Source organism: Rhipicephalus sanguineus, chromosome 4, assembly GCF_013339695.2.
Source record: "Rhipicephalus sanguineus isolate Rsan-2018 chromosome 4, BIME_Rsan_1.4, whole genome shotgun sequence".
In the NCBI taxonomy this organism is placed as follows: domain Eukaryota; kingdom Metazoa; phylum Arthropoda; class Arachnida; order Ixodida; family Ixodidae; genus Rhipicephalus; species Rhipicephalus sanguineus.
In genome coordinates this window covers 11498515-11570248 of record NC_051179.1, presented here as the reverse complement: position 1 = coordinate 11570248, position 71734 = coordinate 11498515, and the positions used below count along the sequence as shown (strand labels likewise).

At 44.4% G+C, this 71734-nt stretch overlaps 3 protein-coding genes across 3 annotated transcripts in view; 1 reads left to right on the top strand and 2 right to left on the bottom strand.

The window, feature by feature from the left end:
- The window catches only part of LOC125756117 (solute carrier family 25 member 36-A-like), a 62732-nt gene extending 54206 nt beyond the window's left edge, over positions 1–8526 (bottom strand). Inside the window, exons 1-6 of the mRNA XM_037656622.2 lie at positions 8336–8526; positions 6130–6390; positions 4816–4893; positions 4563–4663; positions 4293–4359; positions 3464–3744 (exon numbers count right to left, since the gene is read on the bottom strand). Coding sequence (XP_037512550.1) covers positions 3464–3744; positions 4293–4359; positions 4563–4663; positions 4816–4893; positions 6130–6390; positions 8336–8376 — 829 coding nt within the window. The 5' untranslated portion in view covers positions 8377–8526. The remainder of the gene's footprint in view (positions 1–3463; positions 3745–4292; positions 4360–4562; positions 4664–4815; positions 4894–6129; positions 6391–8335) is intronic.
- A 5369-nt stretch (positions 8527–13895) lies between these two features.
- On the bottom strand, positions 13896–31808 carry LOC119389392 (zinc finger protein 699). The gene is made up of 5 exons (XM_037656620.2): positions 30093–31808; positions 26988–27232; positions 22954–23157; positions 17862–17976; positions 13896–14772 (listed from the first exon to the last, which is right to left on the bottom strand). Exons 1-5 carry the CDS (start codon positions 31665–31667, stop codon positions 14218–14220), a joined length of 2694 nt encoding a protein of 897 aa, XP_037512548.1. The 5' UTR covers positions 31668–31808; the 3' UTR covers positions 13896–14217.
- Positions 31809–32039: 231 nt separating this feature from the next.
- LOC119389388 (pleckstrin homology domain-containing family M member 2) lies at positions 32040–60750 on the top strand. Its single transcript, XM_037656619.2, has 16 exons — positions 32040–32515; positions 33463–33563; positions 37240–37474; positions 39914–39976; positions 41782–41880; positions 42365–43176; positions 44107–44176; positions 48104–48262; positions 49551–49636; positions 51724–51862; positions 52921–53099; positions 54443–54508; positions 54605–54779; positions 56095–56241; positions 56325–56444; positions 58568–60750. The coding sequence occupies exons 1-16, from the start codon at positions 32408–32410 to the stop codon at positions 58682–58684; spliced, it is 2676 nt and encodes an 891-aa protein (XP_037512547.1). The 5' UTR covers positions 32040–32407; the 3' UTR covers positions 58685–60750.
- The last annotated feature ends 10984 nt before the right edge of the window (positions 60751–71734 follow it).

The following is a 71734-nucleotide window of genomic DNA, read 5'->3' as shown; positions in this document are numbered from 1 at the left end:
ACACGCGAGCGCAGTCACACACAGATGCACAAGTGACCTCGAGCATTGCGCGATAACAGCACTCGCCTCCTCTTATCGGCACCGTGGCGCCGAAGGGGAAAGGGTCGGAGGCGGCATGCAGCTGCGCAGTCACTTGCATGGTCACTTGGACGGCTACAACGCGACGGAAGAGCGTGCTTCGGTGGTACGATTCGACGAGGGTTCACTGTGCGACGGAATCAACGGAATCGCGACAGAAACGGAAGTGGTGACAAACAGCGCTTGCCTGGAGGTGGAGGTGCCGCCGGCAAGAGTCCGTCGACTCCGTCACAAGCAGCGCTATCGCCGACACCAAATATGACTTGCTTCGTGACTGAGTTCGGGCAATGTTACGCACGGGCTGCTGCACAATGCCTGTGCTATTCGTCTGACCAGCCAATAAGCCAGCCGGCAAATTTCCACTCGCTTAAGAACTCGCTGTGACGCGGCGTTCCAACGCAGGACCGTTGCTCGAGCTGCACCGCGGCGAGATTCTGCCAATGAGGCTACACCTCGACCAGGGGCGTAGCCAGGAATTTTTTTCGGGGGGGGGGGGGAGGGAGGGGGGTCAACCATACTTTATGTATGTTCGTGCGTGCGTTTGTATGTGTGCGTGTATATATACGCAAGCAAAACTGAAAAATTTGGGGGGGGGGGGGGCCATTGGCTACGCCCCTGACCTCGACCGTGGATGAACTCCACAGAGTTTCCTTGCCGCAAACGAATTCCAAATAACTAGTCGGTAACGTCAGAATGTGCCATAAAAACTGCGGAGCTTCGCTCGTAAGATACTCCGACCGGCACTGGAAGACGCGAGACGGTACCTTTGAGAAGCGTGGCGCTCTCGAGCGGCTTGTTTCCGTTAAAATCTCTCGAGTGTTGAAACAAGCACGGGCCGCGTGTGCACACACGCAGGCTACAACGTTATTAGTGGCAGTTTGAAAAGCGGTGTTACAAGAAGGGCAGCGCGCGACAGAGCGAGCACCGTTGAGATAGCAGCAGCTGCAGTGAGCGGGACGGCGCGCGAATGTCGTCGCGCCGCCACGTGCAAGCCCGGTTCGGTGGGAGAAAACAAAAGCACGTGCTCCCTCGGCGATAACGGAGACCAGGTTGTTGGAGGAGGGGGTCACGCGGCGGCGACGCAACCGAACTGTTTGCGGCCGGAAAGATACGCTGGGCTCGCGGCCCTCACAAAAAATACGAGCCAAGTGCCCACAGTGACGGGCTTATTTAACGGCTGTAACGTGAAGAGGCCGATAAGGAGGCGAGATAAGGTGCTCGCGGTACGACATTGCAGGACAGGCAAATGTATTGCCCGCACTTCCTGATCAGAAAGGAGGAGGGGGGCGCAACTGCAAACCAGTACCTCTGGTCCTAATGTGACAAGCAGTATTCCGCTTATCTCCCGAAAGAGGAGATTGTGGGCAGCTATTTTCGGAAGGTCTGCACGGAAAAGAAATGCCTCCCCCGCAGCAAGCCTCTATGGGCAACATGGCCAGCGCGGGGAATACAGTACAACTCGGAGGGAGCTGCTAAAGCCTGAAGCTGCACGACAGCCTGCTGCACGGCGCTCTTGTGCAGAGCACAAGTTGCCCGGTAAAACACCGGTGATAAACATACATGTACGAAAAAACTTAATTCAAGTATGTTGAGACTGACTACCATGGACACGAGTGCTACCTGTTCGGAAGTCTCAAATAACATTCCTTGGTGGTTTTTGTACAGTCAGCAAAATGTTTCTATGTAAATTAAAGTCGCAGCCTGCATTAAATTGTGGGGTTTTACAGGCCAAAATCTCTCTCTCTCTCTATATATATATATATGCCTGTGAGGCACGTTATAGTGGCAGGCTCTAGATTAATTTTGACCACCCGAGGTTTGTTTAATGTGCACCTAAACATAAGACCGAAGACAATTTTGCACTTCGCCGTCATAAAAATATGGCCACCATGGCTGGTAATCGAACCTGAATTCGCGAGCATGGCAATGCAACAGCTTAGTCACTGGGTTATCGCGGTGGGTTCGTGTCGTGATTAGCACGAGTTAAGGTTATCGGTGAATACAATGATGCGTCATTCTCCTCCAGGAACAATACATCATGCATCACAATTAGAAGATATCAATGTTTTTTACATGCGAAGCCCTTGAACACATGACAAGCAAAATGTTGTAAAAAGTATAATACCAAAATAGTTGCAAGGAGAAACACTGGTGGTAAATTGAAATGTAGAATTTATGTACTAACCCTGAAGCTTGTACTATCTCGGAACTTGTCTTCTGAGCACACCTTGCCTGGCTCTATTAAGCGCGCCGCAAAGCTAAACACAATAGTGATAATTTTCCAAGACTCAGCATGTCCATCTATAGTATAGGGTGTTTCACCTAACATGCGCCTAGTATTAAAAAAAAAAAAACATATGAAACATATGTGCTACACGTGTCAGATTGGCCCAGTATTGTTCGCAACCATACGCAGCCCGTCAGGATATTTTCCCGATCAGCCAAGCTGGGTAATAAACAAAGATTACTTAACTTATTAATTAGTAAATCTAGCGAAAGATCTTCAATGCATCAGTTGTGGCACTTGTTCTGAAACGTTGGAATATTTATTTCATGCTAAAATAACTGCCAATGTGATAAGTTTTAACTAACCTTTATAACAGTAACACTAATGAAAAATATTCAATAGAAAAACTGTTACGCTTGTTAAGCAACCTTGGATTATTTCATCTATGCTAAGATAAGTGCCCCGTTTAATTTTTTTTTCCAGTTTTTTTTTAAGGCTCCGTGAAATTAAAGGGATACTGAACAAAATTTTTCCAGCCGAGATTTTCATCCAAACTGGAAGATTGGGTGCTGACATCGGTAGACACAACCTTCATTTCAGACAGAAACTAGTGGGAAACCAAACTGCCACGTCTAGCTGCTGCACCGTGAACAAGAGGAGGTGACGTTTGGCGCCGTTTAATGCACCTGAAACGTTTAATGCACCTGAAACGGGCATGCCAACAACGGCCGTCGCTGGCATCTCTGAACCCGCTCAGCCCCCCGCCCACTACGGTTACTAGAACCACTACAACCACTATGAACAGCACCAGCAGTGAACAATACTCCTGGGTGGGATAGAGCCCCTAAAGGGGGCACGTCCCAGCGCCTTTACGGCAGGGAGAGAGTGGAATGTGAAGGGGACAGAAACACTTGCACCACGGTGAATGTGACGTCACGGCTCGCACTGGTGTGCAGCCGCTGCACGCTGACAATCCTCCAAAAATACACCTGTTAAAAATATATGTAAAATTAACTGTTTATCGGAACAGTCGTGTCTTCCAAGTAGGATTTCGATTTAAGAAGTATACTTGGTGTAAGTTAGACCCTGTATACAGCCTACAATGTTACAAAGTAGGATAGCAGTGTGGGGGGAACCATTTGGACGACATTCACTCACCATGGGGGTAGGCGAGGGTGGAGGCGCAGGTCTTGGAGACGGCACCTGCTGCCATGAACTGTACAAAGTCACGAGTAGACTTGACGTCAGGGTTGTACGAGTCCCTCGAGGACTCCTTGCGTTGTCGCAGTTGAGCCTTGATGAACTCGTAGATGACAAAATGGATGATGGTTTCAGAGATGCCAAAGTACGAAGCAGTGATCCCCTTGTAGAAGCCCAGCAGTCCATGCCTCTGGTAGATGTCGCGAATGCACTGCAGTGCAGAGATGCTGCCATACATCCTGCCAAGAAAACAATTGAAGAATGTGGTCAGTGTGGCCTAAACGATTAAAGTTCTCATTTTAAAATGCTACTAAATTATGCAGTAGTAAAACGAAAGGAGCAGATATAAGTGTGATGGTAACTGTAAGCGATTTGTAGAACCTCGGTAAACAACCATCTGCAAGTGTTTTACACATGTCAGCAAGCCACACGTAACACGCCACATACGCACTATGGGACATGAACAGATATATTCCTCTAAAGATCAAAAAGAAGGCAACACAACAGCGATCTTCTCTACGCAAGGCCAGCAACACATTAATTATTAATGCTTAGACAGCACTACAGAAATCAGTACATGGGAACATGTTTTACAGTGTCATTTCCACATTACTGAAAAACATGGCAGTGAAATTTGTTACTTCAGTACTTGGAAAATTATGCCACAGATGAATTGCAAACTACATCTACTTTCTTGCCTTATCCATGCAATTACAGAGTAATTTTGTCAAGGTCTTGCATTCTTAGACAGTGGGAAAAGTCCACAAAATCCCTGAAGGATTCTTACCTTTGATCAAGTTGGAGCCTTGTCTTCACGAACCAGATAGGGTTGGTTGCCGTGCAGGACATAAAGCCTGAAAAGACAACAGTTGCAAGCACACCATGGATCCACGCTTCCAATAATACACATAATGATTAGAGCACCAGTGCACTTGCAGCTTGGACCGCACACACATTTTGAAGCATAACACCACTGTGCATTGACAAACACAAACAGGAAATGGAGCAGTAACAGCAACAAACTACTGAACCACTACGCGCAATTCTAGAGTCTTACCAGCGCTGGCTGCCGAACAGATATGTACAATGGGAGTATCCGAAGGAAGAAGCTCGTTGAAGATGCTCTTGGAGTTGGAGTATGTACAGAAGTAGATGGCCCTGGTGTGGTAAAACATGGAAGGCAACAATGGTGTGAGTGGACGACTGCTAGAAGAAGACATTAGGGCAAAATAGGAAAAAAGGGGTGCGCCTGCGCATGCCCCAATCAGCAGCAGCAGCAGCAGCGGCAGCAGCTGTCAAAAATGATGTACCTCGAAGGCGCCACTCCGACCAGGTTAGGTCCGAGACCCTTGAAAAGAGCCTTGGTGCCTTCCATCTCGACTATTTGCCTGGATTGAGTTGGGGGTAAAGACAGAGAGAGAGAGAGAGAGAGAGAGAAAATGTCAGTGTCAGAAATCGCCGAAGCAGCCAATGGCCACGCGCGGGCAGCTGTGCGAGTGCAGAGCTGTGGCAGCGCAAAAGGGTACGGTAGACATGTGCAGATGCACCACTGTACAAGCAGCAACACAAACAGCAACGACTGCGCTACCGCAGCATTACCCATGACTCGCAATGCACCACACAACCTGACTTTGCAAGTGGTTCAGCATTTCATTTAAGAACCGCTGTGTGTTAAAGATGGATGAATATCGCCTGTGTAGTGACACTCGGGTGACAACCTGTATCTGACAATGTCATAATGGACAGTCTACACATTGCTGCTTCCTTGTATGCATCTCCTGGTTGTGTACAATAACAGGTCCAAGCACAATTGCAAGTGCTGCATATTAACACTGACCTGCAAAGTTTAATCCTAGCAAATTACTGCTATTCTGGTGTCTATTTTTACAATTAATTTATTGGCCACTCACAAATAAGTCGCAAAAGAGGAGGGAAGATTAACTTCCAGCAATCTTGCTAGCTTTTCAATGCAAACAACAAAGGCAAGAACTTGACACTTTTCATAGTAAACTTACTTTCATTTAGTAGAACCCATACATTTTGGAGAATGATATAAGCCAGGGCATTTTTTTTTTACTACTAAAATATTTGTATTAACCCAATGCACTGAGCACAACTCGGAATTGGCAGACCAAATGGAGGCCGACAATGCACAAAATAATGTCACGAATGACTCCACTGTTAGCACAACGGAGTGCTGAAAATACCATATAGCTTATGCCATATTCCTTAACTGCTGAATTTTATGAAATTCACTTTCAACAGTATTATGAACTTCACAACCTGGCATACAGCACTGTAACATAAAATTATGAGCCTTCCAATTTGCTGACCCAAAAGGTAAGACAGTCAGTGTCGACTATGTGATTTGTAAAACCCATGGTCTCTGGCCATGATATCCAGCTTGAATGAAAGATAGGTAGGGTTGTTAACTTTCTCTATATGTGCTAATTGACACTGGTGTCACATTCACAGTATCTATGAAGACTGGAACCCCAACGTTACTGAAGTCACCTAGCCGGTTACAAAATGGCAATTACTAGCTCAAATTTGGAAGCAAGACTGACGATGGATCTAAAGGGGCTTGCGACACAGAATAAGCGAGACACACGGCGGACACTCACTTCAGGCAGCGCCATATTCCTATGGAGGGCGCCCTCGCGTTGCTGGTGTTGATCACCGAGGTAGTGAAGCCGCCGCCACTTCCACCCGTTGGGGTCGGCGTGCACGTGCAGGCATTGAGGCCCAGGCGCTCAGCCAGAGACTGGACTGCCGCAGGGGAACCGCCGGGCCCGGCGAAGTGAAAGTTCGCCACCGACGATTGTAGGCGCGTTTTCACCACTTCCAGAGGACAGGTGGCGATGGCACCGGCTGTTCCACCCAGACTGCGAAAGCGCAACGGCTGGATCAGCACCATGCACAAAACTATTGGGGTTTCACGCGCGGTGTAGTAACTAGCGAGTTCCGTGAACTCGTTCTCGCTTATTTATATTTAACAAGCGGTGAACAAACTGACAACAGTAATCGTCAACGCGCTGCAGTACCTGTGCAAAATACCTTGGAATTTCTCGGGCAAGGTTGTTCACTAATGCGCACAATTAAACGCACCTGCTACGAGCACGGCCTTCCGCATGGCCTGTTACAAGTGCGCAAGTCTTTTTGCGCTTGTTGACAACGATTCTTTACCGAACACAAAACGAGACTGCTCTCTTCCTTCTCAGCGACGTCTCTCCCAAAAACATCTGCGCCGTGCAAGAAATTCCGCAGTTCGACTAGTAAAGTGGTTCGCTAACACACGACCAAACATCGTCAACATTCTTGAAGCGTGCGTCACTGGGACACTTTCCTTGGGCGTGTGTGTAAACACACAAAAGTGGCTAGCTTTGTTCTCGGAAAACAAGCCCGACCAAACAGAGCTCCAGTGGATACTGTTAAAACGTTTCTTCTTAAAGCCAACTGTAATCACTGAAGGCCTTCAGAATCGACAATGTAGCTTTCCCGTGCGGAAGCCCGTGGGGAAGGAAAGGCAACTACTACGGCGTCTTCGACAAGTGCTGCGCTGAAGAATGTCAGGCTCTTGAATGAGGACTTTTTCACCATGCCCGCCCCAACCAAAATTATCTCTCTGACTTGCGTTAATTATGCTTGGTCACCATCGTTCCTTTTCACGAAATACGCCAACAGCGCTTCGCGTGGGAGTGGGACACTTCGTAAAATACCCCCCGCCAGCCCCATTGGAATATTAGTCTTCCGCACTTCGCAGTGCTTCTGTAGTAGTACATGGGTGGGGAAATAATACTCTCGATGAGGGAAAACAAACAAAAAGCGACGGGAGCCCTCGTCATTTCGAGAAGCTTCAACAAATACACCCAATCCAAATGCCGGCTTGTTCGGGTGGGCTTGCATCCCGTTCGGGGCATTCACCGGTGGTCGGGAAACAGCGGCCGGTACAATGCCGAGAAATGATAGCAGAGCTAGCAAGGCCATAAACCGCAAGCATGAAATAATTGATCTATCTCCTCACTCTGGAGTAATTAAGTGCGCAGTAACTTTCCCATACGTGGGAATGTCCTTCCATCGTGCAGCCTCCTTTTAACAGGAATGGACGCCGGAACCGTTAAGTCTGACAGAGTAAGCAAACTTGAAAGATGCGTCAAAACATCACCTACAATAAAGAAAAAGCGAAAACGTCGGATAGGTACAGCAAACAATCCGTATTAACGCATGAACTGCTGCGCCGGTGCGAACGTGACCGACACGGCGTCCGCACACCCATGCGGCATCATACCCAAACAACAACGCGTCCTATTTTTTGCCTATAACGATCTGGCAGAACAGAGTGCAGTGAAATGCTATTTCGCAGCATAAGAAAAGCCACACATCCCAATCAATAATTAACGTACATACTTTACGAAACATGCCAGACAAAGGGTGTTGCGGCGATCTAGACAGACGAACGGTGAACTGATTTTTGTCAGACGACTCGGTTCGTGAAGTACGTAGTGGAATAAACACACGGTTACTCGACCGCCACGACCACGATGCAGTTAACCAGCAGCTCGACGAGACAGGCAGCACGTCCGCGAGTGCAACAGAGATAGCGTAAACTCGAAACTCCAGGGTCCACAAGAGCAGCCGTGAGAGCTCAGGCATGGCTCAGCAGCTAACACCTACGACTTTGAAGGCTCTTTCAGGGAGACCTCGGCGAAACCGACGAGAGGGAGCGTCCCAGCGAGCTGCGACGTTGCTCGCCGTTCGGGGTTGCATTACAGCTACCGCAGTACGGTTGACTGCGCCGACATTAAAGGTTCGCTGCTGCGCATAACTTACCCTCCAGCCAAGAGGTGTATTATGGCATCGTATTGAGACATCCCATCCAGAACACATCAAGCCACACACAACAACACCCGTCGCCTGCTTCTGAACGCACTGCTGAAATTTTTCGCAGGACTACGGGCACGCATCTCACGGCACCACTGATTTACCGATCACTTCGCGAGCACGTGAACACTGTGCCGGCATTGGCTATGCCAGGTCACGTGGCAAAATGTTTACTACCAGAGCATCAAGAATAAAAGACGCCCCCTTAAAGCCAGCCACAAGCTGTTCAATATTTTTATTACCAATATTTTTTGTATATAATTTTTTTCTTGAGCATATAAACTGAAAAACGTTTAGAATAGTGTTTGTTTGAAAAAAAAAAAAAGCACGTGGCCTCTGCGATCCGTTCCGACAGCGAGCGACACTCTATGGCGAGCGATGCTGCCGGAGTGGATCGCGGAGGCGAGAAAATGGCCAAACCAGCCAAACTGGCCAAACCGCACGCCGCATTGGCCGTTTTATTTGGTTGTTGTTGCGAGGCGATAAATGTCGGAATGATGAGACCGCTACCAAACTTTCCACTTGGGCTGGCGCCTCACAGCCACAGCTTACTGCCGCGCCATTCTTAAACGCATTTCGCGGGCATTACATTATCAGGAACATTAGGGGCCACGGAAAATGGTTATTCATAAACTTCCTTGACACTGAAATGCCGTGGCGTAGCCAGGGGCGTGAGGGGCTCAAACTCCAACCCCCTAGCCCAAGATGTTTTTAGAATTTGTATGTGCACACAGAACACGCGCGAACATGCATACGGAGTGGTCGGAACTCCACCCACTCACTGCTACACTTGTGCTGAAATGGTATTTTCGACAATTCATTTTCGTGTTATGTAAAGGTGTGGCTCCTCGGAACCAACGAAAATGATACTGCCAATCCAAAGGACACTTTAAAAATATAATAGCTGTTGTGCAAATAGTTAGTTTCGTCTTAATAATAATAATAATTGTTGGGGTTTAACATCCCAAAACCACGATATGATTGTGAGGGACGCCGTAGTGGAGGGCTCCGGAAATTTCGACCGCCTGGGGTTCTTTAACGTGCACCTAAATCTAAGTGCACGGGCCTCAAGCATTCTCGCCTCCATCGGAAATGCGGCCGGAGGTTACACTTGCGTGGCGATAAGGTGGGACGTGGGAGCAGCAAAATATTACGTTTTGACCATATATTTAGTAATATATTATATCCTAAGGTTTTGACGCTCGCTCATTCACCTTCTACACTGTTAACCAGCAGCCTTCACAAAGCAGTGCACTGGGCCAGTTGGTACAATGCAACACGTTTTAAAACGCCAATGGAAAACACATTTTTGTGTTTTCACAAGTAGCAGCCACATTTGGCATGTAACAGCTTAACTATAATAAGGGAAGGAAGGAAAGAAACATTACTTGAGATGATGGGGCCATTGCACGAAGTCCCACCTGACTACCTTCTGCTACAAAGGCGATTAGGTATTCCATATACTACTACATCATTACAACACTAGGCTTACAGATATCGTTATTTCCTAGTCACGTTCAGAATTTGCCTGTGCTCATTCCAGCATGCTGAGTGTTACGTTCAGTGTGCTGTACATAAACCCTTGTTCTCCTAAGTACAGTGGTGTTAAGGGTGGTACTGTTGAGCCTTGTAGCAAGCGGGTGCAGCCCAGTACATCAAAACCTACACACCACTTGCACCCCTTTGTACAAGTTGATGTGCACTTTTTCTGGATTTAACAAACCTTATGTGTACAGTTTTCTGCATATTAATTTTCAGACTTGCCGTTCTGCTTTTTTTGTCCAATACAGTAATCATGCGTTGTAATTCGTCCCATGAGTTACTCAGCAAGGCAACGTCATCAGGGAAAATGAATATGCGGAAAGCTAAATTAATATTCACAATCTCGGAAAAGAACGTTCCGCGATAGGTAGTAAGGCACTGGAAGTGGTAAAGGAATACAACTACTTAGGGCAGGTAGTGACCACAGATCCGAACTGCAAGACTGAAGCAACCAGAGGACCAAGAATGGGGTGGAGCGCATTTGGCAGGCATTCTTAGATCATGAATGGTAGTTAACGAGTATCCCTCAAGAGGAAGGTATATAACAGCTGCATCTTACTGGCACTTACCTACAGAGCAGAAACCTGAAGGCTTACAAAGAGGGTTTAACTTAAATTGAGGATGATGCAGCGAGCCAAGGAAAGAAAAATGACAGGTGTAACCTCAAGGGACAAGAAGAACAAATGGGCAAGGGCAGGGCATGTAGTGCAAAGGCAAGATATCCGCTGGTCATTAAGAGTAACAGACTGGATGGTCCAAGAGGAGGCAAGTGCGCAAGGCCGAAGCAGAAAGTTAGGTGGGCAGATGAGATTAAGAAGCTGGCGGGGGTAACGTGGCCTCAGCAAGCACAGGACGGGATTGATTGGCAAAACATGGGACAGGCCTTTGCCTTGCAGTGGGCGTAGTCAGGCTGACGCTGATGATGATGGTGTGTACAGCACTTGGCGATTCAAAACCTACTCAAAGCACGTGGCTGCTGCCAGATTTTGCGCCACCAGTGGGACCACCAAGCCAATATCTTGCAGCATACAATAAAAATAAATGTAAGAGCCTTCGTCATGCATTGTGGTCAAATTTGGTCCAAAAGCATTACCTGGCCACAGCACTCGCCAGTAGTGCAAGTTTCAACCACCATGTGGCCCTGTCATCACATTCGAGTTGCTGAGCATTGTAAGCATCTCCTTTTACAGCATTAGGAGTGTTCCTTCATTCAACACAAAATTTAGCCTAAAAGATTTAAGCACATTAGTATTTATCTTAACCAATGATAGTTGTCATCCACCTTGCAGGCATTTCAAACTTTCCCTAACACTGCATGGCAAGTAGACACATGTCAAACACATCTCAACATGCTGCAACACTTCTGGCAGGAAAGTAAGGAGTGCAGTGAAATAATAACTGCTGGGTTATTATGTCCCAAAACCACGATATGATTATGAGAGATGCCGTAGTGGAGGGCTCCAGAAATTTCAACAACCTGGGGTTCATTAACGTGCACCTATATCTAAGCACACGGGCCTCCAGCATTCCGCCGCCATCGAAATGCAGCTTCTGTGACCTTCGGGTCAGCATTCAAGCACTATAACCACTAGACCACCGTGGCAGGCAAGTCTAGTAAAATAAGAGAAACAATTGCACATAAGTCACTGTGGTTACTAATGAAAAAAATTAGTAAACAGGGTGTGTGTGCTCAAGCCGATGTTACGACAAGAGGACTTGTCTTCTTCAAGGCTGGAGAAGATAAGTCCACTTGTCGAAATGTCGGCTCGAGCACCCAGCCCCCGTTTATGGATTTCTTCATCACAAGCTTCCATCTTCCTCTTCCTGCCGTTTTGTGGTTACCACTGTGGGATAAGGACAGTTTGTGGTCATTTCCCAAGCTAGTTCAAAGAAAAAGCCTTAGCTGCTACAGAAAAAAGATTACAAAATAGACCCATGCGAGTTTCAACCTAAGGCTTCAAAAACGAATTGTCATCGGTATATCAAAGGGCTCGAGCCAGGATGCTGTTTATGAAAGACAGCAACAAGTTACTTGGAAGCCTTCTTTATAGAAAAAAACAAACAAGCCAGACTGTCTATTACATAAAATAGTTATGGAGAAGGGTTCGTGGTAACGCTTTTGAAGAGCCCTTTCTTCTTCGCAGCGTTTTTGACATTGTCATAGAACTCACAGAAGGAATCGGAGAATGGCACCACAAGATTTTCATTTGATGTCAAAGATCTGTTGTATTATATGCTTTATGATAAACTGTATTGTGTTGCACTTGATATAACAAATGAGAATGGCGAAGTTAGTTTCCAGAATATCACAGAGGTAAGCAGCAGCTTCTTTGTTAAGCTTTATCTTGAGTCAACAGCCCTCAGCTTCAATGGGTGGCACTACGTGCAAAACTCAAGCATATTTATCATGTTTTCAGTAGCAAAAATTTAGGGATGGGCGAATAGCAAATTTGAGGTTCGAAGCGAATCCGAAGCGAATAGTGATTTGGTCGAATAATTTCGAATCGAATAGTTCGAATAGTATATAGCACATATTATTATGAAAACTGAGCATTTTTGTCATGACCCTTGCACAATATTTTTAAGAATTGGAGCTAGGTATGAGCGAATGTTACTTGAAATGAAGTGGAAGCAACCTTGAATAGTATCAAGATTTGAATAGCAGTAGGGTGCAAGTTAGAAGTAGTACAATATGTTACAATTTAAAAATTACTATACTTAGCGCATATAAGCCCATATAACACGCTTTTAAACTTAAAAAAATATGTACACTTAACCTTGAAGTGTGACTTCGTGGCAGTGCAGATTTCTCCTGTAAAGGTGGTTTTATGGTAGAGCAACATGACGCTGCAGTGAAACCACCTTTACAGGGGGTTATGTGCGGTTAAACATACATATATTCGTTCATTTCGAATACTTCTAAATTTCGAATAATATAAATTCGTATCGAAGCGAATGCGAATACTGTAATATTCGTTCGAATATTCTAAACGCCCGAATATTCGCCCATCCCTACAAAAATTTTGTGCTTTGTGCCTCTGCTGTGCAGAGTCTCTTCATCCTCACATTTTTGCATAGCTATCTTTATTCCCACATTATGTTTTCTGCACACTTCCTGAAAGGAAATTAAAAAAGCAAATGCGTACAGAGTTGATAATATTGAGAACATTACACCTCAAAAGGTGTAAAAAATAAGGGTGCACGAAATTACACCCTTCTAAGCAAATCTTGTCACCTTGTCCAGGAACAATATTTGTAACTCCGCTTGCATGCACTTACTTTCTTCAGTGCAGTGCATTGAAAACTTAGTTGAAATGTTGTGTGATGCTGATGGATGGATCTCGTTTGGTATCTGTAACTACTAGGATTTCAGTATTCAAAAAATAAAGTGCCATCGACATTGACGTTCACAGTTTGAGGACAAGACAAGGCTAATAAAAAGAAGCAGCGAGTGTAGTGTTGAATGTGGAAGTACAGAAATAATGTGAGAGCGCATCAAAAGCAAGAACAGCTGCTGGATAGGTTCTTTCCAAATATACTAAACATGGAACAGTTGAAGGTTTCATATCTCACATTCCTACAGAGAGTTCTTGAATGAAGCACCCAATTCTGTAAATTTGACAAAACTCATTGAAGAACTGAATATTCCTCACTTGGTGTGCAGTTCCTCACTCGCTATTGCAGTCAAAAGTTTTCCATGGTTTGAAAAGGCAAAAAATGCGCTCCAACTAAATTATTAACGGATGTAACCAAGTGCTGCTGGAAGCGGGGGTGCTGCGTTAGATGAATTCCATCATGTCTGTGCATCTCAGAAAAGGCATATAAATGTGCACTTGCCAAAAGGCATATATGTACTGGCACATAGAATTAAATTAACACTTGCATGAACCTCTATCCAACATAACTGTAACATACATACACTATAATAACTATAGACAAAAGAAGAACATACCAACACTTAATTTATGTAATTGCTAACTGCACACCAATAATATAAATACAGTTATTTGAAAAATAAATTTCACATGTGTTCTTACATGATGTCAGCAATTGGAAATCATTCAAACTGCAAAAATTTTAAGTCATTTCATGTTGCTTACTTCCTACTTTATAGAAACATACTGTTGACTATTACTATCATTTCTCTATGCAGCAACAGTTTATTATCCTATTGCAAGCAGCATGAACAGCACTCAAGTAACAAGCTAAGTAGAACTTCAATTACTCCTTCCAAAAGTCACTTTGTTTTGTTAACACAGTAACACAATGCTTAAAAACTGGCTTTTGGTTCACATGATGATCTGGGACAAAATGGAGGCTGCATCTTCAACAGCCACTTGAGACATGGGAAGGTCATCAATATCTGGCATGTCCGGAACAGTCTTCGTCACCGTTCTCTTGTACTTGCTTGAGGAGTCATTTATGGCCTTGTGTGACTGAAGCAAATGCTGTCGTAGTTTTATTTGGCTGACTGCACCTTTGGAGCACAGTGGACAGAAAAACTTGAACTCCTTGGTGTGCTGTGTGATGATGTGGTTCTTGAGATTGTTTGGTATGCTGAATGCCTTGCTGCAGTGTGGGCACACGTGTGGTTTCTCGCCAGTGTGTGAGCGAATGTGCAGAGCCAAAACGCTCTGCGAGTTGAAACTGCGGCTGCAGTAGGTGCAAGTGAGTCGCTCAGCATCGGTGTGCCGGTTCAACCTGTGTGCAGCTAGGCTGCTCTGGTACTTGAAGCGAATGTGACAGACGTCACAGCTGTGCCGCCACGTGTGGTCGCCACTCTTCCACTGGCTCGATGACCTTGCTTCCTTGCTATGCCGAAACCTCCGATGAATAGAAAGCCCCTGCAAAAGTGGCTAATATCAACCCGAGACACTGCATGTAGCGCTCGGCTATTGGAAGAAAACTTAAGTTGTTGTTCACAAGAGAATGGTGCAAAGCAATAACGTTGATTTCTCGGAATTCATTAGTGAATAAAAATCTGCCCTCATTTGAGGACTGTGCCCCATACAAACGCTTCTCCATGGAAGCGTTTGTACGGGGCTCAGTCCTCAAACGAGGGCAGATTATCCGAAATAAATAAGAGGCTAGTAAATTGCAGGGCAAGGCCAAATACAGTAAAACCTCGGTGATACGTTCACGGCTCGTACGAATTTCGGGGTGATACGAATTTTTCTGTGGTCCCGGCCAAGGCCCATTAGCCTGCAATGTATTGGGGTACGGTTGTTGCGAACCGATTTGCACCCCACGACGTTTGATACGAATGTACGCTATAGCGCACAGGTACGAACAGGTGCTGCCCGCGCTGTCGCGGAAGACGCGGCAGTCACGCGCGGGCGCGGGCATGCGCGCGAATCTTGAAGGCCTTTAGGCGCCTTCGCGTTGAGATTACAGATGACGTTGACGCCGCGCTTTTTTTTTTTTTCCGACACGTTGACGCGTGCTCCTGTGCTCGAGGCAGCAGCGTCGTTGTACTGTGTTAACACGTGCCTGCCACGTCTATGTAAGCCATGTCCCCGCAATCAGAGTTCTATGAAACAAGACTGAAACTTGGGCTGCGGGTCCGTCATGAAGTCCCATTAAAGGTGGACGAAGACCCCAAGAGACGAAGCAAACGGTCTTGGCGAAGGAGCTTGGCCTCTATCTATCGTGTGCAAAGCGCTTCTTAAGCCACTTTCGCTGCAGTACTTTGGTGTCATGCAAAAAAGCGTAGTAAGATTGGGAAGGGGCACTAGCGGTCCCGGGGCACAACACATCTGGTTCATTACTTACACACGCGCGCATGCACCGTATATTTACAAGTGCAAGTATGATCGCTGACGCCTAAAAACTTTACTGGCAATCATTCAGAGCTGTTCATGACGTAGCTGCGGCCCTGAGAAACACTAAATCAAAATGTATGCCAACCTTCTTTTTTCGCATACTAGTAATTTTCCATGTTTTCTGGTGATACGAATTTTGGATGATACGAATATTTTTCGTAACCCCGCGAGATTTGTATCACCGAGGTTTTACTGTAAGTAGAAGAACTCGTGGACACGGCCTGTGAAAAATCAGTTCTGCAGAAATCCACGAGGAGGAGTTCTTGCACTATTTCTCGCAGCATCAGTTGTAGTAAACACTTACAGATGCCCGAGATCCTTTCCATTTAAAAGCAGAAGAAAGCATTACTCAGTGACGACCCACCTCATCCTGTATCCTTCCCGAATATTTCCCCATATTTTGATTTCACCAACCAACCTCTCTAGTTGAAGTCGTGTTTGCTTTGTGAAGTGACCCTCGCTGGCAAGGGAGAAGCTGAGAGACATGCCTTTTCTCCCTCCTCTTACCTGGTGCGTGCTTTTTTCTGTGTTAGCTTTGCTTTAGTTCCTTCACCTCAGTGCTACTTTATAGATAACAGCACAACAAGAGCCAATTACAGCAGCTGGTGGAAATGACCCACAGTAGCATCAGGGCAATACAGCGAAATACCTCAGTCTTCCAACCTAAGGGTAATTAGTTTGAATTCTTGCATTGCGTACTAATTGTTATTATCATTTTAACACGAAAGTGTTTTATGCTGGGGACCACCAAGACTACAGTGACGTATTTCCATCACGGAAATGACGTCGAAAAAATTTACCCGATTAGATGGCAAAGAAAAAAAGTTCTGTCAACGGGCATCGAACCCACGACCGCTCGGTCCGCAACAACAGATGCCGGGCACGCTATCCACTGCGCCACGGTCACAGACTCTAGAGCCTTTACAAACGCACCTTTTATATCTACCACTCTCCCGGTCGGCGGGGTGGCGTTTTCCTCTGGGAGCGGTAAAGTAAAGTAATTCGTCATTACTGTGGCCCCTGCGATTAGCACTTGCAACGCGTTACATGTCCGTCCCATTCGGCGCGTTTTCAATAGAAGTTCAATTTTTCAATGCCTTAACACATCGCGAGGTGGTGACCTTAGCTCAAGCGCCGTAAAAGTGTCGGCCTCGCTAGCCTCGCTCATAGTATCACGCTAATCCAAACCAAAAATAGCTCTGCTACGCGCGCCTGCCTCACGTGGCTGTAACACCGCGTTCCCCGCTCACGCGCTCGCCCCGAGAAAAATCGCGGCCGGGCTACCGGGGCGGCACGACGCGCTTTGCGTTTCCCTCTAGTGTGGCCGCGGTGTTCAATCACATTTAACAGGCCGCGGGATGGCGACCAAGTTCTGCGTCTAATATGCGACGGTCTTCTGGCTATCACACCTCGTTGTCTGATTACGCTTTCACCGTTAACTACTACAGCTACCACAAGGGTTTGTTTAATCATTTAACATGGACGTTAGTCGTCGGGATGGAGATGTACCAACAATCATGAAAGTGTGTGCATACACGTTAAACGGTGCTATAGCTGCCAGACATCAATGTATATTGTGCAAACTCTCTTATATCAATGTACAGTAAACATTCAGTTACTTCTGTAAGGGCGCACTTTACTTTCGTGTTATTCCGATTCCTATGACGGAGGGATCAACCATTTTTTTACTAGTTTATTTACAACTTTGCAGAGAGAACCTTGGGATTCCAGGTAAGGAAGTGGGTCCATAGAAGCTGTGTTTTCACTGGTTGCAAGAACACCAAAGCACATGGATGAACATGGCCACAGACAGGGAACAAGCACCAGTGCTTAGAAATGAACAGGTGGACGGCTTGCAAAAGCGTATAAGAGACAGGGCAGGCGAGTGGGGCTCATGCAGCATGCTTAATTTGGGACAAAAAAAAAGGGGGGGGGGCATGTCTTTAAAAGGGGTGCGGGACACGTCTGGATTTGCAGTGGTTGTTGCGTTGGTATTAGTAGTATATGCCCTTGCACAGCAACAAGAGAATGATGAAAAGACACTCTTTACAGTTGCAGCCAGCTGCTACAGTGTGAAAGCTCGAACTTATGTAGTAATAAGTCAATACTACCTGTGAGTACTTAAACCGTTGCTTGCACAGTTCACACTGATAAGGTAGACTTGCTTCATGGCTTTGGCTGTGATGGTCCAATGCCGCCTTAGTTTCGTAGAAGTTGTCGCACATGCTACACAAGAGAAACAGGCAATGAAAAGGTGGCATGTTTCACATAGACAACTGCCCTGCATTGTGCTGCTAGTTTCTGCGCTTGGATAAAGCAAGAAGCAAACTCCAGGCCTGCAAGGAACATGCAGCACAGTCGCAGTGCAAGAAGGAGGAGCAGTTTCTTAAGTGTCTGCCACAAACTCTTTGAGTGCAGTAGGGTACGGATTTGGGCTGGTTGGTGCATGACTTCACATAGAAAACAGCGCTACGAGACGGGACAAAGAAAGGGCACAAACACGGCGCTGACTATCAACCAAATGTGCTTTTATTCCACCAGTCCGCATATTTATACATCACCATGACTAACGAAAGCATAACAAAAAACCAGAAAAAGCCGGTCAGCCTGCGCAAAGGCAAGAAAATTTTAACTCGACAGAAATGCTATCTCCTTCGGAAGCAGTGAAATCGAGGGGAGGCTAACACATGCCTCGCCGCCTTTACAAATGTGATACGCTTCAGAAACGAGACGCGCACGTTCGTCATAGTACTTTGATAGGAAATTCGTATCTTTAAAAGATGGCTGGCAGCCGCATTCATTACAATGAATGGATAGTTGACTGTCTTTTGCTTGTTTAGAGACCTTGTTCGCGTGCTCGCGCAAGTGGTCATTAGCACACCGGCCAGTTTGACCAACATAGTAACGCCCGCAGGAAAGAGGAATCTTGTACACAACAGAATCGCAACATTCAACAAACTTTTGCCGGTGCTTCTTACTACATCTTTCCGTCTTGGTTTCTCTGTTTACCTGCTGACACAGGCTACCAAGTTTATTTTTGGCAGAGAATAACAACCTTACCCCAGCCCTACTGACCACCTTTTTAAGATTATGTGCCACCTGGTGCACATACGGGATGACTGCAACTGGTTGCTGGGGGTGTGTCGGTGATTGCACCGCTGCTGAGACCCTGTTCTTAAAGCTAGAAAGGAGGCTTTCAGCGATGCTGGTCAATACAGTTTCCGGGAAACCTGCCAGCTTCAAACGTGCTAATTGACAAGAAAAACTCTCCTCAACCTGGTGGTCACAGGACCTCTCAAGCGCCGCCTTCATGCAGGCCCTGGCAATGCCGCGCTTCACAATCTTCGAGTGCGCGGACGAAAAAGGGAGAAGGCTCTTCTGCGACCTAGGCGCATAACCCCAACAAACATGGTCGTTTGAGAACAAGAGTTCCAAGTCTAAGAAGCGTAACCTATTGTCTAAGGGATGCTCAATGGTCAACTCAAGTGGGCTTAATTCCGTGAGGAATACGTCAAAAATTCCAGCAGCAGGCTGTACGTCAAGAGGGTTAGTGCAATAAAATACTAAAAAGTCGTCCACGTACCGCATCACCTTTACCACGCTAGTCTGTCTAAGTTTGCTGTCAAGATTACGGTCGACAAATTTTGTGGAATCACGGTCGACAAATTTTTAGAGTTCTTAAAGTTTTACATGCAATCCACTTTCATAAGTTTTGACGATAAGCTTTTCATTCAGCGAAAAGGAGTCTGCATTGGCTCATGCATCGCCCCTGTCCTCAGCGACATCTTACTAGCCCGCTATGACCGTAATCTTGACAGCAAACTTAGACAGACTAGCGTGGTAAAGGTGATGCGGTACGTGGACGACTTTTTAGTATTTTATTGCACTAACCCTCTTGACGTACAGCCTGCTGCTGGAATTTTTGACGTATTCCTCACGGAATTAAGCCCACTTGAGTTGACCATTGAGCATCCCTTAGACAATAGGTTACGCTTCTTAGACTTGGAACTCTTGTTCTCAAACGACCATGTTTGTTGGGGTTATGCGCCTAGGTCGCAGAAGAGCCTTCTCCCTTTTTCGTCCGCGCACTCGAAGATTGTGAAGCGCGGCATTGCCAGGGCCTGCATGAAGGCGGCGCTTGAGAGGTCCTGTGACCACCAGGTTGAGGAGAGTTTTTCTTGTCAATTAGCACGTTTGAAGCTGGCAGGTTTCCCGGAAACTGTATTGACCAGCATCGCTGAAAGCCTCCTTTCTAGCTTTAAGAACAGGGTCTCAGCAGCGGTGCAATCACCGACACACCCCCAGCAACCAGTTGCAGTCATCCCGTATGTGCACCAGGTGGCACATAATCTTAAAAAGGTGGTCAGTAGGGCTGGGGTAAGGTTGTTATTCTCTGCCAAAAATAAACTTGGTAGCCTGTGTCAGCAGGTAAACAGAGAAACCAAGACGGAAAGATGTAGTAAGAAGCACCGGCAAAAGTTTGTTGAATGTTGCGATTCTGTTGTGTACAAGATTCCTCTTTCCTGCGGGCGTTACTATGTTGGTAAAACTGGCCGGTGTGCTAATGACCACTTGCGCGAGCACGCGAACAAGGTCTCTAAACAAGCAAAAGACAGTCAACTATCCATTCATTGTAATGAATGCGGCTGCCAGCCATCTTTTAAAGATACGAATTTCCTATCAAAGTACTATGACGAACGTGCGCGTCTCGTTTCTGAAGCGTATCACATTTGTAAAGGCGGCGAGGCATGTGTTAGCCTCCCCTCGATTTCACTGCTTCCGAAGGAGATAGCATTTCTGTCGAGTTAAAATTTTCTTGCCTTTGCGCAGGCTGACCGGCTTTTTCTGGTTTTTTGTTATGCTTTCGTTAGTCATGGTGATGTATAAATATGCGGACTGGTGGAATAAAAGCACATTTGGTTGATAGTCAGCGCCGTGTTTGTGCCCTTTCTTTGTCCCGTCTCGTAGCGCTGTTTTCTACGTGAAGTCTTTGAGTGCGCTTACTGCAAGCACCGCGCATGGAAAGTGGCACTTTAATGTACACACATTAATCCGAATACTGTCAAGTGTGCTTTTTGATCCAAAAAGTGTGTTTTGAAGGAAATCATACAAAACTGACACTCTCTATACTTCGTTGTTCACAAACACAAAGTCGAGGTAATACTATGGTCGAACAAGAGTCGTGAAAGCCTGTTCATTGCTGTTTCATACCTGCCAAGTTTGGAGAAACGGAATCCGGGAGATCTACTGAACGGGGGGAAGGGGGGGGGGTGTATAAAGTATGCCGACCGCTAGCAATTATATGGACACTGTCAGCGGGATTTTGCAGTCGCCGCTGACCTGTACAGAGTCCAAACCGATAACATCGCTTACGCATCATCTGTTTCACGTGCGAGTAAATGCGCGCTAGCGCTAGGGACGAACGCGGTTGAAGCAGAGATGAAACGACCCGGCCGTCACCGTCGCGCGAAGGGCACATGCGATAACATCGCTCCGCGTGCGAGGCCTGTCGTCGCTTGCTTACCAGTTATTTCGTCGGGCAAGGGACCATAAGGGGCGCCGTTGAGACGGGGACGGTCGCAAGCACTGGCGAACAAGCTATCTCGACAGACATCGGTAAGGCTACTTTAAGTGGAGAGCCCAGCACTTAAAATTAAAAGTGCTGGGCTCTCCACCTAAAGCAGTAGTAATCGACACATACTTTTGAAGGCGAGATGACTTGTGGGATAGATTTGTGTGTACACAAACACATCATATACGAAATATTAACGGCTGGTATAACCTATAACACATTTAGGATCAATTTTTAAATTGCGTGTAGCGCATCTCTACGTGAAACGTCCCACCTCGCGTCACCGTGACGCACGTGGCGCGCAATGCACTGGACGCGCGGGGCAAAACTGGATTTCCGGGAGATTTTCCTATGACCCGTACAACCGGGAGAAACGTTCAAAATCCGGGAGTCTCCCGGGTAATCTGGGAGACTTGGCAGGTATGCTGTTTATACATGAAAGTGCCCATGCTAACGGAGTCATAAAGAAAGCTATGGTCAGGCTGTTGCCTGATGAACTGTGACATACCCATTTTTTAATCAGTAGGTGGCTTTCGGGTGCCCACCCCTAACAGTTCACAATATGTGACACCTGGTGTGATACTATGCAGCAGGCGCTGCGAGCGCCTGCCCTGTGCCAAAAGGGATCAGGAACACCTACTTACTTACTTACTTACTAACTGCAAAGATGAAAGATCCTTCAACAGGGGTTAATGAGAACTAACAGACAGTCTGTTAGTTCTCATTAATATTGTGCCTAACAAAGAAAAATGAGCCCTTGAAAATCATCTCTTTCCTTCATTCAACAGGGGTTGTTGCTGGAGCCAATGTTTCCGCAAGTGGTCTTCTCTACTTCAAGGCAGCAACTGCCCACTTTAGCGCGCATGTGTGTTTGCTTCGTACACTCTCCCCCAACCACAAAGGTGGAGGAGGAGAGGCCAAGTGCGAAAACAGGAGGGTGGGGGATGAAGGACTGGGGTGGATATTGAGGTAAGCTGGCGTGCTGAATTGGGTGAGTAAAGTGGAAACACATTAATATTATTGTGCAGTCTGTAGTGGGGAAGTAAGACCCTAATAATCATTGTATTACTACACAAATGTGCCGCAATGCTACCACAAACCATAGCGTCTACATTTACAGACGCTTCAAGGACATTTCACTTAACCTGGCCTCTGAAGTACAGCCAGTTTTGTCCGATTGTATTCCAGATGACAGTGTTTAATCTTGATTGATTGACTTGTTGATTGATTAAAGCACACCATTCCTAATTTCTTTTACCACAAAACGGCACTCAAGGTACTCCTGGCACAAAAGGCAACTTCCGATTGACTGACTGACTGACTGATTGATTGATTGATTGATTGATTGATTGATTGATTGATTGATTGATTGATTGATTGATTGATTGATTGATAATGTTCAATGGAACAGGTGCATATAGGCCAAAGAGTGCCATGAAGTTTCTATTATCTTTGACCACAACAGGTACCTTCTCAGGAATGGTGTTCTCAGAACACAAGAGTAATATGCTCTGTCACACAGGCACCCAAAGCACAACCTCTGCAAAGTGTGCATTGGCAAGAGGTGACATGCAGCTTGCAACAGAGGGACGCAACTCTATACAGCCTAATTAAAGCATAAGCAGACGTACGTGCAAGGGAAACCTTGTCCCAACCGATGTGCATCGAGGTGCTGTTGAAAGAGCTTCTCGGAGAAGAACAGGCGTGGACATTGTTGGCAGCTGAGTCGGACCTTGCGGTGCACACTTTGGACGTGCCGTGTCATCTGGTCACGGAACACAAACTGTTTGTTGCACTCGGGACATTGATGGGGGTACACTCCCGTGTGTGTCACCCTGTGCAACGCAGGAGATAAATCAACATGTGGCAATAGACATGCAACTTCTCTGAGGCTACGCATTAAAAAAGTAAGTTTACGGGAAAAGGTGATATTTAGGGCAAGAGCAAAGACTTTCTGAATACATAACTAAAACTGCACCATATTCTAAAAAATATTAAAAAAGACACTCCACATGGATACACAGCAGTGGCTACAGAAGTGCCAGTTTAGACAAGAACTATTCTTGGGCTAGGTAAGATCGTGAAAGCTTTTCCTCTGAAGACCAAAGAGTAAAGTAGAAACATCTCTGGATTTCTTGTCACTTGACTATGCATTTGTTCTGGCTGAAGTAACATTGAGTACTGGGTGAGTTTGTGTAGACTCCTGTCGAAGCGTAGCGCGAGGAAAAACGGGACACAGTAAAGAACACGCAGGACAGCGCCTGTCCTGGGTGTTCTTTACTGTGTCCCGTTTTTCCTCGCACTACAGTTTGACATGAATTTGTTCTGGCTCTCTAAGAAGTTTTACATGGCCATAGTGCCTAGCAATTCGATATTTACTCTCATGTTGGTGTGCATGAAGGTTGTTATGTCCAAATGCATAAATATGGCACATATGATAGCATATTCAAATGCTGTGCTCGAGCGTCACAGCTAGGGCGTCCTTACTTGACCTGAACAAACATAGAAAAGCAGTCTGTCATTATACTTTATCATTCCTGACACTTTAACAACAAGAAAAGATGACTGACTCTAATATGTTCTATATGACCAATCTCTGCTGTATTTGTTATATCCTTGGGAGTTTATGGACACATTTTTTTTTCTTGCTGATAAGTGCACAAGAAATCCACAAAGATACAATGGCAATCCACACACAAAAAACTGCAAGTAATCATGTTTGTTTGTGCCAGTTGGTGCATAGAATGTTGTGGAAAAAAGTGAGAAAAGAAAGGCACTGAAGTGTATGATTCTTGCCCCAAACACCAAGAACTGCACACGTTGCTCTGTTATTGCAGTTCTGTAAGCAACTGTTAAACATAACATGACCCACGATGTTTTCTCAGAATGCCAGCTTACATGTGGCGTGTAGGCGGATGGTGAGGATGTTTCTGTATGAAGATTTATTGGTCATACTCGACTTGATGAGCCGATACTACATGAAATGGTATCACTAAAGTTGCAAAGTCTTCTTGCAAACATAATGCTGAATGCAGCACCTTTAAAGCCATAAAGTAAAAAAGACAGACATGACTAATGTAAGCACTAGAGGGAAAGCAATGCGTGTATAATGCAGAAAAAAACCAAGTCTATGTGGGTTGTGTATATAGCACTGAATATTGACCAATAAAGTATTGCCAGCAAGTGCACAGCTGTTCTGTATATTAAAACAACTTATCATTACAAAGAAACTGTATGTACAGCCGGCCAAAAAAGTCGGGGCGTGAGCCCCGACTTTTTTGTGCGTCAGCGCCGCACGACGGAACCTCCTTTCTCCGGTTTACAGAAACTTTGAGACTTAACTTATTTTGACGCCAATAGATTCTCAGAGTCAGCAATAAGTAACGCAATTCATTATTGGGGAATTTTGGCATCTAAGCCAATGGTATTGTTATATTTTTACCTCTGTTTATTATGTCCTTGATATGTAATATACATTATAAAGTACTAACAAAAGGAACTGAAAACCATGTGCTCCGAATACACTACCTCTTTTTTATGCAGTAAATTCAGTCAGTTTGTATTGCCCCCACAGCAAAATAATCCAATGGTGGGACTAAACTTCAAAAAATTTTTTCTTGACTAAAACAAAAACTACTTTGATTAAACTTTCTGTGGACAAAGTTGTTATGATTCTCAATCGTATGCACTTTTCTGCTTATTTTTTCTTGGACCACCTTAGAGTGCTACAGACATCTGAACATAGGCCAATGTAGCGTTCTTTACAAGGTCAGGATTTTATTTTAGGGCCTGTATGCCGCACACAGGCAAAACAAAAGCTTTAGGAGATAGTACGTTTTATGGAGAGTTCTATAAAAATAATTGATTCGTTTGGTCTACAATCGTCTTTTGTACAAAAATTCCCCAAAACGCTGCAATTTACTCAATTTTACTCAAGCACTAAGGAGTGAAAAATATAAAGCTACTCTGAGCAACTGTCCTATAATAAAAGCGCGATGCTCTAAAAACGTAAAAAAGTAAGTTTCAAATGAATGCCTGAAACTGTCCATTTATGGCGAATTTTTCTTTCGTACCTGGTTTTCCACCATATCGAGAAGTTCAAATGGCGCTCACGTGCCCGAAAAATGTTTGCCGCTCAAAATATTTTGGGAAAATACTGTAGAACTAATGTCTATATGTACGTAATTTTCTCAGATTTTTTTAGAGAAATTGATTTTTGTCGAGCACCCCAGCTGGGACAGTTGGCGTGGAATGACCCTATTCACACTTTTCAGGATATTTATAACCGCTTTCCCACAAATTTATGAGGAAGTCCACAGGTGGGACAATGGGCCACTGTGCTGAGAGAGCTGTGTTAAAACACAGCAGTTTCACTGACTTAAGTCACCAAGCATATGACACCAGGTATGTGCCGCTCATTAACAAGTTTATTTATTGCCAACTTAGGTAACATGGCATGTGCTGCTCTTCAATTAATGTTTCGCACACTACCTTAAAGGGGCTCTAAAACACTTTTCCAAGTAAGGCTTCACTAAAAGAACTTATTGCCTCACGAATCGAACGCCACAAAAAATTTTTAGAATCCGTCCAGTACGTGCAGTTACAAAGATTTGCCGCACGCTGTAATTGCTTTCTCTCTTTTCTCGCCCTGACAAAAGCACTGGAAGCTAAGCAGGGGGGAATGGCATGGGGGAAGGAGGTACGTCATGCACGCCTCCTGACCTTGAGCACATTTTCTTTTTTTTTTCGAACGTGTGACGTACTTTCAGTGCGATCGTGCGCGCGCGCCGGTAGTTACTCGGTAGTTACTGCGGCCACCGCAAGGTGGCCGCAGTAACTATTGAGTGCGCCGTGTTCAAATCAGCCAACGACGTGGAACTTGTGTCAGTGATGCTGCAAGCATTATTTTTGTCGAGAGAAGAGGAAGCGCTTGTTAGCTGACTTTGCAAATTTATTCTATATCCCAGGCGGCGTGCTGCGCTATAATGTTTGGCTCGCGTGTTCTTGGGAGCCTCGACTACCGATCGGCAGCGCTTTCTGACCATGCCAAAAAAGTGTTGCAGGTCCCCTTTAAGTGTGTCTGCCATGGCTTAGGGCCAATTTTTTTTTGTCACTGAAGAGTGGCACATGAACACCGACACGTACACAGTAAGATTTCAGAATTTATTTTAATGTTGGGTGAAATAAAAGCATCACCATTAAGACCACCTTGTCTGAATATAGCATGTTCACAGATGCACCACAAGCTGACTTTGCAGCGCTGCAACTAGATGGTGTTCGAGAGGGCTGCATAAGAAATGAGCCCATCTGCCACACGCTTCGTACACGATGCATTTCAGCTGTGGAAATATGATTTGTTACTACGCAGCAACAAATGATAAGCACGTTAACATTAACACTCTTAGTGAGATTGGTTCTGCAGAATTGTTTTCTTTATATAGCAATGAAAGGTGTTTCATTAACAAGGCACCAAATAGCCTGAAAGCTAGGCCTAAGGTTGATGACTGGGTGTGTTGGTATAGTAAAACTAAGTTGGCTAGCGCAGCACATTAGCGAGACATACGGAAGAGAGACACACTCGGCAGAGCGTCCTGCTCTGTGTCTCGCCGAAGTGTTGCACTATCCAACTCCAGTTGCCCAAAAGAACATTCTTATCAAAACATACCTGTGCCTTGCGAGCCGTGGGTAGCTAAAGCTCTTGAAGTCACAGCGATCACACTTGAGAGGTCGCAGCAGGGGGAACGTACCGTCTTGGGCATTGACAGAATCCCCATAATGCGTTAAGGCTACGTGACGTTGCAGCTTCCGCTCAGTGGCCAGCCACTTGCCACAGAGCTCACACTGCCGGCGACCTTCCTGGCTGTGGATGGCACGCACGTGTATGTTCAGGGAGCGCTTTAGCTTGAATACCTGAGCAGAAGAAAAAGCTAATTTTGCTTTAACCCATATATGCACAGTGTCCTACATATAGGACGCTTCTTTGATGCACTCTAACATCGCTATTTCTCTAGCTGATGACTAGCGCCACATACAGCACATCAAGCAGGCCTCATTCTCAAGGTGTGCAAGCCTAGACATTGCTTGCTTTTCATGCTGCCACGTGCCGACCGCTTTCTCCGGGCAAACGCGTGCTTTGTGTGAAAGACGTCATGGAGAGGAAGAAGTGCAATGTCTGCGTGCACGTGAAATGTTTCAAGGCTTACCACACCCACACTAGCATCCCTAATGCCCAGTGTCCTATATGTATAGGACAGCTTGAAAAACAGTGTTGCGTTTACCTGGCAGTAAATAAAGAACTTGTGCTTTCTTTTGAGGGTATAAGTACACGTTTTGTGAAAAAAAATATTTGTTTTGTCATTTTTTCTGAGTTTGGGCATATATGCGTTAAAGAATAACTGCAACCAAGTCACTCTGGCTTAGCTGCTCAACACCATTAGTTAGAACAAAGAACGTCTCTGCAGTCAATTTTTTGACAGGAATAACTTGTCCTGGTCAGTCGTTTTTTAGACCATAGTTGCTCACCTCAAGCCTTTAACTTCTTGTTTGTATGCTTAGACTAATTTGAAGTAAATTGTACATATTACACAATACTCAAGCAATTTTGCGAAGACCACAGGGTTGGTAATGGGCTAATTACTTAGTAACAATCTTTAATTAGTGCCTAAGAATATTTGTTGGGGTTTTACATCCCAAAATGACGATACGATTATGAGGGATGCGGTAGTGGAGGGCTCCGGAAATTTTGACCTGCTGGTGTTCTTTAACGTGCACGTATCTAGTACACGGGCCTTGATCATTTTTGCCTCCGTCAAATGCAGCCGCCATGGCCGGGATTCCGTCCCGCAACCTTCGGGTCGGCAGTCGATCGCAATACTAACTAGACCGCCGTGGCAGCCAATCGGCAGTTAAGCAGACCGTGCTCGTCCGTGTAGTAGTTGGCAGCTGTGACACAAATCTCAATACGTATATTGCATGTGATGAGTTACGTGTAATGTGGGCATTGCCAAATCTTGCAGCTGATGCCGAAAAGTTGTGCTGGTTCTTCAAGTTGTCGGTCTGTTGTCACGTTTAGGGATTGCCAATGGGAGCAATTTCCTTCACTTTTCGAATCAAAGACATTTATTTCTGACAGCTTTTTGTTACAGATGCGCTAGTATTTCAAGCAAGAAATTTTGCATGGAGGCAAAGCTTAGCCACACTATCTGGAACTAAGTCCTTTTTTTCATGATGGTCAATATTTTGTTGCAGTTGGACTTCAAGTGAAAAGAAGTAGGTCAATATAAATTGGAAATGAGCTCTTCTTTCTGTGCAATATTTGAACTGCTTGTGTCAACCTGGCATGCATACTCTCATAAGGACACAAAACAAATGTGGTCTTGTGTAGGTCAGTCAGGTATTGCCAAGGAACAATCTTTGCTGGACAATTCTTGCTTGGGCTTTAAGCCATTTTCTGTTCATATACAGCGTTAATTTTTCAAATACAGTTTATTTTTCATTATTACAGAATGAATTATACCCGCAGCGAGCATTCCCGGTCGGTGCTGAGAGAGGAATGATGAGAAAATTTGGTCATTATTATGGCGCCAAAAAGTACCATTGGTCTGTCTGAGAAAAAGATCGCACTCAAGGAACTCTGCTGGGCTTTCACTTCAAGGAATATTGCTCATAAATAGACATAAGCAATCTCCGTTTAAAAGAATTGAGACTTGCATGTAACAAGTCATGCGTAACTGATTGCTCACAATCAAATTTTTTGGCAGTTTTCTAATAATCAATTACTTTTAGTCGTTATCACTCACTGTATTTCAATTACTCTTTGAGTAATCAATAACATGTAATCAATTACTTTGTTGATGAGGAGGTATAATGCAGCCTTATCCCCTTAATTTGGCAGGAACTACAGTAGAACAGCTTCGTGATTGTGCTTGAGTGAATAGGCAAGCCTAGGTGCTGCGCACTTGTTTCCTGATGGAGTCCACTGCAGCGTGCCTCATAATCGCATGTACTTTCCTTGGCTTTCATGTCTCTTAGTTCTAATTAATGTTGTGTCACAATCAAATTGTGGTTCTAGAATAGAATGCCCCATCATTTAATTATGAGTTTCCTCATCATAATACTCTGCCGTATGTTGGCTGACTAACTGAAACAGCACTAATATCATTCAGCAATGATGGCCACATTTCATTGAACCTGGTGGGAGTGCCTCCTCAGAGATGCTCTGAATAGTAGCAACTGCAATGCACAGTGCTTCACAGAGGACCAAGATGCAAGCGTCATGACACTGCAACAACCGCAATCTTGTTTATCGTCATTCCGCTCATGTTTTGAAAAATAAGCAAGGGAGAAGATGAACGAGAATTATGAAAAGCAATTGCTAGTGAAATAAACAAGGTGCAAGTGCTGCAGAAGTTTCAGCGAAATTGTCAGGCCAGCTCATTCTATTTCCTGTATTGGTACAATGTTAATAAATGCTTGGAGGGAAGTAACATGGAAGTGATACACTACTTTTCAATAATTCTTTGATTACTTTCTCGGGGCAGTAAATGGTAAATATAACCAATTACATTTTCAAGGAAAGTAATCTTAATAGGTTATTGTTTTTCTGTAATGTGTAGAGAGAGGGAAAAAGGCAAACGAAGAAAATGTTAAATGGAAAAGAAGATTTTGGTTTGCTACACTACACTAGAGGGTATCAAAACGGGGAAAGAATATATACAATAACACTAAAGCACTCGAGCAAACAATTATGCAAGCAAACCATAAAACTGACCTTGGGGCAGTGAGGACACTTTGCATTGTCACCAGGGTTGCCATGAATACAGACCATATGTGCTTTAAGGTTAGTCATGGATGTCAGTGAGGCACCACATTTGCGGCACTCATATGGCCGCAGGTTTTTGTGAATGTTTGTGTGAGCCTGGATGCCTCGGTGGCTCCTAAACACACGATCACAGAAAGTGCACGGATAGAGACGTGTCGTTGAGTTCTTGCCAATTCCAGCAGCTGTTGGCCCATCTGTCTTTTCATGCACTGTTTCATGGTGATGCTCAAGCATGGCACTATGGAGGAAGGGTTTCTGGCAATAGTCACACTGATGCACTGAAACATTAGGGTGTTTCTCAACCACATGGTCACACAGCTTGGAGTAAGCATCAGTGATGAAAGAACAGTGGGAGCAGATAAACTCTCGCCTTTTGCGTTTGGATGTAGCACAGACAACACCACACCGTGCTTTGTGGCCCTTAAAGGATTCCTCGCCCACAAAAACCATCAGGCAAAGTGTGCAATAAAAGCAGATGCCTTTTCCGTGTGCCGCTGTCACGTGCGATTCGAGGTGAATGGCCTCGCTGAACAGTTCACCGCAGATGTGGCAAAAGTGTGAATCTGGATGCGCTGACTGACGATGGGTGTCAAGATCAGAGAGTGATGCAAACATTTCTGCGCACCCCACACATCTGAATTCAGTAGTTCCGCTGGTGCTGGAATCGCCTGAAATTGGAATGTTTAGTGTAGGGTTCGTATATTCCTCAAGCGCACGAGAAACTAATGTTTGTGGGCAATCAGGAGTGGTTTCTGAAACGGGGTTTTGCGGACAGTCTGCAGGCTCACTTCTGGGCGGCACATTACTAACACTTTTCAGCCTGGTCACCAAAGGCACTGCAGCGCCACGGCTTGTGTGGTTGAGCAGGTGCGTCTGAAGACTCTGTCGCGAGGAGAACGACTTCGCGCACGTATTGCAGTGAAACCTCTCCTTGGGAGGCCTCCCGCGCTTCGGCGGAGGCCTCGGCACATCTTTCGCCGCGCTTGCTACGTCCGCTGGGCCAGCGGACGCGAGATGCGACTTGCAATGCTCCACCGCCTCGTCCTTGTCGAAAGTGCGGTGCGGACACTCGGTGCACACAAACACAGTTTTGGTCTCGGGCTCTCCGGCCTTGATGATGTCCTCGAGGGCCTTCTTGCACTCTTCAGGGTCGTCCGCAACGACAGTGTCAACGGGCGGTGTTTGTGGTACCGCGTTCGCTACCGGCTTGGTTGATGTCCCCTTGCGTACATTCTTTAACTGACATATGCGCTGTCCATTGACGAGGGGGGAGCGGACGCTCAGACCCCTGGGAACGGAGGGAGCCTCGAAACTCTTGTCGAAGTTGTTCCGAGCAATGGGAACCCTCCTGCCGCATACGAGGGCGTGACACAAGGAAAACGGACTTTTGCGATCCACCGCTTTTGGTTGAGACGGAGGAGCAACTATCAGGTCGACGGAGCTTCCAGCGGGAAGACCGAGGGGGAATAAAAGCTCGGCTGTAAGCGGCTCGACGTCCAAGTTGACCGTCACATAGATTCCCATAGTGCGTCTCCACGAATTAGCAAAAATAAGTACACAAAATCGTGTAGCTGAGCATGCTACTGCCCAAACATTACATAATTAGAACGGGCTTACAAGTGAATCCGGCCGCGAAACATCGGTACAGATACAACACGACAGAACAGAAACCACATTTCAAACTGCCGACTGTGGCTTGTCTGGATCGTGCGTGGCTTTGTGACTTGCAAATACGATACACAAAACAAAATATGACTAGATTTTCTTATTTGCAACTAATTGAGAGTGAGTAATTCTTAGTATTACCATAAGTTTTAATTTGCATGCAGCTGGATAAATTGCGTCACCACAAAGTTTTAGCGGCGCTTACTTGCGTAAGTCGTTGGCAGGGGGACTGTAGTCGTGGAGAGCCAGCAGCAGTTTTGTTTTGATGTCGACATGCGGAAAGGAAACTCGGAGCGGCTGTGGACACTTTAGGATTTGTAGATAGAAGTGGCGTGAAGCTATAAATGCTCCCCCAAACGTTCCTGAGGCCAACGAGGCGGCTGTTACAGAAGATAACAGTTGTCGTATAATGTACGAGTGTCGCTCAAGTGGAACTGGCGCGGAAAGGTTTTCGATAGATGTTCTGTCGGTGGGCCTTGCGCCGTGTTTCGGGTTGTGCGTGCTAAGTGGTTGTCAGTCGAGTGGTCGCTTTGTCGTGTCACTAATCACATGGCAAGCGTTGACCGCATTGTTTACAGTCGAGTGATCGCTTAAGCGCGATGTCGCGATTTGGAATAGTTCCTGTTTTTGACGTTAAGCAGCTCGGCTCTTCTGACCACGACGCAAAGGACCGTCTTCTGACAGCGCTTCAAGAGGCTATAAAGCAGGTATGCGCTGGACAGCTTTTTGACGTTTACCGCACAGAGGCAGCTTCTCTCGTTTGATCAACTGAGCTTTGCGTACTAGTGTTTATGGATACCGTCAATCACCTCGTGGCAGTTTTTTAGCAGTATTATAGTGCGCTCCAGAATTTGCAAGATTTATTTATTTGTCGTGCCGTACATGTCCATGAACGGGCATTAGGTAAGGGAGGATACAATCAGAAAATAAAATAAGGGAAGGGCCAAGCAAAGCAAATAAGTAAATATGAACATGGTTCTTATTTTGGTCGGTGTGTCTTTCCGCGATTCCCCCGGCCAGATGGGCTGACATCAAACACGGGATTGCATGGTTGCTCGGAGGATTTCATGCCAGACGGTCGCTTCGTCCGCGATGTCATCACGAAGATCGCTCGCTGATCGGGGCGCCGTCCATGAACTGCTCTAACCTGCACCCCCCCCCCCCCCCACCTTTTCTATCACTTCTTTTTTTTTTCTTCCCCAACTCCTATCACCGATCGGTAGGCATTGGGTAGACATAAATTAGTGCCTTCTTCCTTTTCCTCAAGAATTACTATATATATATATATATAAGGAATGAAGAAAGAAACGCCGATGTGCTTGTTACTTTGACAAAGTCTGGTCCACCAGACGAAACGTTAGTGAAAATATACAGTGCCAAACCAACGAAAGTCGTATAGTTTCTTTCTTCATTCCTTATTCTATCGGGGTCCGCGTGATTCTTTTCCCACTATATATATATATATATATATATATATATATATATATATATATATATATATATATATATATATATATATATATATGTGTGTGTGTGTGTGTGTGTGTGTGTGTGTGTGTGTGTGTGTGTGTGTGTGTGTGTGTGTGTGTGTGTGTGTGTGTGTGTTTGTAGACTCGCTCACAAGCAAATCGAGTTAAATTTGTTTGGTTTCCAGGTGCAGAATGTTGCAGAGCCTGCTGGCACAAATGGTATGACAGAAGACACTCCGGAGGCTTGCTGGTTGTGTCAGCATCTTGACAGAGTGTTTCTCTATGGGTAAAAACTTACTTTATTTGTGACTATGTGAAGCAGTGCGTTCGTGTTTGTCTACACAGCGCCTGTGTGGTGTGGTTCTTTTTGGCGTTCTCATGTTAGTGCGCTGTTCATAAACTATGTGTGTGTCCTCTTGGAAGTTAAAGCTTGCGCATCCACCAGCCTTTGACAGGTTCTTAATGAGAAAAAAAAATGATTCAAGCGGTATAACTACCGTTCTTGCAGTAAGAGAATGCCTAGCAAGCGTGAAATGGTGTAAAAATGAAGGGGAGATGGCAGTGCCATGTTGAAGTTCTTGTAATCGATTTTTGACACCGAGTTGGCATGGTTAGGTAATGCGAACTGCATAATATTCAAGTAGAGCTAAAGACTGAATGTTGTAAATAAATTACCATGCTGCAACTGCACTCTCCTCCACACATCCACAGCCAGGATTGTATCTTGTGGTTGGGGGATGTGGGGCCCTGATCTCCCTGTATGTACAGTCACGTTCAATATGACCTTCAAGAGGGGAGCGCGTGGCCTCAGGAGTTTACACATTTCGCATTCCTTCCACTAACCTTTATTTCTACAACCAAGCGGTGCTCTCTGACTGCGGGATGTTCCCAAATAAGAAAATAATATTAAGTACAGAAATGAAGCAAGTTGAAGCCGTGCGCAATCATTAAACTTGTAGAGGCCAAGCGTTCCCGTGTTGCAAGTCATATTGAGCGCGACTGTATGTCCGTGTGTGTTTTCACGTGTGTGTGTTTGCGTCTATACACGTACAAGCTGAAAATGGTGGGTGGGGGGATTAGATTGAACTCCCTTCAACCTCTGGTTTTGCCATTTGGTGCAAAATAAAACCTTCAAGTTTAACTAATTTTCCCTGCTCCTAATGAATTAATATATTACTGTGAAATTAATGAAAAATGGAGTTTTGAAATAACGGTGTATCAGTTAAAAATTAATTTTGTGTTTCTTTTTTATGCCCCTTTAATTTTGATATATCCCTGTATGTCCAGTTCATACGTTGCTAGGTTTATGTAATTTTAATTTCATAGTATTCCTGTTATTTGTTTTTTTAGCAATTATTTCCAATGCACATATCACTAGCATTATATAAGTTAGTAGCGATCCTTGTCATTGTTTAAACCCTTTGTGGGTTCATCTATATTTTTCAGATGATAACAAAAAATATGCCTGCGGAATATCCAAATAACATACTTAGAAATAGAATGAAACAATTTTCACCAAAATGGCATCATTAGTTTACGAGAAAAAAGTGGGACGTATGTGTCCCATTGTTACAAGCTGCCACCAGCGACGCCAGCGCGAAGTCGGCGACGGGATGACAGCAGGTTAGTTCGTTCCGTACGTAAGCAGAGACAGTGAAGAGATCAGAGACGTGGGAAAACAAAACAAAACAACTTTACTCTAAGGATATTGCGGCACAAAAAAATTAATACAACACTTAATACAAACTAACAAAATACATACAAACTCAATAAATCAGCTTACAAGAGAGAGAATGATTACGAACTACACAAAAACTAACAAACACTAAAACTATTGATGCGAAAGTCCAAAGGGATAAACAGGGGAAGGCATACGTGTGATGACCGGCAGCGTTGGGTCCACGACGATCGGATGCGAGAAGTCGTCGGAGTTCTGGCACGACTGCGATGTCGGTGGTGTTGCAACGCTGGTGTTTCCGGGAGGCTAGTGCTTGAAGGCGATCTCGGGCAGGTTGAGCTAACCCGAGAGGAAGCTCCGATGTCTACGATGCGGACGTTAATTTCTCGTCACAACTAAACGAACGGCTAAGTTTAGGTGGCCAGCCGATACAGAGCCACACTAAAAACTTCCAGAAGGGATACTTGTTGATCTGCTTCTACACCATGTTGGTAAGCGACTAGACTGCTTAGCAGGGCCAAATCCTGCGCTTAAATCATCCTCGTGTCCCCTCATCCTTTTCCTGGGGGAACAAGGGACCTCTACCTGGGTCCAATCATGCGCGTTTCATCGTTCGAAACTCCGCCCTAAAATTACACTGACCACACCCCCTTTTAATTAGGAGAGGGTCCTCAACTGAGCGAGGGCGACAATCTGTTGGGGTGCTGCCATACGGCTTGTCCACCAGAAGTTTTTCCCGTGGGAACGGTCAGTTTGCTTGGCTCTCAGCCGGAGCGTCTTGAAGTCAAAAGCTTGTTCGGAGTACCTCGCGGCCTTTGCAAGATCCTGCCGCCGCCGCCGTAGGTACAAAGGATCAATCGTCCGCGGCGACGTTCGAAGAAGGACAACCCATTCAGCACTTCCTGGCTCTTTTCAAGAGTACGCGGTTCCCGCCGGTCAGCGGGGACGAGCGGCGCCCGCTAATTCGCCGTGACGCCGGGTCGCAAAAATCGCAGTCCGTGACACCCATTGACCCATGACGGGTCTTTGGAAAAGTGGGACAACACCTGTCCTATTGCCTCATGAGCGCACCAAACTGCAATCCTTCCACCAAATCTCTCGCATGAAAATGCGCGAAGCAAGCGGTGCAGAGGGGCACTTCATGAACTGTGAAAAAAAAAAAAAAAATCTCTGGCACAACTCATTTCCGGCTGTGGTACAAAATATGCACTTGTGCCTGTTGTGCTGTACCAGCGGCTCTGCCGGGCCTCTTCGCATACACCAACCATTTTAGCTCCTTCCTGCCTCTACTGTTGGTCTAGATAGGGACGAGCACCTCAGTTACGCATGAATTTCCACCCATATATAAAATTGCGGCTATGAGTCAAGGCAAACATCATCAGTGTGGTGTCACTGAATGCACTGAATGCTGTAAATGCATTCATGAACTCCATGCATGTCTGAGGTATTAACTTTTCTCTTAGATCTTGTACATTCGTGTTCTTGTTCACTTCCAGATTGTCTAGAGCATCAATCTCGTCATTATTTTCTTTTGCCTCTCAATTTCAGGAACAACGTCTTAGCCATAGCTTTTGGTCTCATTGCCACTGGTACTGCAGTCGTAAAAAGGACAAAAAGGAATTTCAGCACCTTCTCCATCAGAAAGCATGTGTTGCGACATGATAGTGCCCACAAAAAGTTGAAAAGGCAGTTATGGGGCCCTGTTTGGTTGTTAGGCTTACGAAGAAACTGCTTCATTTTCTGTTTGAGTACGCTTTGACACGATTATGGCTGATACACTGCTGCAATTTTGAAACAAATTTCATAGATTCATGCTAGAACTACTTCTCTCGAAATTCAGAAAAGGAGAAAGCTACCACAAGTCTAGAACTTTAGCTATCTTGCACGCAATGGAACGATTGTAAAAAAATTCTACAGAGCAAAACAAATTTAAACTCAACGTATCACCAACACCACATATCGTAAACGCACAAAATATTTTTTTCTTGGTTTCTAAAATGTTTCTAACCCACGGCATCAGAAAATCATACCACTAATGGCAACGCGCAGCGGCGAAGGAAGCTTTTACGGAAGAAGAAAAAGTGGGACAGATTCGTCCCATTATCCGTGAAAGGGTTAAGCAAGTACCCCATTCTACTCTCTTAATACCTTGGTGCTTGATTGTATGTGTAATCAATCAATGAGTGTGTTCTTAGGCTAGTTCTGTGATTTACAGTCCTGCCTTTTCTGTTCTGCACGCTTTTCTTGCATCCCATAACAGCTTTATCTTATTTTTTCTGTGCAGCCTGCAGGAGCCTCAGTGGGGCTATTGGCCGTGGGTGCGCAAGTTCACACACCCTGCCGCTCAGCAGGAAATTGCTTCCCTGTCGGCAGTGTCCACCGACCTTGGATATGGCCGTGCCTGGCTCTTGGCCAGTCTGAATGGAGGACTGTTGGAGAGCTACATGCTCTCGTTCCGCCAGAACTTGCGGCTGCTGCGCAAGGGCTACTCACTGAACTCTCTCCTCAGGGATCCACAAGTGAGATGGCTAAAGCAAAACAAACCTTGCTTGGCTTTGTTTGGACCGTGTCGCTGTGTGAACACACAGTTTGTTTTTTGCACAACTACCGAAAAAGAAATGTTTTATCAATTCTCACGTGAGCTGTGTCCTAATTCTCCGTCCTTGCCCCTGCCATACCCAGACCTACCAAGTCTTCCGGATTACCCATACAATGTACGGATTCTCACCACTTTGTATAGTTGTACGATTTGCTAAGGAAATCTCTCAGGAAGCAGTTTTTAGCGTGAAATTTGCGGTTAGTGTGGCCACATAGAAATGCAAGCTAATTGCCATCACCGTTTCTCAACCTGGTGATCAACTGAGTCAGAATATGCTTTAGGTGAGTAATACCAAGTTTGCTCTGAACTGCGATCTCCATAAGTCTGCAGCGCCACCGTGTGTGCCGCACACTTTGTGCCGGATCATTTGCCGGGTGCTTTGCGAGCGTGGCACTGCAGTACGACGGCTTGTCTCTGGTTGATGGACAGGCCCATGTTACAGTGTACTATCCATGTTTTCAGAGCAATTTTAGGGGCGAAGCTCCTTAGGGTGTGGGTCGTTCCCTCCTCTGTAGTAGTATGTAGCCAGCTCTAGTTTAATGAATTGCTCACTAGATGGGCAGTTCACTAGATATGATAATTTACAAGACATCGTAGTGTTCCTTGATTTATTCACACTAAAAGAAATACTTTGCGGGCAATATACTCTAGTGAGCTTTCAACTTTTCGTCTTAATGTACATGATGAAGAATTTATTTCTACGAAAAACGCAAAGCACACCTTGAGCAAGATGTTCGGTTTTGGGACGCTTTATGCGCAGTAAACGCTGTGCATTGTTCGTGAAGCCGGAGCACTGGCACGATCGCGTTCCGTTGGGTTTCGTTGGGCATGCTACCGATCTTGCGTCGTGGAACGCGAAGAGGAACACTAAGCGCGTCGTGTCTTCCCTCTAGCCTTGCCGTTAATTCTCACAGGGCGAGCGGGGAACATGGTCGCTCTTGGCGCGCTTTCTCTTTCGCTCGGAGTCGCGCTCGCTCTTGGCGCGTTTTCTCTTTCGCTCGGAGTCGCGCTCGCTCTTGGCGCGCTTTCTCTTTTGCCGGAGTCGCGCTCGCTCTTGGCACGCTTTCTCTTACGCTTGGAGTCGCGCTCGCTCTTGGCGCGCTTTCTCTTTCGCTTGGGAGCGGACACTTTCCCTGCATTTCACCGATCACAAAGCGGTGATAATGAAGGGACCACGTAAACCAACAGTACAATAAAAGTTTGATGTTTAATGTATACACGGTGTTTCACACTCATTATATGATGTACTAGGTGAATTTCACGGAAGAGTTTCACGGTTTACCGATGATTCCCTCCGGAGCTTTGCCCCACTCATCATCATTCACCCCGTGGATATGCTGTGATTTTTTTATTCTTACGGGCTCTATTAATTGAGCTTGCAATCTTATGGTCTCGGTTTTTGGTTGCGTTGGCGTGTTTCTGATCAGGAATGTGTTTACTGCAACCTTGGTTTACTGTCAGCCGTTGCTCTTAGTAAAGAGCGGGAGTGCAAACAATATCCGCAGGTGTTTTTCGAGCACCATGTTGCCAAATTTTGCAGCTTTGTGTAACCTAGGAAAGGCAAGCATTTTGTGTTCTGCGTGGCTGCAACATCGGTATCTCTCGTGAAGCTTGAAGAGGTGAAAAATCCTTGAACGCGGGGTGTCGCAGGAGCCCACGTTTCGACGAGCGGTCCTGTCTTCAAGGCAGCAGCTGCCTAATGTAGCCTGTCTATGTGTGTGCTGTGTACACCCTTCCCCAACCAAAACAGAAGAGTAGGCCAGGGAAAGTGCGAAAACAGCAGCGATAAAGTGAAGAAAAGACAGGGGCATAGATTGAGATCAACCGGTGTGCCAAATTGGGTCAGTAAAAAAAGAAAGTGAGGAGTGGGGCACATGCCTTGTGTTTGGGGTTTTGTCCGCTTCCAAAGGGTAGAAGGGAGCTGGGGAGGGGCATTTTGTTGAACTGTGAATGCCAAAGTAAGCGTGAACTAAAGATGTTAGTTGTTTTAGCAACCCAAGCACGTCCAGTGCATGTTCTGTTTGCCTATATGTGTGGGTGTGTACATATGTGTTTGTGCCTTGTTTGCTGTCGATTAGTTTTTACCAAAAGAGAAGACAAGTCCACTTGTTGAAACATTGGCTCATGCAACATTTTTGGTTCAACAACAATAATCGTTATAACAGTGGCAACAACAGCAGCAGCAGCAATAATAATAATAATAATAATAATAATAATAATAATAATAATAATAATAATAATAATAATAATAATAATAATAATGCTATTAGTGTGTATCACTGTTAAAAATGGCAATACCTTTTTATTAAATTCAGTGCCCTTGCAATGGTGTACAGTATGCTCTGTTCTGTTTGTGCAGTACTTGGACCTGCTTGCCACCTTGCTTTCAGGATTGGAACACATCCCTTTCAGTCTGAACCAGGTACCACACCTCTGTTTAATTTCAACCCAATAATGAAAGTGTACCCGCTATGGCCCAAAATTCTTGTTTCTCTTCCTTGCTTTAGAAATTAGGAAACCCATGAAGTGCCAGGACTTAATTAATTTGGAAACCCATTAGAACAGCAAATTAACGGTGCCAGCAGTGAAAACTTTAGGATGTATTGATAATAATGCAGCACCAAAACTTTAATTGCTGAAAGGACCGATGCGCAAGTGGCATTTTTTTGAGACAGGGTAAACTTGTCGAATAGATTTTGGGTGGTCAACCTTTTTCAGCATTAATATAGAACAGTTTTTATGTACTATCATCCAAGGTGTTGAAAAAGTACTTTGTTCATTACATATTGCTAATTTTTAAGCCTGTTTTATTTAATGCATTAAAATAACATTAAGGATAAAGAAATGTATTCAGAGCTTCTGGAGCATTTCAGAATTATATTTAGAGAGGCCGTCTTCTGGGCTGCTTAGCGTACATTTCTGACTGAATCTCAAGTGGGTGTGTGTGGCAGGGAGGGTGCAACTTGCCTGGTTTGCCACCCCCTGGCTATGTTCCTGTTGTCTGTGGCAATGGCAAGAAGTAGGCACTTTATGAACTAGTTTGAATGGGTATGGCTCGTGGCGTGACTACTAAATGAAGTAATTAATGTTGCAATGGAGCATACTTGTTTAACCTCAAGAGACACGCATCTGCAGTATCCACAAATACATAGAGATAAAACAGACAGCAATGGGCATCAGCAGGATTTTGTATTGGGGAGGAGGGGTGCAAACCAGTGTTGCATAGGGGCCGGGAGGCAAGCGCCCCCTTTGAACCCCCCTGCCGGCGCCCTTGAAGATAGCCCATGTCATATGCAGTGATTCCACTCCTGCGCATATCGCTGGAAATTGCACCAAACTGTGCCAGAGTCTCAGGTTTGGGGTCGTCTATCACGCGATCTATCACCGGCAGTTGCATCGCCGGCATGTCAAAACATGTGCAGCTTGATCTTGGGGCCGCCAAAGTCACAATCACAGACCAAGAATTATTCCACTGAATAGCTCACCCGTGTGTCCTGACTAGGCCACGACGCCATGCTCGTTGCCGATGCAGCTTCTGTTGTGCGTGTCGGCTCGACGGCAAAATGCACTCTCCGCAGAGGCTCGAGACGTCTAGGCCAATCAGTATCGAGAAAGTATGGCGGCGATTCTTCGGTGGACGTTGTCTGTTCCAGAAACGCTGCCGATAGCTCGTTTTAAGCGTCGCACGGCATGTAATTAAAGCAGTGTTCACTAATAAATATATACACGTGACACTAAAATGCCTGTCACCTCTGTTTCTGGACATCGCAGAATGAAAAATTGGATCTTCATCCAGAAGAACTTTTTCGTAATTCCTTCCACCAGCACATCTGGGTTCGTAATTGCTCTTGCGGTAAATACCCTCTAAAAGGCCCTGCCATCAGTGTTCAGCACATCAGTGTTCCCTATACAATAAAATGGTCCAAGGTGATCAAGTCACTTTCTTAACACTGTTGTAAGGTTAATTTTTTTAATATATGATGCAAAATATAGTCTGATATTTCCCGTCTACCTCTTCTGAAACGGTAACATAGCTGCTCCCAGTTTGCTCCAAAACGGCTGCTGCTAGAAGTGCTCATATACAAGTACACATTGGGTCAGTTCCACTCCTGATTACGGTTTCTTTGTTGCATCTTTTGCTTGCATATGTAACTAGATGGAATGTACTGCTTAAACCATATGACTTCTTGTGTTTTGAAAGATCTTCACATGTTCCGTTTCCCTCAGAACAATGCACTGTTGGATGACACTAATGCCTGGCCAAAGATCATATCACATCGCCAGTCTCTACTTCATGTGGATGATGATGTTGTGGTGCTACCTCAGGTGAGAGACCAATTTAGTTTGTAGTATTCCTCTATGCGCCATAGAGAATACGTACATGTTTACCAACCCTCCTAAATTTTTTACGAAGTTTACAAATTCAGGCTTGAGTCAAGATTTTAGGAATTTCATGTCAAGTTAAAAAAAAAAAGGTGTTTGCCAACACAGACTCGTGACTTAGTTGTGACTTGGTTGTTTACATTTATACCAAGTTTATGTCGATGTTCCGAGGTGCTCCATTTCGTGTGAAGTTGTGTGGCACGCACATTCAAAATTTTTTTTAAATACGTTCTGAGCTATATTAGCTGGTGATATTTTGTCGATGATATATGTGTGACCACACAAATCTATCTCACAAGTTATCTCGCCTTCAAAATTTTGTGTTGGTACACCCTTAAGGCTGAGATGATGCTTTTCAAGATTCTGCTAGATGGAAACTAGTACTTATTTGAACTAATAATGCTTCCCATTTCCTGTCTGTCTACAGGGAGTGTCTGTGATGACCATATCGTCAACAGACAGTTCGACCAGCTCTCGTGAGGACGACTCGGGAATCCAGAGCGTTCGTGTCTCTTGTGCCACGCTTTCTTCTCTGGCATCACCTGCGGAAGAAGTGCACGTCCCCGAGACTTGTGATTGTGCCGAATGTGCTGCCTTTCTGGACCGACAGCGCATTCAGCGGATCATCAACTTAGATGTCGTTCCACCATCATCTGGTGACTGTAACGAGGCTGCTGATTTAGAACTTGAGGTGACGCGAGTTGTGATAACGCGGCGCAAAGGTGGAGGCCAGAGTGCCACGAAGCCAAGAACGTTGTCAACGTGCGGAAGTGAAGCTGTGACATCAGTGACCTGCAAGGCGAAAAACGTCGATGACAAGGTGTGTGCTGTGCTTAGGCAGACACTGGCTCAAGCAGAAAAGCAGGAGTTCTTGCAGGGAGCCCCGTCGAGTGAGAAAGCAAGGACTGGATGTTTTGCTTCGTTAGCCGAGTCAACCGTTTCCATGGTAGACTCTGGATGTTATGCATTTGCGGAAGGTGACAGAGGTGCCCCAGATGGCTGCGAAGGAGGTGCAACTGATGAAGCTGAGCCAGAAGGCAGGACAACAGATGACTGTGAACCGAACGAGGAAGTGTTTTCCATTTATGATCATAGTGACAAGTGTGCCTCTGACATGACAGCCAGTGGCATCGGTGATGACAGTGGTTCTGCTGTACAAGGAAAGCCAGCAGAGCCTCCAAACTACGTTGAACCAGAACTGCTTGTAGAGACAAGCAAGAAAGAAGGATTCGATATCAAGTAAGCAGGTGGAGTGTGCCGCTGAGTTTCGCAAAATGTCTGTGCTGCGACACTTCCTGGCATGGCACAACTATCCAGGGATATGCATGCTTGTAATCTTACTCTTATTGCTTCTGTTGCTTTTCTCATGCTCTATTTTGCCCTCCTTGTAAGCTCCATTTGCTCAGACAGAAAATTTAGCAGCGCTGCTATGACTGTAGGCAGCCAAATTGCCTTGTCAAGAATTTTAGAAAATTTATAAACATACTTGCTATTCTAAGTGCAGAGCTGTAAAGTACCTACTTATTATGTGTATTAATGAAAGCCTAATGAAACCTACCGCATTTTCTTGTGTATAGCCGGCACAAAATATACAGAAACTTCAGAGCTAAAGTCGCGGTGCGAGTTATACATCAAGTTCGGTGTGGAAGTTGGCTTTGCAGCACTATTTCATGGTAGTGCAAGGAGGGCAGCTTCACGGCAATAATCGGAGATGTTCTTTCCCTTTAATTTTTATTTTTCCGTGGTTTGTAGTTGGGGCTGCAGGTTACATGCAGGTATGGGTTATATGTGAGAAAATGCAGTATATAAATTCACTCATTGTATTGAAAGCACATGCAGCATACATAGTGTTTTAAGTGGAATGTGAACTTAACAATGTTTACATGTGGACAAACTTGAAATATGAAAGAGAATGCAGCCACTGGTGTAATAGTAAGTTCCATTCCAGTCTGCCTATGTCCTTGCGCCACTAGACACCTTGTGCATGCATGCATCTGAAAAGCCGCAGCAACTGTGGCTACTTCCAAGGCAACTGACATGGAATGTGAATTCTTTGCTGCAGTCATGTTAGAGTATGTAATGAAACATAGAGACTTGTAGCAGGTCTTTATCTAACATATATATGGAACATGCATAGAACTTATATTGTTAAACCGTTATTTCTTTCAGAGTAGAGAATAGTGCTCTTCTCTATCTGACACTCAAGGTATTTGAATTGGATGACGAGAAACTGTATAAGGTAAGGAACTTTACATCCTTGATAGTTTTTCAGAATGCTGCTGCAGTCATAGAATCACGAGCACTGTTTTGCAATAGTGACCTGTACATTGGAAAAGTGTTCTGGACCAAGGTGTATTACACTTCCCTGAGAGAGAGAGTGCTTTCCGAAAACCAGTTCTCTTTTCATTGAAAGCTAACTTGCTGCATTGGTGGCAATAGCATGTAGCTTTGCTGACGACATGAACAGCTTTCTTGTGATTACTTTCTTTAAAGTTACGCAAATTGTGTCATGGAAGTTTTGCTGACATCGTTGCTTGTGTGCTAATTCTTGCTGCGTTGCATGAGTCTGTGACTATTCTGTGCCACAGTTTACAAGAACGTTCATGTTTTGAGAGATGTGTTGCTGTTTAAATGTTTTTATGTGGGCACAGTGTTATAATCAAATGTTATGTTGGCACTGTGTCGCACTTCAAGTGAACGAGCATTTTGGCGCTGGCCCCTGTTATTCCTCACTTCATGTAGACCAGGCTTCACCAAATTTTCATTCTAACTAGTCAAGAACTGTGCAAGCTTCCCTGGTGCAAATTTTCATTTCATTAATTGCCTTGGAACCATTTCTGAAGCTTCACTGTAAACAATTGCTCCAAAACCACAGTAATAATTGTTACGGCCATAACCAGGGCTGGTCACTATTGAAGATACATTTATCTCAGATACTCCTTGGGTATCTTGTATCTGTATCATGATACCTTTGGCAGGTGGGTTATCAGCATCTGTATTTCCTCTACATTGTATGAAGTATCATGTATTCTAAGATACAAGATACGCCTTTGGCACAAGTGACTGAGGTTGTTTAGGAATTTGAAGCAGTTCAGCATAAATGCAGAAGATCACACATCAGTGCTGACGTTCTTCTAATGAGCAAACGCGAATGACTTAGCCAGATGCTGTGGAGCAATAGTAACAGTAATCATAAAAATGTTAATAATTGATTTCTGAATTATACTTGTTACATGGAACGTTGAAACTTGAGAAAAATCAAGTGGTCATAGCACACCCTTTTGCTTTCCTTATGCTTTGAAAAATAAGTTCTCAACACTTTTCATGAAATGTATTGCTGTTCTTGCCAACAGGTTCATGTAAAATATATTGCACAGTGGAGACACATATTATCTCGAACAGCGATACATGTAGCTGCAACTTGAGTACCTAGATTGAACTTTGCTTGAGCTTTTCCATTTACTGCTCAGTACCCACTTTCACGCTCTGTAATACTATTCGAAATGCAAAAGCAGACGCTAAAGATGAAAGCTGTGTTTTATTTAATTTATTTGGCTGGCAGCTGCACCTTGTCGCTGCGCACACCTGCTCAGCACCAGCGTGCTGTTTCAAATAATGTGATTAAGGAAAGACTATTTGCTCCACTATATCATGACAGCTTTCACTCAAGTGCCAATGCATTAGCTTTATGAGTCCAGCGGTCTTCTGCTATGTATATTTTCTACTGGCTGTACGGTGTGGTGGTACAGTCCTTACGTTGACTGTTCGTTGACCGTGTGAGAAGCAAGTATGAACAGTAGTCAAGTAGGCTAATATATCGTTTTCCCAAACTTCTCTCCCATAGGTAGGCACGCTTAATTTTGAATATCCTCCACTAACATTTGAGAACTTCTTTCGGTGTTCCAAGAGCATATCATATCGTTAGCAAGCAACATTCTACGGGACAGGGCTGATTTCCTAAGATCAACCTAGGTGCGATGGTGGGATTGCCAATTTTTCCCTTTCGTGTTTACAAATGGCACAAGGCACTCTTATTGGATTCCGATCATAATATGGTTGTGTTTTACTAAGCGTTCACCTATAGCTTCTTTTCTGTGCGATCCAATATAGGTTGCACATGTTCTATAAAATAAGAATGTTTATAAACCGATTATAAAGTGCACTAGTTACTTTTTATTTCTGAGCACTAGCAAAGAACATTAAACGTGGCTCATGCATCATAGTACGGGTATGAGTAGCAGTACAAAATGCCCAATGTATATGCCACCAGCATGCCCCATAGGAGATTGTGATATCATGATCATGATGACAGTATTATACTGCATTTTAGTGATGGTTCAATGTGTGCATAATCTTAAGTAGTTGTAGGTTCATTAAAACATAAATTTGGGATAGTTGGTCTTGCATAACAGGCAAACCATAATAGAATTTTGACAATGTACAAGCAGAGAAACGAAAAATAACAAAGAAACAGCCCCTCAGTGTATGCAGCATTGTTTCTGTTTTCATGCCTTTTCAAAATTTCAGTGTGGTCTACTTTTCATGGTTGAAAGTTAAAGTTGGCAGTGGAGTAGTACGCAGCGCACTTATGCTGCTTCACTTTGTGTCCCCCAGGCAAAAAAAAAATAATGATTTATTTCTTTAATTTATTATGCCCTCATGCTTCACAGAAGGGAGGGCTTACAATAGACAAACATGTAACAGCTGACAATGCTTTTACCATGCAAGATGACTCAGCTCTCATTTACCAACACTCCACTATCATTAGCTGCTCTTGCCTGTGCGGTAGAAACTTCCAAAAAGGTGTGTTCGAAAACGGTGTGAGAAATGTGGAAGATTAGCCGTATTTGGCATCGAACTCATTCTCATGAGAGCGTCTCTGAAAATAAGAAGGAAACACATTAGCAACTTTTGATAATAACTGGCTAAATGACACCAAATAGGGAAAAGTAGTGCAGTGTGTAAAAAGGTAAATGTATAATTAAAGAAATTAACTCTAAGCGCAGGTGTTTTGTTGGTAGTATTTTCTTCTAAACCATCCTGTGCGACACTTTTATGACATAGACTTGACCAACTCCCCACTATCGCTAGGATGATAGACAGGGGAGGAAATGTGCAAACTGCCACAAACATAACAAGCAAACATAATGTTTGCAGATGTTTTGCCAATGGCATGAGAAAGTTTAAATGTTTGATATGAGTCAGAGGTGAAAGGCATAGCTGATAGACGCGATCGAGGGGATGCCAATGCTATCACCAAAGAAACCAAAGAAACGAAGGTTCAAAATAAAAATGACAAGTTTTATGACGATTCAAAGCGCTGAGCTGTACTGCATGCTCAAACCTATGCAGGGGTGTTTCATTATCTGCCTAAGTTGTTAATGTAAAAATTTTGCCGATCATGACTTGTACTATTCCTCTATAGCGTCGGCAAATGGTGTAGAAAATATTCACCATGTTTTCTTGTCATGCCAAACCGTCCATGCAGGGTTAAGTAATGACGTAATTACACTGCCTAGGGCCCCCAGCTATAGAAATGGTGAAATAAATGAAAGAAACCTGCCGGCAGAAAATAATGATTTGTAGGGTTTTACGTGCCAGAACAATGATATGATTATGAGCCACACCGTAGCAAAGGGCTCCGGAAATTTTGACCATCTGGTGTTCTCTAATATGCACTGACATTGCACAGCAAACAGCAGTAATTGGAACAGAGAGAGACAAACACAACGAATGGAATGACAGTTGGCTGTTTAGCTTGGGCAGCTCAGCTGGTTGTGCTCACCTTATAGGAATGTGTGCACGATGAATTGAAATACAGGCACTCCACATGCACCTGAGATGGATGAAGCTCGTGTTCAGTCACATCCCATACTTTCACATCTCTCTGATGCACTGTGCATGACAGAACACATCTTCCTTAAACATTTGTGGAACTCTGCTGGTGATGCCTGCTTACTCCGAATTCAAGAAGTGTTGGATGGCAATGCATTTGTGGCTTATGGTGGGGAGACAAGTCACTGTAAAAATGGCCCTGTTGTGTGTGTGACTGAAAACTGCATATAAATTCTTAGAAAGCTGGCTATATCCAGATTAGGCCTTGTGACTAAAAGGAGCTATAGCACGATTTTTATTTTTCCCTATGTTTGCTGTCTGACGCATTCAGATGTTTCTGGCATGGAAGGGCTTTGATGGAAGAGGACTGCTGGAGCCTATATATGTTCTAATGACAAACAAATTTCTGTACATACTGAGGCCTGGGGCTGAGGTGAACCAGTTTGTTGTCGACTTTTCGGTGTGCCTCAGTGAAGTCAAGGTGGTCACCGTGAGTACAGAAATCTACTCCACTTGAAGTTTATATGTTTCTGAAGTGTTTCAAGTTAAGTACATTGTGTCAAAATAATGGTGTCACTATCCCTCAAATGGAGACATCACATGACATTGCACTGTTTACAAATGCCTTTTGAATGCATGTTGCCTGCATTAGCTTTCAGAATAAATAAAAAAGAGATCAGGATTAAGCTTTTCACACACTAGTTTAGTTGCTGTTCTGGAGAACTTGATGTTCGCAATCTTAATCCCTTGAGATGGGATGAGTTGTTCATGACAACTACTGCATGTTAGAATTTTTAGCTGCAGCCACAGCAGTGTAAAACTATCAGAACTTGTGCTTTTGCTTGAATTTGGAGGCATTAAATAAATGTTTGAGCATGCATTAGAAATGTTGTGTTTAATTAATATTTGGTACTACTACATCTAAGTGAACACCACGTTGATCTTTGAGGTAAGCTTGGTTGCATGTGGAAGTTTGCACCGCATGTACCTGTTATTGTCGAGTATGCAATAGTCCTGTGCTGTCCTTTTTGGTTTCATAGCAAAAATCAGGCCTTTTGCCACGGTCTTGTGGCAAAATAGCTGGCAGGTGGGCGATTTGATAGTGATTCATGCTGAATTCACAACACTAGATGAAGATGAGAAGGGAACGCCACCAGCGCAAACTCTCAACTAGTTTATTCCGAAACTAAATTTGCAGAATCACAAACCTTGTGATCCTGCATGATCCTGCTCACTGACAATTACTTACTGTTAAAACGAAGCCCTGGAGCACTCGCTCTTAACATTCATGCCCTTTCTTGTTGCCTACAACTTTTTGTTACCACATATCAGGCTCAACACAAGACACATTGCCCCGAGTGCTTGTTCAGCAATGTGCCTTTATGCTCTCCTTCTAGCATGCTCTCCTTCATTATTATTATTTTTTTGATCAAGCAGTAAAATACCTTGCTCAGCTTTTTGAGCAAGTGTGCCATTGGCGAACTTGTGCCGAGCATGCACATGTGATGCTGTGGAAATTAGTGTGCCGACACTTTGGAAAGAACTGCCAAGCATTATTGCTAAGTCCCTTTCATGTTTTCTGACACTGTTGCCATAATTATGTGAGATAGTAGCACTTGTTATAATGTCAGATGCTCTAAAAGGAAAAAAATTCCTGTTTATTTATTTTCAAGTATTAGCATTGTTGACGTTTGATGATAATATTTTGGTATTCTTCCTTGTTAACTTGTAGTTACCGAAGTGGTAAGCATTGTTTCGTGCATTGCCTGCTGTCACAGGTCTGGCTGAACTACCAGGGCTTCTCCCTGACTTGCAACTCTGGGAAGAAGACAGATGTGGCTACTGGCCATGCTGAGTTAACAAGGTACTGTGTTGAACATACTGTTTAGGGATGGGCGAATATGTAGTAAACTTGAGGTTTGAAGCGAATAGTCATTTGGGTCAGATAATTTTGAATCAAATAGGATATGTCATATATTATTAAAAAAAGTTAGCATTTTTGTCATGACCCAGCCAACTAGCACAATATTTTGAAGAATTGAAACTAGGCATGTGTGAGTGTCAATTTTTGGTTCGAAGTGAAGTCCGAGCAACTTTGAATAGTAGCAAGATTTGTATAGCACAAGGGTGCAAGGTAAAACCGGTACAATAAGTTATGTTTTAAAAGTTACTATGCTTAGCACATATAAGCCCGTATAATACGCTTTTAAATTTTAAAAGTAATGACGGTAATATGAAGGTGAAGGTAATATGTACATTTAACCTTGAAGTGGCAGTATGGATTTTCCCTGGATGGGTGGTTTTGTGGTATAGCACCCCCACGCTGCAGTGAAACGACCTTTACAGGAGGATTACATGTGCTCAGATATGCATATAATTGTTCATTTCGAATATTTCGAAATTTCGAATAATCTAAATTCATGTTAAAGCGAATTCGTATACTGTAATACTCATTCGAATATTCGAAGCACCCGAATATTCGCCCGTCCTTAGTACTGTTTACTGTTATGGCACTTCTGTGTTTTTAAATTTTTGTAAAATGGCATTTGCAGTTCTCTCGGAAATTAAGCAGATGTAAGTATACAATACCAGCTGCTGTGGTCTGGTGGCTTCAAAATTCCACCGCAGTGCTTAAGGTCATAGGTTCAGTTCCTGGCTGTGACAGTTGCATTCTGATGGGGGCAGAATGCAAAAATATTTAGATGCGCTTCAAAAGAAATATTATAGCCAGAATCTCCCTGTTTCATGCAATGTTGAGCACTTTCAGGTGCAGCGTCTCCATTCAAACTGCATAGCTGTTATTCCACATGTCTGTCCTCTACTGCTTGCCTCAAAAAGTGCACCGTTGCGCGTCCTGGGTGCACCTTCATGGCAGCATCATCGTTGCACACGCTTTTCATAAAAGTCGAATTTCTAACGAGCCACTCTTTTTCCATATTCTTTTGTGAAGATTAAGGTTAGTGGTATTTCCCCAACCAGAAGCAGTGATAGTGGCAAACTTCTGAGCCCAAAGTGCAGGAACAAAAGGTCACAGTTTTGCTGCAAAGGTGAAGCAATGAATGCTATAGCAATAAATTCAAATGTTACGCTGCTAGCCTTACTTTGCAGCAGGCTAGCAGTCTTAATTTGTAAGTGGGTAAAGCATAAGATGGCTTGCACATAATGCAGGACCTGCCACGTTCCACCGTACTGGCGGTCCAATCAGGTGGGTATAGGATGATGCCAGTGTGTCGTATTCAGGCTGTGGAATGCTGCTGGTGTGTGTGAAAAGTTACAGCAGAGCCACTGCAGGCTTCATTGTCACCGAGGCACAATCTGAACGCTGATCAGGAAGAGGAGGAGAGTTTGAAGAGAGGAAAGGTGCTGGCATCGCCCGTGACATATGCCATGGAGAAAGAGAACTGATGGCGGTTTCCTTTTTTTTGATAGGCATGCTGACTGGCTGTGTTTATTTTTTCAGTCAGCTGGAAGATAAACCACCGTAACGTGCTTTTATAATAGTTATCAAAAATAGTGAAAAAGTGCATTTTATAAGGCTGTGGCGAGAGTGTAAGAACAGGCAACAGACTCGGAGGGAAAAAAAAAAGGGACTGAACGGTCTGCACTGCTAGTTTCTTCTAGACCTTTGCCTTACTAAAATAGGAAAGGATGACCAGATTTGTCTCTAAGGCTATACTGATGTACTGTCGTGTTGAAAAATTCAACAAAATGGTGCAGTTTTGAAAAGTAATATTTTTCCATTCTTCATTACAAGCCTGTAGTTCGAGCTGCCATGGTAGGTGCATCCACATGTTCATGTGTCTCAGCTGCAAGTTTGAAATGTGAAGCCATGCCGATTGCACAGTTAATGGAATCTTTGTGCTTGTAGTTAATGTTAGATTTCAGTGTGATTATACTGTGTCTTGAGTTTCCCTTGTACTGTTCCCATAGTTTCCTTTTCTCTTTTTGCAGGAATATTCTCTCAAGCTTGGATCTAGCCGTTCGGAGAACTCACAATGGTGTCAAGTGCCTTCCATCTATAGTGAGTCACTGCTCTGAACAGCTAGATGCTTTGAAGAAGCTCTTGGCCCATGAGTTGAAAGCCCAAGAGGTGAGAAGCAGGAGAGTCTGCACCTCTTCTCCCATAATCACATTAAACAATGTACTTGCATGCATCGAATATGTGCATCCTATGTGCATATTATGCAGTACTGTTTGTGTGCTATAATCTATAGTATACTGGCTCTCTTGCAAGTAAATGAAAAAGTTAGGCATTAGCACATTTTTTTTTCTTATGCCGGGTGAAGGGGAAATGGCATGCGAGGATTTATTGGTTAGCTGCCAGCTTGTAAAGATGGCTTGCTACGTGATGCTATCTAGCAAAAGGAATGTGTATTTGCCACCATGGCTACAAGTGGTGCTGGCTAATACTCCCAAGGTTACACGCACAGAAATACCCAATAAAGTGGGTGAGACTGGCAGTGCATTGCACATGCAATGCAGAGTGCTTGCTCCCCACCTGTCGCTTTTTGTTCACCTTTATCTCAAAACTGTATCTAACATTTATTTCAAGATTGAATGAAAGAAGGGAACTTTGAGGGCTCTGCAGGTTTGGTCCCTGCTGGCGGCAAGTGGTCTTTTCGTCCACTTTACTTTCTTCACATCTACATCACAATCACTTCAATACACTTAAAACAGTACAATTAACGTCCTCTATACCTTCCTTGGCTTCGTTATCTGCTGGGTTTCATTAAGGTTATCTCAAAATAGTATTTGACAAAAAAATGGGACACTCAATCCATGTCACTTCTTTCGTTAATTTCATTATGTGGGTCATCTTGTCATAAAGGTCGCACAATAAAGATTGGACGTAAGGAAAGCATCATTGCACAGCACATTGTGTTTAGAAGGTTTGACTGCATTGCACACCAACATCTTCAGACACACAATGCTGCTAAGCATTTTGCTCACGTTTTCATTGACGGTTTCCTTGAGGCACATGTGTGTGCTTAGATTTGCATGGACATTAAAGGCCCCAAGATGGCCAAATCATCGCTTGGTATTACCCTCACTGTGGCACTTGTTGCTTTGTGATGTCAAGTAGTCAGTCTTGACCAGTGCTCAGCATAACAATAAGCACAAAGGGACTAACTAATGCAATCACTCCAGGACGGTGGGCTCGTTGTAAAGGACTACCACCTGGTGCACTGGGAGAAGTGCACCCAGTCCTCACCGGGTGATTTCGCTTGTGGGCCCAGTGTGGGCGGTCCCCTTATGTGGAGATTCCTCGAAGGGAACACCAGGCGAGAGAGGAAGAAGCACTGGGAAGCTGGCTACTTCCTCTTGCGGTGGGTGCTTCATTTTGCATGCTTACAGAATGCCAGAGAGCATGACAAACACTCTGGATCACCCTCTGGGTGCCAGTTGTATCTATTGATGGAATAAGCAAAAACGAGGTGGTATCCTAAATATGAAGTGGTAACAGCTATAAGAGGCTCTGGATTGTATACACAGTAAGTCGCAGTATATCTTGCATATTGTACTTTGGAGTCAGAGTTTGCGTTGGCAAGCACACTTGATTTGCCTGTGCGGTATGCAAGTGCCATTGAACACAGTCGTGCCACTAAATGCGAGTTTGCTCTAAGACTGCCCATAAACTACTCCAAAGGTGAGTACAAAGGCAGGTACACCAATGGCAGGTGTGCACCTACGGTACAGCCATTGGCCGGCAGTGACGGCGTGAGCTGAGTAGGCAATGCACTGCATGTAACTAGCTAGGGGATGATTGACTCTATGCAGCGCAGCAGTACCTTGTTACATTGAAATGGCGTTAGGTCATTGGAAAGGCAGTTTATTCACTCAGTAAGAACACAGCGGCCGTCGCTTCATGGAGCAAAAAGGTTTAACTTGTCATCAGAGGAGTGGCTGGGTTAGTGCTCTGTAACAAAACTGCGCGGGAAGGGGGGGGGGGGGGGAGGGAAAGAAAGAACAAATGACTTGGTGGCTGATTTTCATGCGTTTTGAAATGTGAGTTCATATACAACGAAATACTGATACGAGAACCACTTTTTACGGCAGTTTTGACTTCATTATAAAGAGGTTTGACTGTACATTGAAAGCATAGTGGGTGAACCAAAATTTTGAAATTTGTTTGAATTATCGAAATTTCATTTTTCACCGCTCTACTGTATAAGCTGCTTCTGCGTCAGACCCATAGATCAAATTTTAACAACAGATTACTGTGCTTGCCGCTAGCATTGTGCATTGAGTGTTACTTGCTATTGCAGGAAACAAGTGTGCCTCAATATGTTCAATCTTTATGTAATGCATTGGCTGCTCCATTAGTCACCATTACAACAATCTGACAGTATCATAGGGGATACTAGTACATAATGTGCTCTTTGCTGGGACGAGGCTTCACTGATGTTTTTCCTGGTTGGCTGTACTCTTGTAAGGTGCTCCTGTGCATGTAACTTTAGCATTTGATGTTCTGAACTCTATATTGAACACCATAGCTTCTGAAGTTCTATGAACTTTTGTTCTGGCCTGTAAGCCTACTTCCTTGCTAAAACATTTAGATACAAATTTTTAGGTAATTTTTACAAGGTCCTTCTGGTTGGCTCAGCATGGTAGCCACCAGGTGGACTAGCCTCACAACAAGTTTGGTTTTCTCGATCCTTTCTCCTTGCAGGGCTGGGGTACTGTACAGGTTCTCAAACCAAGGGGACACCATACCTAGTGCCACTTACCTTGTCAGGTGAGAGTTGCACTTCTTCGTGTTCTCAGTGCTTTCAGTGGACTTTTGTTTGTAGTGCAGCCTGCAGACCGCTTTCTTTGTCCTCTCATCCTGCAGCGGTGTCCACTGTGGTTCTTGCCAGGCTGTTTCCAATGTTGGCCGGCCGCATGCCTTGCAGCTGAACCTGGCTCCTTCTGGTGGTGCCTGCCTTCAGCTCGCTGCTTCCAATGAGGCAGAGATGGAGCGTTGGGTTCATGCACTCACTGAATCCGGGCAGGCCTCCTTCTGTGGGGTGCGTTTCCTTAGATGAAAGATATGAAAGATAGCTTTTTGTAGTGACCACTAAAAAGCTTGTTTTTTGACAACTTTGGCAGGTCTGTGGGCTCATGCTTTGTGTTTTCATTTTGTTTGTAATGTCAAACTTCGGGCTAGTTGGTTATGCATAGTACTAAGGAAACAGCGCGACTTTCTCAGGAGGGGACAAAGCGAAAAAGAACGACGAGCCCGGAGCACATAAATCCTTGTTGCCATACACATTGTCACGCACAAGGTTAGTTAAAAGAAGCACCATTCAACCGTGCTTTTCCAACGCATTAGAAAAATCATGCAGTCATGTTGTTACAGAAAGCTTTAACATGCAGCTTCGTCAGCTCGAAGCAGCAGGGTACCCACAGAGGCTGATCATGTCAGTAGCAGAAACAGTTGACAAGAAAAAGAAAGATGGCAGCAAATAAGATGAGCAGGTGGAAAGGGAAGCTAACAAGCTTGGACAAGCGTTGAACACAATGCGTGTCCGTGTCATTTTTAAAAATTTTGTCCCCGTCTGAAAAAGTCCCACTGTTTCCTTAGTGCCATTGATTTGGTTGCGAGGACACTGTGCTTGTAACAGAGTTCCCAGAGAAATTGGATATCACTGGTTCAAGATTGTAGCTCCTAATTGAAACTGCTTATCAAGAAGCAACGACTATTTTGAGGCTGGAAAACATTCTTAGTACATTCTCTCTCTCCTGGATCAGTGGTCGTTCTCGGTTTTTCACGTACACGGCAGTGAAAGCACAGGTCTTTCTTGTAAAAAAGAGGGCAGCTGTGAAAAACTTCTGCAGTTTAAGACATTTTGTTGCCTTGGAGATTAACTAGCTTTGGAGAAGTTGCATGGCCCACCAGTGATCATTAAGTCATTGCACACTTGTGGTATGGCTGGCTAATTAATAGCAGAAACAAGTAACTGGAATAAGTCCTCCCACAGTGCTAACGCGGGCTTTATGGAAAAATGGAATCCTGTTGTTCAATATGCAAAGTGTTATACTGGAAGTGTGCTGCGTGGGGTCATTTGTTGTGAATCTTAAAACAACTTTTTTTTTTAATATAGTATGCTCTCTCTAACAATGTTACGTAACATTTCAGTTGTTTATAAATTGCTTTCATTATGGGTTAATTGTTAAAACCACTTCTGATTTTATTGATGTAAAGTGAGGCTCCCGAATAGGAGTCAAGGTTCACAATTCTTGGGTGATAACTTTCCTGGAAAATACCTAAGGTGATTGTAGCAGTACATTGCAATAGCCCATGTTTGTCATTGCCCTTTTGCAATATAACTTGTTGTGCAGTCTGGATCTATGGGTGGCATGGTGGCCTGCTGCCTAGTGTTGGTGGGTGACCTTATGTTGACCTTGGTCGAGGGGTCAAGAGTCTTAGGTGTTGGAGTCATCATCGACCTGAGTGTAGTGCGCAGTGAGAACAACTTCTGCATTATGGTAGGCCTCCTCTTTTTTCTCACTCATCAATTTAGTATTTTCTCCTGTTAACATTGTTGACACTCTGTCCACTGCACTCGCAGGAGTTTGATGGGGGTGAGGCTGAGAGCTGTGCTTACAACTGGATCTTTTGGTTTGCCACTGAAGAAGAAAAGAATGAGTTCCTCAGCCTTGTCTCCATTTCTTGGCAAGAAATGTTCAAGGTTGGTGCTACTGTATGGCATATTTTATGAATTGTCTTTGTCTGGTAAAATGACACTGCCATTTGTGAATTTCGTAGCAAAATTTAATTACAACTGGTTTGTGACCTTCTTATGATGTATAATTATGTAATGTGCAGTAGAGTCCTTATGTTATTGTTAATATTTTCTGTTACATTTCTGTTACATATTTCTGTTACATTCTGTTACATATTTGGAGAGCTATCCTTGGCATTTAGTGCAGAGACTTGTGAAGACGGGGACCAGAAGAAGGAGAAACACACACAGTGTGTTGTCTTGTCCCCGTCTTCATAAGCCACTGCGCTATACGCCAGGGATATGTCTTTCCAACAAAGCCAGAAGTCAACCCTTGCTAAGATTTGGAGAGCATTTAATTCATGGGAAATTTCAATTTGATATACACAAACGTGCTGTTGTAATCACCCATTGAAACCTCTATTTGCTTTCGACAATTTTCTGTGACAATGATAGGCAAAAGCTTCAAGGTTTCAGTGCCAGGATGTTTTGATGAGAAGCAAAAGCTTCAAATTTTTAGTGCCAGGATCTGCTAGCTAGGATGTTTTGATGAGAAATACAGCGTGAAGTGTGTGCACACTTGTTACGGTGTCCAAAGTATGTATCAGCACGCACATTGTGTTCTGCACATGGGTTCCAAATCCCCTGGTTGTGCAAAAAACATTGATGCTGTATTAGAGGCACCATTTTCTGTGCTCATTGTGCATTATGTGTGCTTTGTATGTACCTGTGCAAGGGTTTTTCGAAGTGCACTGTGCCACCAAGGTTTCTCTAACTGCTGCAAATATTAAGTGCAAATTGCTATCACAGGCGATATGTGTTTACTAGGGGTGTACGAATATTCGAAATTTCGAATATTTTTCGAATATGGTTTGCTATTCGATTCGATTCGCACTGGAATTTTACTATTCGAATTTCCCAAAAACAAATACAGTCAATGTCCGATTGAAAGTGACCCCTTCAGATTTTTAATATGCTTCACCTCATTACACTCACGTATTGCGGCAAAGCTGCCTTTCAAGCTCCGTTACGGTCGAACTTTGCCAAGAGACACTCAACGTTTGATTGGAAGTGATCCCCAGATTTTTCAATATGCTTCACCTCATCACACCCCGGTACTGCGGCACAGCTGCCTTTCAAGCTCCGTTACGGTCGAACTTTGCCAAGACACAATGTCCGATTGAAAGTGGTCTCTAGATTTTCAATATGCTTCACCTCATGACACCCCCGTATTGCGGCAAAGCTGCCTTTCAAGCTCCGCTACGGTCGCAAATTAACTCAAGAAAACGCTGGTTCCAACATGGAGATGAAAGATGTGGCAGAGGTGGGGGCTAAATTAACACTGTTTTGGACCTGAAATTTGGACAGGAAGTCCGAAAAATCGGAAGCCGAAGCTTTTTAGCATGCAAAATTTCAGATGTTCGACGTCTATGTATCGTCGATGTATGACGTCGATGTATCGACGTCTACGAGGCAGATTTGGAACTTCGGACTTGAAGGGAGCACACCCTTGTCCGCCACATCAGTTGGGCTTCCACAGAAGTTGAAAGAGGAGGAGAGGCTGAAGAAATGGCATCTTTGCCTATCACGTGTAAAGTGTTGTCGGCAACACTTTAGTTGCACCAAATCATGTACATAAGTACAATTCAGCCTCAACATTGCCTCATTCTTGATAAGAAAACTATGAAACACCACCCCTCTAGTGCTTCATCAACCTAGCGAAAAGAAACACTTTCATGTTGCTATCTCATAAGAATATGCTTAGGAAACCTCTCTAACTGTAATTTCGCTTCGAAGTATTAGAAAAATATTCTAGAAATATTCTAGAAATATTCGAAAAATATTCTGTTCGATTCGCACTCACACTTCAATATTCGAATTTGCTTCGCACCCAAAATTTTGCTATTCGCAGAGCTCTAGTGTTTACCTTAAAAGCCAGTTCAGCAGTGTGTACAAATTGTATTACACTACTTATTCTTTTGCAACATTCCAGAGTGCAAGTTCAGTGATGACTTCCTACGCTGTTTTGTATGTGTCACGAGTTGCCTGTTATGCTTCTGTGACAGCTTGGAATTTTCCTTTTTCATCAGGTCCCACTCGAAGTTGCTCCTATGTGCAGCGGCACGCTGAGGAAGCACTGCCTGGAAAGAGCCTCTCAGCTTGAAGCAAGGCTCAACGAGGCCAGGGCATTTTGTCTTGACACTTAAGTTGCAGCCTTCGGATGCTCACAGAAGGTTACTTGCAAGGTTTCCTATGTTTTTTAGTTTTATAGTTAATAGGGAAGGAGCTTTTAAGATGGACTTGCCCGAGTGAGAAGGAGTGCAATGCAAGCATTTGTTGAGAAGTAGTGCACAAGTGTGGATGACTTACTGCTTTTTTTTGAGCCAGGTTGGTAACCTGCTTAGCAGGATTGTGATATAATCTATTTCGTGATGATTTGCTATTAGTGGGAGCATTGCACAGATGGCGAGGGACAGAAATGTTACTATGTTGTCTCTTCTCTCAATCTATTCCCTATTTTCTGTGCACTGCTGATGTCAGTGACAAATCTGTACAAGGAAGAACTTGTGTTCTTCATTTCCACTTTTTACTTCTGTGTAGCTTTTACTTCTGTGTGTGTGTGTGTGTGGACAGCTGCTTAATCACTGTGCGTGCAGTCTAGGGGCACAATTGATATAGAGCACCCTGGTGGCTCGTAGAATGAATGGTAGCATTAACCTTTAAGGGCCATATGAGAGAGGCTTCTGATTCACGTCACCTTGAGGAAGTGTAAACTGGAGAGTATGGTCCTGTTTTCTTTGATTCTTTGCTGTGGACAGTGTTTGCTCTAAATACTGCTTTGGCTACTGCTAGGGAGCAGGACTGTTTAAGCATGAGCTGATACTGGTTAAGCATGACATAGTGCTAGTGAGCAGGATGCACAAATGCCTAATGTTTCACAAAGCCTTCATCTTGCTTGACTGTGATAGGCACGTTTGATTCCAATGTAGGTTTGGTGCTTGATAACGGTGCCTCTACGAGATTATTTCAGGTCAGCACTTCTGTTGTTCTTGCAATGTGTGTGAGCTGCTGCAAACAGGTGGAGTCACAAACTAATTGCGTAACTGTTTGCGTAATTAATTGCGTAACGTAGCAACAAAAACAATGTTGAGACATAGAACAAGCCAGACTGCTGCTATCATTTGCACAACTGTCATCCAGTCTGTTTGTTCTTACCTTTCTTTTTTTACAAGCTTTATGTAGCAAAGATGGTATGTGGCTGCTCTGTCAGTCTAGTACTCCTTATTACACTTTTTCATTATTATTCTACCGTTATGTGAACATAATTAGATGCAAGTTAGTAGCAGGCTAGAGTCATGGCACTTAGGCCAGCCTCTCCACTTTATTTTATTAATGTTCCTCTCTCCAGATGCCACCGTATACACTCGTGTAAGGGCCGCACTTATTTTCCGCGGTTTTGATGAGGTGCGGCCCTTCCATGGAAGTGTGAAATATTTTTTCAATTTTGGATCCACCTAAAAACCTATCTAATTGTGCCATATATACTTAACGATGGGATATCTGGCGTCTAGCTGCAGACATCGTCGTTAGACGTCTTCATCGGTATCGCTGCTCGGGCTCGGCTCGTCATCACTGCTCGGGTCATCTGCACGTTCATGTATCCAGTCGTCCTCAGTGCCGTCCATGGCATTGGAAATCCCGGTGACCTTAAAACTTTTTATAATAATATCCGCAGACACCACATGTTGTGCTATTTGCAGTCATCAAAATGAATTGCGGCACAAAGAATCAATGGCGCTGGCGAGAAAAGCGACAAGATCTCCCAGATAGTGCTGCACGCCCGAAGCTCACAGATAGCGCGGCGTGACGAAGCCGCAAGACAGCTATTGCCATCTGGTGGCTCCTGCGAAATGCGCCGTACGCGGTACGTGACGACGCTGCCATTTGCTGGCGAGATTGTTTTTTTTTTTTAATTTGGACTGCCAAGTTGGAAGGAGCGGCCCTTACATGTGCGCGGCCCTTAGTTGAGTGTATACGGTAGTTCATCAATGGAGGTGCAAGAAGTTGCGGCTGTGGATGCAAGTTTGGGCTCTTTTAATAGTGACCAATGAACATTGGCATGCTTAAAGTGCAATTCTGTTTGTGTAGCTATTGCCAGCTCATTGAAGGGGGCCCTGTATAGGCATCGTTTGTGTGCGTTTGATGAACGAGTCCAACCGCATGATGCAAGATACAGTGAAGCCAAAGAAAATGGAGGAGCATAAACGTAAAAGTAATACAAGGAAAAAAAAAAACTTGCCGCAGCTGGGCATCGAATCCATGTTCTCTCCCTTATGCTTTGCTACTGCTGCACTCTAGTCTTGTTCAATATCTTGAGTATTTGTGCCCAAGATGGTTACCACATGACGCTCATGGCAAAAACATGTTGTTGGGCTAGTTGCTTCGTATTATGCACAAGGCAAAGAAACAACACCCTCTCCTGTTCTTGTTTCCTCGCCTTGTGTTGCACATCCTTTTACCCATAGGCATACGGGATCTTATGGGCAAGATACTGACCAGATATCACTCATACACCACCTCATGGCATCAAGACTGCCTTTACTACGAAAGGATTGAAAATGTTGAGGAGATCGGAGGGACTTGATTTTCTGTTAGCCTCAACCACGTGCACCACCGCAAGGCAAAGCGAATGGAATTAAGTCTTTCTTAATTTGAGCGTGTCATGCGAGCTTCAAGTTCTGTGAAATGAAAATTAGTGTTCGTCAAAGTGGAATGCAAGGGCAAAATGAAGTCGCCCATGCACAGAATACTAGTTATATTGTATTCTGGAGGCCACAGGGAAAGAATGAGCTTGAAGGAGTACTTGTGCAAAATTTTGAAGGTGAGATAACTTGTGAGATAGATTTGTGTGGACACACACATTATCTATTAAATATCAACGGCTAATATAGCTTACAGCGTATTAAAAATCTATTTTAAAGTGTGTGCCATGAACCTACCTGCACGCGAAATAGAGCACCTTGCAACATAGACACCATCTTGGTTCTAGCGTAAACAACCAACAGCCACCTACATGACGAGCTTGTGTTGGCTGCCATGCTCCTTGCGTGCCCTCTCTCCCGCATTTGTCAACATGATGCCCATATCCATGCAATGCTGCTCATAGTGCATGTGGCGAATCTGTCACTGTTTTGTGTGCTCCCATGGCCAGCAGCACTTCCTGAAGCTGAGACTGCAACTGGGCACTATAGAAATGTCTCCAAATAATTAACCACCGCATGCTCGAGCAAAGAAGGTTTCCAGCTGTGATAGGTGGATCATTAGCTACATATTGCAACAGAAAAAACAAAAACAAGATGTACCATTTTTGTGTCATTACTCCTTTAAAGAACATATTTAACCCCTTAAGTGCCGATTAAATTATGAAAAATTGTTGGAAAATTGCCATATTTTTGTGATGTGAAATTCTTCAATAACATGTTCAAAACAAAAAAATACTTGCAAAAACATTTTACGGCAGATAAAAATGCTTTATTTGTCATATTTCGCGCTGTCATGTAATACACAGGCCAGTAGCCAGGAATTTTTTTCAGAGGGTGGGGGGGGGCACTTGCTTAAAGCCTTGAAAAACACCTATTTTCGTTATTTATTTTCGGTTAAACACCCCCTCCATCAGAATTTGGGGGGGGGGGGGCTGCCCAGGTCCCAAGCCCCCCCCCCCTGGCTGCGGGCCTGGTAACACCCGATGCCTGGGGCATTTGATGTGTATTCCTAAAGAAATTTCTCCAGCTCCAGAAAGTCAGGGTTCCATTTGACATCCCGCAGGCAAAATGTACTATTCCTGGACAGTTCAATACAAAGTAGATGAGGCTACCATCCTTGTGGTAGCGTTCAAAGCATGGCACTGCGCCATGTTCGTTTATAATGCGCTTGAAACGCAAGGCGCGCATTTTGCCATTTAGTGTGCAGACTCTCATTCAATAAAGGCGCCAATCGCGGAGACCGTGCTGCTATCTATGCTTTATATAGGAAAACACCATTTGACGAGCTAGGCTCATCAAAAGCCTCATGAAACATTGCTGAAGAGCCACAACGAGCACAGGTCATCATAAGCAAAAAAAGTGATGTTTGCTCATGACGAGTGCATGTTGTCATAAGCGCTTAAGGGGTTAAGATTGGTCCCATTGGCATTTGTGTACTCATGGTGCCACAAAAAGTTGCCAGCAACTTGGCATTACTTGGTAACAAGAACAACAACTTGAAGTAACATACAGTAAAACCAGAAAAAGCATTGGGGAAGTTAATTGAGCACCTAAGCAAGTTAGCGAGATGTAACAGTGGCTGGTGTGTCTGTACTGGACACTGCAGCTGTTAACGCGTTGCTATGGCTTTCATCTCTAATAAAGTACGCAGCACGGCATGGCCACGTCAGCTGCTGTCATGTTTTGAGACACCAGTTATTGAAGTGAACAAGCGGTAGAAAAAAAAAAAAGTTCTGCGCTGCTCTGCCACATTGTTCATGAACCAACTAGCCCACCTAAGAACCCTTGTTATTTTCCTGTTTAGGGCCTCTTTGAGAGTCATGGCACTAGTTTAGCATATTTGGGCAGCAGCGAACACATCTGTGCAACTCCGAGTCTGTTTAGTGCATTCAGACAGCATGAAACTTCATAAATAGCTTCAGAAGCTACTGCTTTTAGTTCAACTAAAGTTGAGAACGTCGGTCAGTTTTTGTTGAATGTTACTGCTGCTCTGCATCCTCAGAAGGAGATCGTTTTGCTTAAAGGGAATCATTTTTGTGTACCCTAAGATAGTGGGCAGCTGTGAAACAGCAAGTTTCCTAAGAGTAAACGTGAGCAGTTTATTCTGGTTTTAACCCAGCACCACAGTTAGTAGAGCACGCTGTACGTGCAGGTAGTTGATTGACATCTCCACAAAGGTGGTTCACACTCTGGACCTTTTGTTTAATTAACCTGCATTGGATTCATTCATACTTCTTCACTGCTCTCATGTGGATGACAGTTTTACCCTTTTATGAAACTCCATCCGCCCTGCATATGTCTAAAAAAGTTATTTTCTTGTGTTGTTAAGCTCTAGATGTGGTTATTTATGTGCACAACACTGTTGCATCACTTTATGCTCAGTATGAATTAACGACTTAAATAGCAAAAACATTAAGCCGAAGAAGTAGTGTTTTTAGATACCAAGTCCAAACAATTTCTAAAGCTTTTTTACACTTCTCTAATGGCTTGAGTATTACCTAAACACAGTGACATGTAAGGAAGCACTTGAAATTACTGATACTATCATGTATCATATAAACTACATTTTTATTTAGTTGTGATGTTCTTGCTTTTGGTCTTACAAGAAAGTTTCGGTCCTATTAAAGGTTTGTGAAGGCTGTCCCTTTACAGAGCACAGTAACAGATGTGTATGTGTTGTGTGGTCATGTTGAAGGTGTGTGGCAGAGTTTGTGTATTTTGTTGACTAGGTTATGCTTTTTTGAAAACCTTATCTATATTTTAATGTTCAGTGCATTACTGTTGCATAGTTTTATACCAATGCCTTGTAGCATATTCGATGGTTTCTCTTCCATCATGTTCATGTAGTATTCTCACATTTGGCCTTGTTTCAAGCCCATTATGTTTTTTATGGATCCATACTGCTTGATGTGGTGTAAGAAGGATTCTTGCATCGAAGCAACAAATTTTACTATAGCTCTGGCAGACTCCTTCGATGTTTTGGAGGAGTGGCTCCTTGGAATGTTTTGTGCTGTCATCATTTAATTTTGCATCCTCTGTCAGGCACAGAAGCAAACAACTCATTGAATTTGGCAGCTGCTTTCCTCATGGAAAAAAAAATAACAAAACAAAAAAGAAACAATGCATCTGGTGTAAAGTGATGGTCTGTTTATTAGAATGGAAATTTATTTGTGTTCTTTTGACATTAGTGAGCAAAATAGAAGGCTGTCCTTGTATTTGTGGTTAATCAAATTAACTATGTTTGCCATGGAATGTTGATCATTTCTGCGGTGATGCGATTGCCAAACTGCACCAAAAAGCGAAACTAACTAGATCCTTCTACGCCTGGGTACAAATTATCACATTTTATGCCACACTTGTGCCAAGGTGTCACTGTCGCTGTCTCAGGTTGGAGAAAGAGAAAATAGTAAATGCTAGAAATATGTGACTATAATGTCATCCTGAGTGGTCACATGAAGACTGACAGGCAAGTGCCCTAGAGTTGATTTTCTTAACGGCATTACCTACACTGAATGGAAGACAAATTTGTCACATTGTGACACATGCAGCACACCATAATCATACAGGCAGCTGACAAGTGTTTTTCCTCGCGATTGCGCCTACAACTCGGCTATTAAGGCTCATGCTCTGCCGTCAACTGCATTACCGTTTATTTGAGAAGTGGGAGCATGACTGAAGCATTCGCTCGAGTGCCAACTACCTTAACCCCGTGAAAAGGCACATCCTTGCACGGACGTTGGTCTCCTGTGTGTACACTGTGTAAGCCTAGCACAAGAGATGTTCACATATACTGTATTACTTCGTGAAGATATCCACTTGAATTCGACTCAGAATTCATGCTAAAATTGCAGTTTTTTGCAGTGCATGCAAATTATACGTGATTGTAGCCATGTTGTTATGATGCAGGAAACTGCACATGCATCGAAGCATATAAAAAAAGAGCAGTGATACGTACTTTACGCTCTCTCCGAAAGATGGGCAGAAATTACACTCACTGCAAAGGCATAGTGCCTGTGAAATCCTGATGCTCATGATATTCAGTCACAGGGGTAGCAACTATGTCTTACTGAGAGAGCAGTGGAAAAACACTCATGTACGTACATAGACAAGGTACAGTACTCACAGATTGAAACAGGACATTTTAAGGCTAAGTAACGCACATAGTACTTTCATTTCCAGCGTCTTCAGTTGGGGTCATATCGGCGTAATTTTGACTCAAATGCATAGATCAGAACCAACATTACCTTTAGAGATCAGACTCGTTGCGACGTGATGTGGTTACCTCGAGCAGTTGCGCATACCAGTCATTATACTGAAAAATTTGATGTGTTTGAATCCCTGAGTACTGTACATGTTACAAAAAATTGTTCAAATTAATCCAGAGCATTCCACTATAATAACCAGAATTTTTGTACAGCATATTTCGGTCACAGTTAAATAAAATGATTACATTTAGCTGCATTCAGTGCATTGCAAGGACCCATGTGCCTAAGAATTATGTCCTTCAACCAGTGGATAACCACAGAAGATATACTACCCAACATAACTGCAATGTCGGGCCTGCACTGAGAGCACGAATATGGGGAGGATTAGGTATTTCTTATGGTTAGTAAATTTTAAATGCTTCAGAAAATTGAGCAGTCTGCGTTTAGCAGAGTATGAAGTACTGAAGTGAATCTCACTTCATTTCTTTCACACTACAGCATTGGAGAAAACATCATTGAACAGCTTACTAATCTTAATTATATTGGGAAAATATATTTTACATCAGGAGGCCAGGAGTCACAGGACTGTGGAAAGTTGAGGTTCCTCACAGGAAAATGAAGAGGAATAACGATTTCATCTTCTGGGATAACCTGTATCCCAGAGGATATGCACCTGTGCATGCATAGAATCTGTCGGGAGAACATGGCTGTGCTGCTGTTTTGGTAGACCAAATATTTTCACGTGAAAAGATGTGGCTGGCAACTTCCTTGAAAGGGTGATCTGCTACTCCGAAATTAACTGCTCCAAAGTAGCCTGGACCAATCGCATCACTGCATTGTGTAATAAAGGACCCTTCTTCAGGATTGGCCATCATAAATGAACAAGTGCCGCACGTAAAGCACATGCGCATGCAAACTGTGCAACTTTGACATTTCAATTTGAGGAAGCCATGCTTCGAGCAAGGGTAAATGCACTGCACAAATGCCCTGCACAACGCACACCCTTCACATGGAACTGGCCATGGCACATGACTTAGGTTGGGAGATGTAGTGCTGCCACTAAATCCAAAGAGCTTGAATCCAATAAATCCAAAGAGGAGAATGGCATATAACTGCTGTCCTTGCTGTGATTTTACCAAAGACTATACTCTGCTTCTTATTATTATGATTTTGTTAGTAATCTTTCATTACCACTAACTGTGCACAACATGGTGCACAAAGTACACCAGAGACAAATGTTTGTCCATTGTCAGAAGGTGCAGTTGATGATGTCACTTTGACTTCTGTGCTTTAGATGACTGTTCACGGAGCGTTATAGTTAACACCAATAAAAGCTGCTGGAAAGTAGACATTATCCCTGGCAATTAACCTTATTGATACATTTAGATAGATGTCATTACAACTTGTCTGCTCTCTCAGCTGCTGCAAAATGTCATGTGGACCTTAACTGTATTATCATTTACAGCTGCTCATCAGAATAATAGTGATCACTGTCTTATGCAGGCTGTTGCGCAGTTGGCAACATGCTTTGATGGTGTGCCTTTTCCTTCAGATGCATTGTATGGCGATTACATGGCTCATGTGTCTACACACACGTGGCCGAATTAGCATCACCATTTGTTTGTGTGTTTCGCATATTTGTATCGTTAAACTTCATCTGTGATATAGCTGTGCATTGCATGGTCTACGCATGTTTCTCCCATGCCTATACATAGGCTTTGTTGTTAGCAGAACCCAGCCAAGCAAGAAATTCTTTGCATCGCACTTTTTTTTACACTTGCTTGTGTTGGCCACATTCACTAGGCTTGACTGTTTTTCTGCAACTTCAATATTGTTGCAGCATTGTGTGTGTGCGCTAAAGATGCAATAATAAAGGAGTGTTATCTGCTGCACCATAGCGCTTCACTTGGGCTAGAGAAGAGGGAGCGAATTTCAGTAATATTGAATTTAAATAATGTCGATGCATGCAGTGTTATACTGGTGTCACACGGGCACTTTTGATAGTGATCAGGGCAGATCCTGATCGGACTTCTTGATTGCGATCAACAATGGTCATTGCTACAGTGCTACACGGTCCAAATAGGTGCAGCCATCAGTCATGTTGCGACCTGACCGTAATCAGGCTTTATCGCACTTTAGAAGTGACCGCACAGCAGCAGCGCTGACCGCGATCATAAGTGCCCCTGTGACAGCCGTATAAAACGTAACCAGAGCCTGAAAAACAGAAAATCTTTTGGTGGGGCATATGTTGCATATACCTTGCATTCTGCTGCCTCTGCATCCTGAGCACGAGGTTTATTGTTTAGTGCCAGTACGATAGCGATTGGCCACAAGCACTGATAGCACATTAGGCTGCCAACGACCTGACCAACGACCACATAATGGCTTGATATATGGTTAAAAGCATATCGAAGAGTGGTGAAGGAGCTACCGTAAGAGAGGTCACTGTAGGAGCACCCCTGAAGAGGGAAGGGCATGGATCATTATTAGATTTGAGTGGGGAAAAAAAAGACTGAACACTTTGAAATGTTGCAAAAAGGAAATTCCAAAGGAGAAACAGTATGATAACACAATGCACTTTAAAATCGCACTGGTCGTGCGGCAGTCGTCACTTGAGGTACATCAGGCAAATCGCGGCTTATCACACACGGCTTATGTCGATCACCGCGAAAAAGTGGCATTCTTTTGTGGGGTCTGAAAATGAGCCGCTGTCGAAACACACGGAGACAATTCCTTTAGTTCGGGTGAGTTGGGGCCATCATTAGAGAAAACTTGAAAAGCGCAAACGACAAAGACTAAACGCATACAACAGGACTGGCGATTTACTTGCAACCGGCGTCATGCATATGCACACATCATCCCACAAGAGATTGCGCGGGTCAGTCTCCAAACATGAATTTTGAAAACAAATCTATGATGTATCAATGTGCGTCGAAAGACAAGTAATGCGCCAGTCCTGTTGTAAGTATTTCGTCTTCGTCGTTTGCGCTTTTCAAGTTTTTCCTAACACGGAGACAGTTACACGGCCGTGCAAGCAACGCGTGTACAATTATTAAACACTTTTACATACGACGAGCTCGCCTGCCGAATCTAATACACAACTAGTTGCTAAATAACCTTATACAATGCCAATACAATACACAGAAAACATAAGACATACAATGCGGCCGCCGGCGTCGCCGATGTTCGACTCACCACTAGGAGCCCGCGGGAAACGAGCCCATGGTTTCGTCCCCCACGGACCCACCGCGGGAGACGTCCATCCACGCACGCTAACAAACCCCAAAAATGTCAAACCACCTGCTGTTTCCTGCACGCCGGCCTAACCACCCCGCGGTGGCGCTGCCGGCGCCACCGCGCAACCCTAACGCGCGCGAGCACAGCGCCACATCTCCCTCGGCGGCCGTTTAACCTAACTGCGGCCTACACTCATGGCCTCCGAGATTAGCCGGCGGCGCGCCGCGCCGCCGGCTAATCTCGGAGGCCATGCTACACTGTACTGCGGCCTATCGGCGAGACGCGCGTGCGCCACGAGGAGCAAACGGCTTTACAGGGGTGGTAGCACCCCCACAGTTTTAAGCTGAATGGTTAAAAGGAAAGAAACGTGTGATGATTAGCTGACAGCCGCAAACCTTTGGAATATACTACGTGTTAGCGCCGAGAAAAAAAAGTAAAAAAATTGGGCGGCTACGCACTAGTGGTGCGAATGCTGAGGAAACAGCGGAGCTAGTGGCCTTGCCTTCTTCCTCCTCACCCTCACTTCCCTTTCCCACCCTTTGCTATACTATACAAGACTATGCTATGCTTTACCCTCTGTCCTCCTCCTCACCCTCACTTATCTTTCTCACCCTCTCCCCTCCTCATATCACTCCTCGTCGTCCTCACTTTCCCACCCCCTTGCTATACCATACTATATATGCATGGCTATGCGATGATTTACCCTTTTACCTCCTCATCCTCACTTCCCTTGACCGCACGCACAGCGTGCGCGGTCTATCCCGGCCGTGGCTATTCATTATTTCTCTTTCTGCTTATAGCTCTTTGTCTCCCTCTCTCTTTCTTTCGTTGTGTCTTTCTCTCCCTGTCTCTTTTTCTCGTTCTCTGGCCCATAGCAACGCAATCATATGGTTCTTCTTCTATGCGAAGCGAGGCACAGCTGTGCCAAGTGGTTGCTGGGCAACGCGCGTTCCTGGTCTGCGGACAAACGACGAGCTTGAACAGCTCCGCTGTCAAAACGTACGAACCGGTGCATGATCGAGAATTCAAAATTGACGACGAGATGTGGCGCAACAGTCCACTGCACCGTAAGGTCCCTCCTGCACCGAGCCCCTTGATCGTGGGAAAGTAACGCTATTCATTGTACTCTCCCCAGGTGAAAATGTGTAACTGGGAATCTAACTGGTTTCAACTGGTGTTAACTGGAATCAAATGGTCCCAGTTGCGGGCCAACTGGCCCCAGTTGGAAACCAACTGGTCCCAGTTGATTCCAGTTGCAACTGGTTCCAGTTAGCAGCTGGTCCCAGTTACAACTCAACTGGTTCCTGTTGATTCCAACTGCAACTGGTTCCAGTTGGCAGCTGGTCCCAGTTACAACTCAACTGGCCACCAACGGGAACCATGACCAGTTGAACTGAAGGCAGCTGGTCCCAATTGGAAACCATATCCAGTTATATTGGAAGCAAATGGTCCCAATTGTACGCTAACTCGAAGTGCGACCAGTTACTCTGGTTGTACAATTCTTCACAGTGAACGAAAAAAAAAATGAACTCGAAGGTATACGACGTAGCATTGCTGGACTTGAGCGAATGGGTTTTATCCGAGTTTTTTTGCGTCGTACTCACAGAAGGGTACCTGATGACTGGCCTAGTATTGTAAGGGGCCGTTATGAACACAGATGATAGGACGATGAGAGAATAAGAAAATAGCGTCTCATGGTTTGCGAATGAATTGTCTTTTCTTCTTTAGACGTCATCCTCTTCTTCGGGTTGTTTTAACCCCATTACAATAATATTAACAGTCTTACCTGACCTGACATGTATTTTTTAAAATCGTGTATTATCGTCGATTATTCCGTTGCGCAAATGCGCAACACGGTGCATTCAAACGTACCCTTGCTTTAGCATCAGTACTGCTGTCATCAGCTGTTGTCAATCTTTTTACGTCCATCGCGGAGGGAGCGACTAAAAAGCCACCAAAGCGTATTATGATTTCCTGGCGCGGGAGCGCACGCGAGAGAGAAAAAAGAGAGAGCGAGGAGGACGCCAGCGGCCCCTCCGCGAGCGCTTGCGCGCTATTGGTTCTTCTCTTCGGGTGACGTCACTGGGCACGCGAGCACGTTTCCGCACGCCCGAGGAGTGTTTATGGCTGTTCCATCGTGCGGAAGCACCCTCGCCACGCCGTAGATACGTGCGCGGAGGGCGCCTGAAGAATAACAGACAGACAGACAGTGTCGATAGTTTCGATGAGCAACGTGGTTCCGACTGTCAACGTGAAGTGCCTCCGCGTCGACCTGTGCACGGACGGCGACGCACACGAGTGGATCGCCAGCTACAGTCAGACAACCAACACGACATGGATCGTCGACAGGGAAACCCGAAATCCAAAGAGGTAAGTTCACGTGTTCGTTTCTTTTTCAAGTGGCAAACAGGCCAGTCTAATAACATTTGATGATATCGACGCCAATTTCGAAAATGCTAAATGCGAAAGCGCTGAATGCTCGCTCATCGTATCGAAAGGCGCGACGCTGTGTTTGTGACCGAATGCTGCATTGATATTGTGCATTGAAGCCGCCGCTGCAGCTTGGAAATGCCGCCGCTGAAGTTGGCGTAGTTGAAACGTTGTTTTGAACTGAAACCAAGAGCCCTGTGTTTTCACTGTGAATTTTGGTGGTATTGTGTGATTATTTTCAATTTTTGGAAAGTCATGCCTTAAATAGCCGCGTCCATTGAACTTTGCTTAAGTTTTATCACCAGCTTTTGCTATTTGCGGCCCTGTGGCGCGTTTGGTTCGTTCGCAAGTTTGAGTGGCAGAATACGGCATTTTTCACACCTCGTCTTTCGGATGGCGCCGCAAGCAACGCACTGCTGAAGCAGTAACCTCCCTAGCATACGGCCATGCAATGTCTGCATTTTCGATGGTCCATTGTCGCGTGTTTACGCCCCCATTTAACATTTCTACATGTCACTGTACGTCCTAGACCACGGTCACCCTTATGCTTGGTTTGTCGTGTGCTAAGTGAGGCTTCCATTTCGGTGCGGCAGGGTCAGAAAAGGGCTCGCAAGGCTTGCTG

What these genes read in the sequence shown, in the direction of transcription:
- LOC119389392 (XM_037656620.2), bottom strand. Translation starts at nt 31,667, where the DNA reads ATGGGAATCTATGTGACGGTCAACTTGGACGTCGAGCCGCTTACAGCC. An exon ending in GGACAAGGTTTCCCTTGCAC is followed by an intron (nt 17,977 to 22,953) that starts GTACGTCTGCTT and finishes TCTCTTGTGTAG; the next exon opens with CATGTGCGACAACTTCTACG. An exon ending in AACGGTTTAAGTACTCACAG is followed by an intron (nt 14,773 to 17,861) that starts GTAGTATTGACT and finishes CCACTTTTGCAG; the next exon opens with GGGCTTTCTATTCATCGGAG.
- LOC119389388 (XM_037656619.2), top strand. Translation starts at nt 32,408, where the DNA reads ATGTCGCGATTTGGAATAGTTCCTGTTTTTGACGTTAAGCAGCTCGGC. An exon ending in TTCAAGAGGCTATAAAGCAG is followed by an intron (nt 32,516 to 33,462) that starts GTATGCGCTGGA and finishes TTTGGTTTCCAG; the next exon opens with GTGCAGAATGTTGCAGAGCC. An exon ending in ATGTTGTGGTGCTACCTCAG is followed by an intron (nt 41,881 to 42,364) that starts GTGAGAGACCAA and finishes GTCTGTCTACAG; the next exon opens with GGAGTGTCTGTGATGACCAT.